Here is a 60,948-nt window from a genome sequence, read left to right as displayed (position 1 = left end):
CTACCAGGACAGAGGAAAAGGTTGAAGGAATAAATGTGATATTCGAGGAGTATAATAGGGATCACCTTCCTCATGCATTTTCATCAGTGAAAACTTATTTATTGACTGCCTCTCATGTGTGAGGCATTGTGCTAGGTGCCAGGGATACAGAAGCGAAAAATACAGTGTTTTTTGCTTCGAGTTTAAAGAGAAAAAAAAAATTAACGTTTGGTAAGAAAGTATTTTAAAGATTTCTTTCGGGGTGCCCGGGGGGCTCAGTTGGTTGAGCGTCTGACTCTTGATTTCGGCTCAGGTCATGATCCCAGGGCTCTGGGAACGAGCCCTGCATTGGCTCATGCTGACCGTGGAGCCTGCTTGAGATTCTCTGTCTCTGTCTCTCTCTCTGTCTCTCTCTCTCTCTCTCTCTCTCTCTCTCTGTGTTCCTCTCTTTCTCTCCCTCTGCCCCTCTCCCCTGCTCTCACACTCTCTCTCTATAAAAAGGAAAAATGTATTAAAAAATAAAGACTTCCTTCAATATAATTTTTGAAATATTTGTTTTCGAGAGAGCGAGGTTGGGCACATCATTGGCATGTCACTTTATCTTTGGGCCTCGAGAAGAGAAGTCACTTTTACTCTCTTCATATTTTATCTGGTCCTCTACCACCAAATGGCAGCACCAGGAGGCCTTTGCCAGCTTGCTTTGACCTTCCTGTATCATTTGAGGCCATTTCTTAGAAAGATTTACTTGTGTGCGATTTACAAAGGGTCTTCACACCTATTTTTTTTTAAATCCTCCTCAGACCCTGTAATGTTAGCAGTACAATGAAGCTGAACTACAGTGAGATGAAGTGAATTGATAAGGCTCTTCTTTACCTCTTCAAACCCCAGAGTGTTACCAAATGTCTTCTTAATATTTAGACCTTCTTTTTCTTCATACTATCCCTCTAGATATCCTGTGGCTAACGAAAACTCAACGCATCTGTAATCCAACTAACCACGTCTCTTAGTTCCTAAAATACTGATTCTCTTACTGCCATCAGTCACATAGTCTTCTCATTGTACGTCCAGATATATTGTGCTTTAGTTCTGGCCTGTTCAGCTGCCACTGCCATTCCTCAGAGCCTGAACTAAGTTGTTGTTGTCTGTCTGGACCATTACAGTAACCTCTAGATTGAGCCTGGTATTAAAGACTGCCTCCCATAGACAAAGTTTGTAATTATATATTGTCAGCATTGTATTTGTTTGTTGCCTATTTCCTTGAGGGCAAGGACCCAAGTGCATACAACATCGGGTATAATACGTTGACATTTCTTAATAACTGTTAGTTGAATGAATGTTAGAGTGATAGATGGCACTATAATTATAATCTTCCCACAGCCCACTTCTGATGATATCACCCTTGCCCCAAATCGTCCATGACCAACCCAGGTCTAAACTCTATTGTCATTGTCTGGCCTGCAACTATTTTTCCACTTGTCTGATGTGGATGTGGAGAAAAGGGAACACTGGTGTACTGTTGGTAGGATTTTAAATTGGTACAACTACGAAGGAAAACAGTCCAGAAGAGCCTCAAAAAATTACAAATAGAACTACCATATGATCCAGCAATTCTGCTTTTGGGTGTATATCCAAAAGGAAACAAAAACACTAACCCCAGATAGCTACACCTCCATGTTCATAGCAGCATTATTTGTAATAGTCAAGACATTGAAACAACCTAAGTGTGTATCAAAGGATAAGGGAATAATTGAGTTATAATACATATACCCAATGGAATTTTATTCAGCCATAAAAAATGAGGAAATCTTGACATTTGCAAGACCATCATGGACCTTGAAGACATTATGCTGTGTGAAATAAGTCAGAGAAAGACAAATACTCTATGCCCTTACTTGTATTTGGAATCTCAAAACACATTAAAAATAAACTCCTCAAAAAAGGGATTAGACTTGTGGTTACCAGAGCAGAGGGTGGCGGGAGGGGAAATTGGAGGAAGGTGGTCAAAAAGTATAAACTTCCAGTTAAAGATAAATAAGCAATACAGATGTAAAGTACAACATGATGAATACAGCTAACACTGCTGTATGATACCTGGGAAAGCTGTTAAGAGAGTAAATCCTGAGAGTTCTCATCACAAGGAGAAATTTTTTTTTCTTGTTTTTTTTCTTCTTATTGTACCTATATGAGAAGACGGATGGATCACTGAACTTACTGTGGTAATCATTTCACATTATATGTAAACCAAACCCATCATACCTTATATGGTGATGTGGGTCAATTATTTTTCAAAAAAATTGGAAAAAATTTTTCATTAAAAAAAAAAAAAAGGATGGGTTCTGGAGCTAGATCACTCAAGGTGGGGCTGATAACAGAGACCCATCTCTGCAAGGTGGGGTGCAGATTGCTCCCATTGGTTCTCCAATGGTTAAAACTTTTACTAGTGGTTAATTGGGATGCTGTGCTGGTGAAAAGGGTTCCACTGTGCTGGTGAAAAGGGTGCAGTGTATCAGGTATTTGAAAAGTAGGAAGGAAATTATGATTTTAAGAACAGTGGATTTTGATGGCGCTGGGTAAGTTTGACTGATATTCTAGAAAATGATGATGAAAGGCTGAGAGCATTTTAATAGGCAATGAAAACTAAGTGTGAAAGCCAGAGGGCCTAGGTATCTTATAAAGAGGCTCTCATCTTCTAAAGAGGGAGCTCAGAGAAGACTGTGCAGACTGGCCTATGACTTAATTGTCAGAGTAGCTTAACTCCAGAGAGGGTTAAACTCCCAACCACAGCAGGTAGATCCTGGTTAGCACCCTCTTTGAGAAAGAAGGGGACCTTGACACATAGACTGAGTGATTCCCCTGATCCCCAAATCTTTTTTTTTTATAAATTTTTAAGTATTTTAAAAATTTTTAAATATTTTAATTAAAAAAAAATTTTTTTTAACATTTATTTATTTTTGAGACTGGTTGAGAGAGAGCATGAACAGGGGAGGGTCAGAGGAAGAGGGAGACATAGAATCTGAAACAGGCTCCAGGCTCTGAGCTGTCAGCACAGAGCCTGACGCGGGGCTCGAACCCACAGACCGCGAGATCATGACCTGAGCCGAAGCCGGACGCTTAACTGACTGAGCCACCCAGGCGCCCCTAAAATATTTTAATTTTAATCATAATTCCAGTATAGTTAATATGCAGTGTTGTTTTGGTTTCAGGTGTACAATACAGTGATTCACCACCAATTCCATACATTACTCAGCCCTCATGAAGATGAGTGTACTCTTAATCCCCTTCACCTATTTCACCCATCCCCCTACCCTCTGGGAAGGGTGGTTATCTGTTCTTTATAGTTAAGAGTCTGTTTTTTCTCTGTCTCTTTTTCCTTTGTTCATTTGTTTCCTAAATTCTACATTGAGTGAAATCAGATAGTATTTGTTTTTCTCTGACTTGTTTTGCTTAGGATTAGACTCTCTAGCTCCATCCATATTGTTGCAGTGGCAAGATTTCCTTCTGTTTATGACTGTACAATATTCCATTATATATATACATATATATACATATATATATATGTATATATATGTATATATACGTATATATATATGTATATATATATATATATATACACACATATATATGTCGTATCTTCTTTATCCATTCGTCTATTGGTGGACATGTGGGCTGCTTGCATAGTTTGGCTATTGTAAATAATGCTCCAGTAAACATAGGTGTGCATGTATCTGTTTGATTTAATGTCTGGTATTTTTGGGTAAACACCCAGTAGTGTGTAGTTCTATTTTTAATTTTTTGAGGAACCTCCCTACTGTTTTCCACAGAAGCCGCACCAGTTTGCATTTTGTCAGTACTGTTTTGATTACTACCGCTTTCTAGTATAACTTGAAATCTGAATTGTGATATCTCCAGCTTTATTTTTCTTTTTCAAGTTTACTTTAGCTATGTGGGGTCTTTTGTGGTTCCATACAAATTTTAGGATTGTTTGTTCTAGTTCTGTAAAAAATGCTGTTGGTATCTTGACAGGGATTGCATTAAATGTGTAGATTGCTTTGGGTAGTATGGACATTTTAGCAATATTTGTTCTTCTAATCCATGAGATGTAATGTCTTAATTTTTTTTGTCGTCTTCAAATTCTTTCATTAATGTTTTATAGTTTTCAGAGTATAGGTCTTTCACCTCCTTGGTTAAATTTAGTCCTAGATATTTTATCATTATTTGTGCAATTGTAAATGAAATTGTTTTCTTTTTTTAAAAAAAATTTTAATGTTATTTTTTAGGAGAGAGAGACAGAATGCAAGCAGGGGAGGTGCAGAGAGAGAGAGGGAGACACAAAATCCAAAGCAGGCTCCAGGCTCTGAGCTGTTAGCACAGGGCCTGACATGGGGCTCAAACTCATGGACCACGATGTCATGGCCTCAGCTGAAATCAGATGCTTAACCAACTGAGCCACCCAGGTGCCCCATGAAATTGTTTTCTTAATTTCTCTTTCTGCTGCTTCATTGTTAGTGTACAGAAATGCGATGGATTTCTGTACATTGATTTTTTATCCTGCAACCTTACTGAATTCATCTATCAGGTTTAGTAGTTTTATGGTGGAGTCTTTAGGGTTTTCTATATATAGTATCATGTTATCTGAGAATAGTGAAAGTTTTACTTCTTCCTTACCAATTTGCATGCTTTTTGTTCCTTTTTCTTGTCTTATTGCTGTGGCTAGGACTTCCAGTACTATGTTGAGTAAAAGCGGTGAGAGTGAACATCCTTGTGTTGTTGCTGACCTTAGGATAAAAGCTCTCAGTTTTTCACTATTGAGTATGATGTTAGCTGTGGGTTTTTCATAGATGGCCTTTATTTTGTTGAGGTATGTTCTCTCCAGACCTGCTTTGTTGAGGGATTTTATCATGAATGGATGTTGTACTTTGTCAAATGCTTTTTCTGCATCTATTGAAATGCAGTTATGGTTTTTATCCTTTCTCTTATTGGTGCGATACATCACATTAATTGATTTGTGAATATTGAGCCACCCTTGCATGCCAGGAACATGCCCACTTGCCTGATCCCCAAATTTTGAGTTTCCAGATTCCTCTGAACCTTCTGAGCCTGAACCATCCCTCCCCCTATTAATAACGAGAACTCTCCCTTTGTTGGAAGGTGATGCCGAGGTGCCCCTTGGTGTCTTATCTCTCCTCCTAGCCATGATGCCTGCTTCCAGAATTGAGTCTCAACATAACCCAGCAGGATGGGCTGGGCCTGATAAAGGAGGAGAGGGAGTGTACTTCAAATGTACCGTGAGACTTACAACACATTGGCAAGAGTCAGAAGAGTATGAATGGGACTCGGTTCTGAGGTGCTTGATCACAGAGACTAGCAAAACAAAACATTGATCAGTGGAGAGTATATTGGTTTGTGGGCATTCCTTGGTGATACAAATTTAACACCTCGGCAAAGAACCCAGAAGATGGGATGAACTTGCTCCTCGGGTGGTTCCTAGATGCTGGCTGGACAGTGATGCTCAAGCCGAAATGTGGAGAGGGGAAGTTGTGGGGTGGGCAGAATCGAGACAGGGCAGTGTTAGGAAGCTTCTCCTGGGCTGTAGGCCTGGGCCTCCTTGCTGTTGAGGTCACTGCTGAACCACAGCTGCAGATCTTGCTGTGCCCCTCAGAGACTCTGTTCCTCAAACTCCTGCTTACCCAATCATGGCCTTTAGGTTTCTAAGGGCTTTCTAACTCTGGAAACTTCAACCTTGCTTTATTTGAATAGGGCAGAAGCCACTATAAACCTGCTTTGAGCTTGCTTCTCAGGTGTCTTTTTAAGGTTGATTTCCCTGTGGATCCCTCTCAGCAGATGCCCTGGCGGGGGTGGGGGGGTGGGATTCAGACCTGAGCATCAAAAGATTTTAGGCTGGAAGATCATTTGGTAGGAGATTGCAGAGAATGTGAACTGTCTCTGAAAGTGTAAGAAGGGACCTAGAAATAAAAGGTATGGTTTGAGGAACATGGAAGCCGTAGTAGAGCGTGATGGTAGAATGATGAGCCCTGGGGTGGGATTGCCACTCAGAGGCAGATGATGCAGGGCTTCAAAAACCAGGCCGAGAAGTCTGGGGTGTCACCCAGGGGTGGTGGGACAAAAAGGAGGGCTTGGTTTGAGCTGCAACAGCACCAAGTTATACCTTACTGTAGTCAGGAGAATGATTTGAAAGGGAGGATTTTATTAAGCCATTTTTATTATTTTATTTAATGTAACATTTAGTTAATAGTTGTTAAACAAATATATAAGTAAATAAGCATTTAAAACTATAAATATATGTCTATATTGCATATGTTGAGTATGTAATAAATTATATTTTTATAAGCAAAAAATAACTAACATTTATTAATTAACTTTTTAGTAGAAAGCAGGTGTTGAGGCATTGTGGGTGTGGGTGTCAAAATAGCAAAGAAGATCCCTGCCTTCCATCTAATCTAAATAAGACCCGGTATGGGGCGCCTGGGTGGCTCAGTCGGTTAAGCGGCGGACTTCGGCTCAGGTCATGATCTCGAGGTCCAAGAGTTCAAGCCCCGCGTCGGGCTCTGTGCTGACAGCTCAGAGCCTGGAGCCTGTTTCAGATTCTGTGTCTCCCTCTCTCTGACCCTCCCCCGTTCATGCTCTGTCTCTCTCTGTCTCAAAAATAAATAAATGTTAAAAAAAAAAAAAAATAAATAAATAAATAAATAAATAAGACGCAGTGGCCCCGTGAAGCCATTGTTAAAGCTGAGCGTGCACCTTTGTTTTTAGCTGACAAAACAAAAGTGGTGGTAACGGGCATAATGACTCAGAGGTGTGTGGATTAAGAGAGAGGCTGGAGGAACTGAAGGATTCAAGGCGAAGTGGGTGCCTCACAAGGTTGGAGCCTTGGCATTGGGTGTGAACGTGGGGCACAGCAAGGGCCATCGGCACACGTTTGTAGTTGGTGGTGCAGCAGTTGCGAAATTAGCACAGCAAGCAAGAAGGTCGGGCTGCCTCCCAGCCTGGAGTGCTATTTGCCTTCCTTACCTTCCTGTCAGCATTCTGTCTTTTAAAACTCAGCTGGGTTCTTCAAAAGCCCTTCGCGATTCCAAGTTGAACTTGAGATCTCTCCTCAATTCGCTGCGTGCATGTCTAGGTTACTACCTAATTCTTTCTCCTCCAGGCGGAGCCCGCTGTGAATGCGCCTGTCTTCACCAGGGTGAAAGCAGGAAACATGCAGTTTTGCATCTTCCGTTGCTGAGCACAGCCCCAAACACCCAGAAAGTGCTCAAGAAGGATTTCTTTCTCTCATTCGAAAGTGACTCACATCCCCAGCTGAAGAACTGGTGTAGTAGTAGACTTGTGAACAGACTCTAAGTCCTGGTCTTTCCCAGTGTGCTTTGCAGTCTTTGCTAATACACGATTGTATACATTTTGCAAGGTCGGTTATTCGTGTCTGCGTGATTGCCTTTTCCTCCCGCCTTGACTTTTTTGGTTTTTTTTTTTTTTTTTTTTTTTAAGTTTATTTATTTATTTTGAGAGAGAGGGTGAGAGAGAGAGAGAGAGAGAGAGAGAGAGAGAGAGAGAGAGAGAAGGCGTGTGCCCGTGAGTGAGCTGGGGAGGGGCAGAGAGAATCCCAAGCAGGATCCATGCTGTCAGTGGAGCCTGGTGTGGACATGACCTGAGCCAAAACCAAGAGTGGATCGCTTAACCGACTGAGCCACCAGGTGCCCCCTGGCCTTGAGATGTTAGTTTTATGTTTATCTTATCTGGTTGTAATAAATTGATTTTGGTAAATTTTCTCAACTTTCGTGGAATGAGGCAGGATACAAATAACTGTTTAAAAATAGCTTCTTAAAATAAGTAATGAATATGCACAACCCTTCCATTAAATATGGAGCTCTGTGAAAGGAGGCCATTATAAAGGAACATGATTGGTACTAGATTCTCCAAACTGTAGGACTAGACCTGAGAAATCTTCAGAAGGAAAAGGAAGCTGCTCTATAGGCTACGAAGTTTGGTAATCTGTAAGGACTGGGCTAGGAGCATGTTGCCGGTCTCTGCTTTTGTGTTCATGCTGGTTAAGTTTCTGAACATGTCATCCTGAACTTTGTTCTTCTTACAGCTATGAGTCGGGTAGGAACCCATGAATCCGAATCCATTATCCATTACAGATGAGCAATGAAGGAATTAAGCTTGACTGATTTCCATAACAAGTCAAATTAAATTCCTCCTATGCAAAAGGAATAGGTATTTAAGGAGGTTCAAGTTTGCATATAAATTTAGTGATATTATTGCACCCCAGTGGGCAGATACAAAAATTCATTGATTTTACATTTGATTAACATGCGTTTCATTTACACGGCTTTGGAAGTTAAACTTTTCCTTCAAAAAAGCAGAAGAAATTCTGACAGTTGATCTGAAATTCCAAACCAACAGCCATTTTTCATAGACATGAATGAAACTTTAATTATTTAATAGAAATTAATCGTTATGTCAATACAAGCAGATGCTTCGCCTCAATGAAAGTAGTACTCTTGCCAGCCTGTTTCCACATGCATAATTTCCCAGATTGATTAATCTTTTTCCAGATTGATTAATTTTATGGTTTGTTTTGGAAGTAAAATCTGCTTTAGTGAATCTATCACTCTTGAAAAATTTTAACTTGTAAACATATAGCTGCATTGGCTCTCTCTTTACTGAAGGCATGTGGCCAAGCAGGTCTCCAAATCACACTGTGTACAAAATGTGGCAATAAAGTCACGAGTGACTATTATAAATAAATATTTTAAAAGTTGTTTTCAGATCCGCTGTGTGGGCCATACAAGAAAAATTAGCCTCATTATTTCACTCACTTCTTATTTATAGCCTTAAACATAATTCTTCAAGTTTGTTCAACACATCCATCCCACTACCTGCAAATGACTTTTGGACTTTTCACAAACCACACACCCATTCTCAATTGATTAACACCATCACTGAGACTACCCTTGAAAGCTGGCTCTGCTTCTGATTCATGTTATTGTGTAACATACTGTCTGGCTTATGGTAGTTGCTCAACTAGCATGTAAGTATCTGTGCATCTGAAGAAATTCCTCAGGAATTCCTAAACCTCTTCAGTGCAGAGAATGTATCTTACATTTATGAGATATCACATAATTTAGCAGTAATGCCCCACACCTGAATTTTGTACATTACATTTTGAGCTGGACGTGAAAACAGCTTATTTATACAAGTCTCTCTACCATGTGTGGAAGATTTAGGTGAAAATGCATCATAGCCAAAGCAATCAATGTAATACTAACACTTTTCAGTATTATAGAACGTTTTAGTTTTTCCAAGGTCTTTAAAATGTATGATTTCATTTTACTGTCATGAAAATGATGTGATATGAACAAAAAAGTAGAGGCAGAGGAAGATGTAGGTTTTCTGATGGAGACTAAAACTTATGTAATTTGGGGGGTACTCAGTAAGAAAAAGAACAAAATTATGTAAGAAAATATTTATTTGGAATGAGGAAAGAAATTACAACAAATTAAAAACTTAAACAGATGATAACTATCATAGTCATCTTGGAAAGATATTTTTATTAATGACCTACCTAATTCACATATGTAGAAATTTTCCCTATATATCTGGCAGTACAATCTTGGATTGACTATTTATATGACAATTTAATATAATTTTTATAGAGATATAAGAACGATAATTCAAGTTTTATTTTAGTCTGGTTGATTACTTTTTTATGGTTGATCATTGGGATACATAAAATATGTGACTTACACACAGTTACATTTGTGACTCACACACAGTTGCGTTTGTGGCTCGCAGACTGCTACAGGGTTGTGCCCTAAAAACCCCCAAATTGTGCCAAATGCTATTTTGCTTCATTCTTAACATAAAGAGAAACACTTACGGCTCATTGATATTTGTGTAAATTGGATTATAAAATATATTACTAACAAGGGAAAAACTTGTTTTGACTTTGTCAGTGTCCTCCAGCAAGTGAAGAATTATTATTATGTTTTCCTAGTAACTAAAGTCATTTAAATAAAATCATTCTATAAATGGCGTGTAAGTTAAACATTATACAAAAGTAAAAAATAAGACTTCACATCTCAGAAAGAGGTATAGAATTTGAGTGACTATTTAACTTTTCCTCATCTTGCTTAGTCCTGAAGAATTTTGAGACAGTCCTGATTGATTCTTACAATGCACCCTATGAAACACATTTTAAATAGGTGGGGCAATGAGGCAAAGGAAGAGAAGGCTATGGGGAAGCCAGATGAGACCAGGACAGTGACTTCAAACAAAGATAATATACTAAAGATCCTGCGGTCCGTGAGTTCGAGCCCCGCATCGGGCTCCGTGCTGACTGCTTGGAGCCTGGAGCCTGTTTCAGATTCTGTGTCTCCCTCTCTCTCTGACCCTCCTCCGTTCATGCTCTGTCTCTCTCTGTCTCAAAAATAAATAAACGTTAAAAAAATTAAAAAAAAAATCTCATTAAAGATCCAAGCCTCGTGCCTTTGAATACTGTATTGGTTGAGCAAGTTACTCAACCCCTCTGAACCTTTGTTTTCCTCTCATCTATAAAATGAGGACATTAGTAACAGCTACCTCATGGGGTTTTTGTGTGAGGATTGAATCACTTAATATATGTAAGGTACTAATATTAGGTAATATTGTTCCTTGGATTGGAAGCTTCAACTAGAACTAAGGTTTACTATTAGTAACTCCTTAAAATAATGATCAGCAGACAACAGATTTTTTACAGTGTAGGTTGTTCTACTCGGCTGTTCAAATTTCTTCAGAATAATAGAACCAGAACAACCTAACACAACGATAATTTTTCTTTGTGCTGCGTCAATAACTAGGTGATGTCTGTCTGAAGTCAGCTCGAAGGTCTGATTTTGTTTGAAGTGGAGTTCTGTCCCATAGCCACAAAATACTTTAAAATGTACTCTTTCATGGCTACCTGCATCTGTTAGCCACATTTCAGAGACAAGGGGGAAGGTGGAGAGAGACATAGAGGAAAAGACGCGTGTCACTGTCTTCTTATTTGTTATTGTCATGCAGTCAGTGGCTGTCCTACTGGTTACTGTTTCCCAGTACATCCTGCAATGCTAGCACGCAGTATAGACCCTCAGGAGATGTTTGTTAGGCTTGAATTTAATGATTGCGAATGTAAGATAAGAAAGTGTGCTCCAACAGTCGGTTTTGTTTTAAAGAACCTATTTCCAGCTATCTTTTCCTAGGCAGTTGCACACTTTATTAGCTTCTAATGGAAATATTGAAATAAGAAGCTTTGCAATTTATTTTTAAAATCTTATTTTGATTGATAATAAAATGTCTTTTCCAAAAGGCGTTTATGCTAGTAGAGTGGGGGAGGCAATTGAAGAATAGGTGAAGTTTCTGCCAGTTACTCCGCTCCTCTCTTAACCATTGTCTTCATCTGCTTATTCTTTTTTTTTTTAATTTTTTTTTTTAACGTTTATTTATTTTTGAGACAGAGACAGAGCATGAACAGGGGAGGAGCAGAGAGAGAGGGAGACACAGAATCTGAAACAGGCTCCAGGCTCTGAGCGGTCAGCACAGAGCCCGACGCGGGGCTCGAACTCACGGACCACGAGATCATGACCCGAGCCGAAGTCGGACGCTTAACCGACCAAGCCACCCAGGCGCCCCATTCATCTGCTTATTCAAAACTGGATTGCTGATGTATCTGCTTTCAGGTGTGCAGGAAAGGAAAAGGGGCCAAAGTCTGGAAGGGCCAGCTTGTCTATAAAAAGGAGCTGACACAGAAGTTGTACACGTCCCTTTCTCTCACCTCTCATTGGCTCAAGCTGTCGCAAGGGAACACCTGGCTGCCACGGAGACATAGAATTGTAATTGTTGGCTAGGCAGGCGTATGTGGGGAAAGAGCAGATTTTGAAGGGACACATTTGGCATGACTATCTTAAGCAGCATAAATGATTTTTCTATTGACATTCCTCAAAACAACACATGAGTTTTCTGTAGGTAGTAAACTTTAGTGTATTCAAAAGAATCTCAAGTGCATGACAGCATTGAAGAGAGCATCCCTGTGTGAGTAGATGGTCAGACTGCTAGGTAAGAAAGAAAGCATGTCATCTAAACAGCTGTGTGTGTGTGTGGGGGGGGGGGGCTATAGTTTAGTTAGTTTAGTTTGAGAATAGTTTAGCATTTGCCTTAACAAATTTAGAGATAAGGACCTGGGAATGGTGTACTGTCGTAACAAAAATAAGGGCATGTTTCATATTAGCAGACAAGTGGCAGGTGACAAGGAAATAGATATTGCAGTCTGGAATGCTGTTGGCCATTTCTCATCACATAATAAAACATTTGGTAAAAATGGGGCGCCTCGGTGGTGCAGTCAGCTAAGCATTTGACTTTGGCTCCGGTCATGATCTCGGGTTTGGGAGTTTGAGTCCCGCAGTGGGCTCTTTGCTGTCAGCACAGAGCCCACCTTGGATCCTTTGTCCCTACCCCCTGCTGCTCTTTCCCTGCACACGCGCTGTCTCTCAAAAATAAGTGAACATTAAAAAAAATCAGGTAAAACTGTCTATTTTTAAATAAAATCTCTTAAAAACCAGGAATAAAAGAGAAGATAGCATTCTTATTCTCCAAAATAACTATAGCTAACATCACCCTTACTGGTGAAATGTTGAATTATTTTCCGTTGTGATCAAGAAGAAGACAAGTATGTTTGCTGTCACCACTTCCATTCAATAACTTTACTTGAGATTCCAGTGAGTTCAATAGAACTAGAAAAAGAAATAAAAGGTACAAGGATTAGAAGAAAGAAACAACACTGTCATTATTCAGAGTTTTGTGAGCGTTTGCAAAAACAACAGACATGGCTTGAATTGTACAAATACCATTCACAACAACATCAAAAATATGGAATACTTTGGAATAAACCCAACCAAATATGTGCCAGCCTTCTACATATAATCTTAAAAGACTTATTTGAAAGAATACTGTAAAGATGGAGAGATACGTACTATGCTTATAAATTGGAAGACTAGTATATGGAAATGCCAATTAATCTAGAGAGTCAATGCCATCTGAATCACAAACCCCAGAAGGCTTTGTGTGTAACTTGGCAAGCTAAGTCTAAAGTTTATATAATATACAAAAGGCTGACATTGCCCTAAAGAAGAAGTTGGTAAGATTTGTTTACTAGCTACGAAAACTTTTTTGACAGCATAGTAACTTAGGCAGCATGGTATTGGTATGGAGATAGACAGGTCAGTGGAATGGACTAGAAAGCTGAAAATCATAGCTACACACATAAGCGTACTTCCTATTTGACAGAGGCAGCACTGCAGATCAGTGGATATAGGACACAGTTTATGGTAAATGATACTGAGACAAGTTGATGTCCATGTGGAAAAATATGAAACTTGATCGTACTTCATCCCATACTTAAAAAACAATTCCAAGGGGATTAACCTCTCCGCATGTTTTATTGATTCTAAGAGATACGCGTTAATATCTCTTTGTCTGAAATCAGGATGTTTTCACAGTCAGTGACACCATAGTTTACTTAGCAATAGTTTTTCTTTTTTGTGTTGAATATGTTAGTGGTGGATCTTATATATTTTTTCTTTTTAAAAGTTTATTTATTTATTTTGAGAGAGAACAAGAGAAGCAAAGAGAGAGAGGGAGAGAACCCCAAGCAGGCTCCACACTGTCAGTGCATAGCCTGACATGGGGCTCGATCTCAAGAACTTTGAGATCATGACCTGAGCTGAAATCCAGAGTTGGACGCTTAACCGACTGAGCCACCCGGGTGCCCCTGTGGATCTCATATCCGATGATGACTTAGGTTTGATGAAATATGGTGTAACAGTTTGAGTCTGATCAGGAAAATAAAAGTCAATCAGTATTTCAAGAATAAAACATGTTGATACAGGGAATTAGGGGCTTCTAGCATCAATGGGAGGATTAAGGAAGTGAAGAGCTTGAAAGCTCACCAGTAGGCAACTGAAAAATCCCAGGAACCTCCAAGAAGCCACTGCAGCTTCTCAGGAAGCCACTAGCCGTGATCACACGTGCCTAGAGATCTGCATAATTTGAAGACATGCATTCCTATGACCCTTTGATGGTGTTAGAAAATTATTATAAGAAAGAGATACATTCAGGCTAGAATTTGGTCCCCATTGCGTATTGTGTGCATATTGGGAGAGATGTAAATAACATATAAAAACTACTTTCTAGTTGATACCTTTCTGGACCATGAGGAGCCACTCTGGATCAGATAGAAAAGTTGCTCATCACTCAGGGATCCTGAATTTTGAACCAGCCACAGTAACCCTATGGGACTTTGAACACTTTAGGAAAAGGGTCGTGTGTTGCATGTGTAGGTAGAATAACGTGTAGGATATTTGGGTGGACAGAGAGGCAGACCACAGCAGACTGCAAGTTGTCTCTTCTTCCTGGATATGTGGTAATTCATACAGAGGCTTTATTTATAAGTCTTTCTTGCAGATAGGTATGGTCATGTGACTAACACTGAACGAAGGAGATCTGAGAAGAATAAGTGACATTGTCAACTTACATCTCTTCTCCAACTTAAGGACTAATTACTTTTCCCAGACAGTTGTTCTTTTCCCCCTGCAGGAACTGGAACAGAGACATGCCAGACCTGGCTATGACCATGAAAGCAAGGACAATGCCTTTGGGAATGACCAAGCACAGGTGGCAGACACATGGATCTCAGAATGCCCATGTGCAGAAGAGAGGTCCTGCCAACCTAGAACAGAGTGGAGTATAATATGGTAGAGAAGTAATAATCTATCTTATTTAAGCCATGCTCTGTTGTGGTCTCTGATCTATTATACCAAAATTATTATCATTGACAAATACAATGCATGTGTCATTGCATTAAAGTCATTTTTGTAGTTATTTTACTACGCAATAAATTCAGCAATAACCTTTTAGTTCTTGAGACCATTTTAAAATGAGCAAATCCAGAGTCTTATACTTGAAGTTTTCCCATGGTCCTAGGTTTTATATGAATGCCTCTAATCTTGTATTCCCTAAACTCCCAGTAGAGGATTAACTCAGACAACATGGATTGGTTTTCATTGTATAGCTTTATAAACAAGTCCAAGGACATTGCAGAAGTTCAATAAATATTCTTTGATTGATTAGAAATGTTGGAAAAGGAATTTCAAAGGAATTTAAAAAATAAACTTAATGAAAATAAAAAGAACCACCTTCTTCAATTTTAGATAAAGAAGTTAATTTTGGCCTGAAGTTTGAAGTTCCTTACTGAAGCCATTCTTTTAGCCATTAAGAGATGGCTCATTTTTCACACTGATGTATGTTGGGTTCTATTCTTTCCAGCCATAAAGCAGTTTTTGACCATCATTACATCTTTGATAGCAATAGATAATTCTGAAGTTTGTTTGTAGGTCAGAATTTTGTATATTATGATGTTTTCCATTGTTTGCTTTAATTTTCCTGAGATGTTCTAAGTTTTAAATGTTTTTGGTGGTTTTCATCACCTTCTTCAGCTCACTCTCCAAGCCATCTTCTTGAGGATGGATCATTCCATGTTAAAACTGCATATCTCTCCATATCCACATGCGTGATCCCCATTTACCTCTTTCTGTTTAGTTTCCACTGCACTTACCGTCTTCTACATGCTACGTGATTTACTTATTACAGTTGTTGTTCTTGTCTGTCTCTTCCCACTAGAATAGAACGTCCGTTCATGTAGGGATTTATATCTGTTTTACTAACTGAAGTATCTTTAGTACCTAGAGTGGGTGCTCAGTAGATAATGGCTTAATAAATGAAGAACTTCCACTCTATTAAAGAATAATTTGATTTAATTCTATTTAGATGAACGATTGAACAATTTGATACTAGGAACCCTAAAACTATGTTCTATTTTTAAAACCTGAGCTGTATATTTTCAGGAAAGATATTCAAACAACAAAATGAAGTTGAATTTCTTTTCTATGAATTATTACTTGCTTTGCCTAAGAAAAAAACAGATGGTCACTTGCCAGATTAAGGACTATACCATGCTATTTCAGCCCACAGTTTTACCACACGTGATGCCCACAATCTGAACATGTTGTCCCATGTTTCTGTTCATAAGAGAAGATTTTTGTACTCTGTGCTGTGTTGACTCTGTGCAACTGCATCCAGTTGGTTCTGACAGGTCAGTAGCACTTCTAAATGTTGAGGGTTCCATTTCTGGGATTGCTGTGTTTCCACTAGGCACAGGGGCTAATTCAATCCTGCAAGTTAAATCTCACATATAATCAGGAGTATTGGGGTAAAAAGGGGGAGAGAGGCAAATAAGTAACCATTGTTATTGTCTGGATGACAGGGAGTCATGCCCAGTGCACATTATCATATGGGTGCAATTTAGTGTTGTCTTATTTTACATTCCTGCATCTATTTATACTCTTGGATCCTTATATGAGTAGCTGACATTTATTCACTTACAGATACTGTTTTAAACATTATATATCTATCTACCTATATCTATCTATCTATCTATCTATCTATCTATGTATATGTATATATATGTATATGTATATAGTACATACATGTATATATAGTTAACTCTTCTCGGCAATATGATGAATTAGATATTTTAATTATCCCTTTTTTATGGAGACATAGAGACAATTTACCCACATGCACATGGCTAGTAAATGGCAGAGTTAGCATTCACACCAATAGTCTTAGCCTCTAGCCCATGCTCTCAAATGCTATCCTAGTATGAGATTACTATTTGAGTTTCCTGTTCAAAGGTTCCCTGATGCCTGTTAAATTTTACTTCCGTTGCCAGCCAGCACTTTCCGTGCTCTGGCATCATTTTGTCCTCCTCTGCATCTGCTAACATTCTCTCTGCTTCAAACACTCTGTTTCACTAAAGGGTTTATTGCCGGTTCCCTGCCTGCTGTGTTTGTGGTGATTTACTCTTTTAAATCCTTCATCAGAGACTGTGTGATATGTAGGAATGTGTTAATTATCTTTAATCCTCATGGACAGTGCTTAGTTGGGCGAAGAGGGAATACACACTTCAGGGATGGTGAGGTGGCATTCAATCAAAAGGGCACTTTCAGAGAGAGAGAGAGAGCTCCTATGAGCTCTTCAACTATCTTTAGCTCTAATCAACCCTAGGCGTTTTGTTGATTAGCAAAATGAATGTTAGAAATTCGTTTTTGCTAGTGAAGTGAATTGTATTCTAGATGTGTGAATTAGCCTTAAATGTGGTAGAGTATAAGAATTCAGTAGGCCCAGAAGTCTCCCACCCTTTGGTATGATGCCCATAGCCTGATTCCCAAATATTACCTGTGGGGAGCCTCCTATTCAGAAGAGTCTGGTTGTCTTGACAAGATTTTTGGAGTGATTGGTGGGGGTGGTTTGGAGCTGACAGCTAAGAAAGAATTCTTGAAGACGTCTTTGGTGCAAAAACGTGATTTTATTAAAGCACGGGGACAGGACCTGTGGGCAGGGAGAGCTGCACTGGGGTTGTGAAGAATGGCTGGTTATATACTGTGGAGTTGGAGGAGGTAAAGTCAAGGGGAAGTTTTCAAGGAGATTTTCCTATGCTAAAGAAGAGGCCTAGCTATTGTTAAGCTAAGGTTGTAGTTCCCTCTAGCGAAGCATTAACATTAAGACAGGGCGTTCCTGGAGAAATGTTCTACTCTGCCAGCCTCAAGTATTTGTCAGTGGGCTGTAGGTTATAAGGGAATTTAATTTACCTGCCATTTCCTTCTTGTCTTTGTTCCCCACATCACTATGGAGGGGAGGGTGATGTTGGGGCTCCAGGAAACTGAGTCTACAGATTTCTAGAGATTAGGCTATTGATAAGATTGCCCTTTTCTTGTAATTTAGTAAGATATTTGTAAACTGATGGAGACTCATGTCCTGTGTGACTGTGATCCCTACCAGTTAGCCATTTGTTTTTTTTCCCCTCCTTTGTTTTTGGGAAGCCAGGAGTGCCTGAGAAATGTCACACATATCCCACCTGGAGGGCGTATGTGTGCCAGCTTGTACTTTGCCCTCAGCCTGTCTTATGCTCCCTCATCAGTCTCAGGCGAAACAGAAGTTTCCTTGACACAGCCTTTGAAAAATTGTTAGTTTCCAATCTAGTGACCCTTTTGATGAGGATGTGTGGGGCAAGCTAAGGGCAAACAAAGTACAGGCTAACAGCATGCACCCCCACCCCAGGTGGAATATGTGTGATATTTCTCGAATACTCCTGGCTACTCAAGAACAAAGGAAAGGGGTTTAAGTGCTTGCCATGTTAAAGTGGGAAACTAAGGGAAATAGAAAATTAAATTCCCTTACTGCCTACAGCCCATTGACAAGTCCTTGAAATAGGCAGAGCGATCTTCCTCTAGGGCCTCAGCTGCCTCCAGGATGACACTTTGCTAGGGGCAAAAGGGAATCTTGGCTTAATATTATCCTGATCCCCAGGATCCTCTAAGTCTACTTTAACATGTAAAAATTCCACTGGAAACTTCCTTTATCTCAACTCCCCCAGGATATATGCTGGCAATCCTACTCCAAGTCTATGGTCCCCTGATATACATCTAAAGGATCTCATGACTGAAGTTTTAGTACACGGTAATAAATGGTATTTTCCTAACAGCAGCTAACTCCTCAAGCTCCTGGGAAACTTGCTTCCAAAATACCTTAGAGGCTTACTCTATCCCTAACTCCTCCCAACCTGAAGGTATATAATCAGTTACCCGTCACAACCCCAGCGCAGCTCTTTCTGCCCACGGGTCCTGTCCCCATGCTTTAATAAAATCACCTTTTTGCACCAAAGACATCTTCAAAAATTCTTTCTTGGCCGTTGGCTCCAGATCACCCCCACATCACCCCAAAACCCCATCACTTTCATGTCAGCTATGTATGGAGCACCTAAAAAGACAGCTGAAACTTGACCTCATAAAATAGGTTCCTATGTATTTATTTGTCTGTTTGCTAATAAATGTTTGTAGGTGTAGACAAATTCAGTTGGGAGTTAGTTTTTTGGAAACTGGTAGTGAGATTGAGGAGGCTCCCTAGCGCCTTACATCTAATAGCCATTACCTATCACTGGTAACAGACACCTATTTTAAAATTCTAATTATAAATGGCCACATTGGCTGCATGAGTTTGGTACCACACCTGTTCCAGGTTCATTTCTCCTTTTTAAATTCTTGTCTTTAGTATTGTTTCCTGCTGAGGTACTGTTCATCTCAGCCACACATTTCACAGAACATTTCATCTTTTTATTTCATGGCTCACCCCAGAATTCCACATTCTCATGAAGGCTTTGCTGACTCTTTCAACCTTTTCTCATCATTGAGATGGGCTCTTACTGCAGTTATATATGGCACACATAAAAAAACTTTTGATCCTACACAAATTTCCCTGACAGTGTTCATTACCTGATTGAGATACAACTTAATTGAGGAACAAGACTCACATTAAGGGGATCCCAGTTGGTGATAAGGCCAATCCCAACTGGGAGCCATTCCTTTGCAAAGGAGTAAACAGTGTTGCTGCTTTGCTCTCAGGCACCTTCACCCTTTCCTCCCGTGGTGTTTTGTTTATCATCGTTCTTTTTTTCTCTTATTTACCTTTGGAGAGTTTGAACTTTGATAGAAGCAAAATTACAAAGTAAAGGCCAAAGGTGATAGAGAAAAATAGTTCTTGAATATGTGGATTCCAGATCAGAGGAGAAAGATTTTAATCCACCAATTTATTATTTTTAACTTGCAGTAACATGCAGCATAGAATCTTCTGCTATAAAAGCCATATTTGTTACTGAAATTCTTAAAATTGTTTAATGTTTATTTTTGAGAGAGAGAGAAGAGAGAGAGTGAGAGCAAGTGAGCACAAGGGGGGTGGGGAGGGGGCAGAGAGAGGGAGACGCAGAATCTGAAGCAGACTCCAGGTTCCAAGCTCCAAGCTGTCAGCACAGAGGCAGGGTTCGAACTCATGAACTATGAGATCACGTCCTGAGCCAAAGTCAGACGCCTAACCAACTGAGCCACTCAGGCACCCCTATTATTGAAATTCTTGAAGGGAAACAATTTTGTGTAGTGAATCTGAAGTTATCTATAGCTTCATTTCCTTCTCTTTAAATTAATAGTTTTTACAGATTTTTATTATTTTTATTTTCATTTTGTTAATGTTTATTTAGTTTTGAGAGAGAGAGAGAGAGAGAGAGAGAGAGAGCGAGAGTGGGGGAGAGGCAGAGAGACAGGGAGACACAGAATCCGAAGCAGGCTCCAGGCTCTGAGCTTAAGCACAGAGCCAGATGAGGGGCTCAAACTCACCAACTGTGAGATCATGACCTGAGCCAAAGTCAGATGCTTAATCGACTGAGCCACCCAGGCACCCCTTTTTAGGTTTTTAACTAAAAGTTAAGATTTCTTAGGAACTTTGCTTTATACATACACATATACATATGTAATTTTGTATATTCTATACTTACACACATTTATAATTATTATATAATTATGTATATACATATAATTTCATCAGAAAAGGCCACATACCATTGTGGTTAAGAGTTACATCGTTTAATAGTTCAAATAGTGTTAATTCAATGGATTTATAAAGTCCTTAAAGGATAAGAACCTGTTGAACACTCTTTTTAGATTTTCCTTATGCCCAACACAATCCTAGGCACAGGGGAAAAGGAGGCAGGAGCAACAGATCCAGTATTAAGACTTAGTCTGTCTAGCATTTTAGGTAAATTCACTGACAGAATCAACTTCGTATATGTAATTATTCTTCTAAACATTTTGTAAACCTGCCTGATTTCTTATAGCATTGTACCTCACAGCAACACATAAGAACATTGAGAACTTGAGAATATACAGAAAAAAAACCTGGTGTAAGAGCCAGATCAAATAATAGATTTAGCTAATAGAATTTCTAAAAAATATAAACAGAAGGCAGGTTTTCTAAAATGTCATGGTTACTATGGGCTTAACTACTTTATTAGAAAGAGCGTCCTTGTTGGGATGAGCACTGGGTGTTACATGTAAATGATGAATCACTAAATTCTACTCCTGAAACCAATACTACACTATATGTTAACTAACTTGAATTTAATTAAAAAAAAAAAAAAAGAGTGCATTTAATTTGTTTCACCTGATTTCATAAATAATTGTGTTGTTCCTACTTATAACTTGATCTAATGAACAAACAAACCAAGCCCTAATACTCACCAGCTGGGCAATGTAGGCCAAGTCATGTAATATCTCTGGGTTTCAAATTTCAACATTTATAAATGGGAACACCACTATTCCATGAGTTAATGTGAAAGCAGCCAGCACTGTGCCCGGCACATCACTAGCAATCAGCAGTACTAGTTTGCTGGGAAACAAGTTGACATAACTTATTCAGGGAGTTTTCCTTAATTGTATCAGATTATCAGTTACTGAATACTAATTAGAAGCAGCATTACCGATGGGGAAGAGTGTGGACATGACCACGTGCACATAGCAGTACTTGTGACCTTGGGCAAGGCCCTTAAGCTTTCTGTGCCTCAGTGTCATCGCTTATAAAATGGAAATAATAAGATCACTCTTGTGTTGAGGATTAAATCATTTGATGTACAGAAAGCATTTAGAACAGTGCTTGGCAATGGCAGGCACTCTAAATTTCAGGGAATATTAAATTATATGCAAAGGATTGTATTGGCAGTTTTAGAGGATAATAATTCTCAAAGATGAATGTGATTCAGTTCTTTTTTCAAGGAGTTTATAATCTATTGTGTACTGTAGGAGGGAGAGAAGCTAGCCTGGTTAATCAAATATTGAATAAGTATAAAATGTGATACAAAGTAAAAAGATAATCTGCTGTAAAAATGTAGAATAAGGAGTCAGAGATTCAGACTAGGCAGAGCAATGAGAGCTTCAAACATGGCAGTGGCATTTGAATAGGCCTTAAATGATAAGAATTTTAATAAATAGTGGGAAAACTTCAGCTTGACAGAATCACATGAGCATGGGGTCTTGAAAATGCTTGGAATGTTTGGGAAATAGGCATGGCTGGAATGTAGGAAGCATTAGAAAATGTAGGAAAAGGGAGGATGGGAATCAGGTAAGGAGAATCTTGCATGCAATGCTAAGAATTTATTCATGAAGAATGGAGGCTAGCTCCTTTCCCTCCCATAATATGCAATATATTATAAGCCTTTTGAAAATAAGAACTGAATCACGTTCATCTTTGAGAGTTATTATTATCCACTACAACTCCTGGTAATTTTCAATGAGAAACTTTTTTTAACCTAATCTTTTTAAAATTGAGTTAATTGTAGATTCACATGCAGTGATAAGAAATAAACAGAGAGATTTCTTGTACACTTTGCCCAGTGTCCCTCGATTGTTAACATTTTGCAAAATCTTTATTAATAAAATACCACAAGTAGGATATTGACATTGATACAGTTCACTCATCTGACAGTATCAAATTTCTCCAGTATTATTCATTGATGTGCATGTGTGTATTAAGTTCCTCCCCTGTGTGTGTGTTTAACCACAGTAAAGATCCTGAACAGCACAATGCTCCAGCATCCCTTGTGTTGCTTCTATAACTTAACCCATTCTCTTCTGCTCCCTTCCCCCCCATTGCTGGCAAATACTAATCTGTCTTCCATTTCTGCAATTTTTCTAACCTATTGCAATTGACTTTTTTCACTCAGGATAATTTCCCAGATTTATCATAGCTGCTGTGTGTGTGTGTGTGTGTGTGTGTGTGTGTGTGTATCAATAGTTCCTTTCAATTGCTGAGCTGTATCCACTGTATGGAGGTGCTGCAGCTCCTTTCATCACTTATCTGTTGAATGACATTTGGGCTGAATATAGACTCTGTTGATTACAAATAAAGCTGCTACGAACATCCACACCCAGGTTTTTCTGGGAACACAGGTTTTCATTTCTTTGGGATAAATACCTTGGAGTGTAAGTACCGGGTCATATGATAGTTACATGTTTAGATTTTTAAGAAACTGCCCAACTGTTTTCCAGAGTGGCTGTACATTTCACATTTCCATCAATAATGCATATGTGATCTAATTTCTGTGCATCTTCAGCAGCATTTGGAGCTGTCATTCATTTTTATCTTAGCTATTCTGATATGAGTGTACTGATATCTCATTTGGACTTTAATTTGCATTTCTTTAATAGCTAATTGTGTGCATTTTTTTTTTTCATTCTCTTATTTGCTATCTGTAGCTCCTCTTCGGTGAAATGTCTGTTCATGTCTTTTGCCCATTTTCTAATTGTATGGTTTGATTTTTTTTTTCTTTTTATTGTTGAGGATTGAGAGAACTTTATATATTTAGATAGGTGGTTTGCAATCATATTCTCCCAAATTGTGGCTTGTCTTTTCATTCTTTCCAGGGAGTTTTCATAGAATAAAAGTTTTAGTTTTGAAGAGGCCCAGGGGGTACAGAGATCAATTGACATGGGAATTCCCTCCAGAGAGCAGAATCTGGGAAATCCCACCTCCCCATCTCCCACTGCCTGGACAGGACAGAATTTTCTCAAAATTCCTGTCTGCAAGAATTTCATCATTGCTATGGATTAGTGTCTATTTTTTCAATTCTTTCCTTTATAAAATTAAAGTGTTTACTGTGCCTATCTTGTCCTTGCCATAACTTAAATATGTGAATGAGTATGAGTGCATATGTGTAAGGGGGGGAGGCCAGGGAGGCAGATGACTTATATTTTTAAGTTATAAGTCTCTGGACTATGAAAAGACATTTTCATACTTAAAGAGGAACATGCATCATCCAGAGACTCTGGATTTCGAGCAAGATGCAGTTACTGGAAGGGACTTTGGCTTCTATCCCTTAGGGAGGGGGTAAGTGTGTTCTTTGTGTGGAAAAAGGGTGGAAAGGATATTTGATGAGCTGAAGAATGGACTGTGATAGAGTCTGACTAGCTGTTTATCAAAGCTATTTCCTTTTCTTCCTGGGAATACAGTTAGATTACATATGGACTGAGTTGTGACCTCCTCAAAATCATATGTTGAAGCCCTAACCCCCAAGTGACTATATAGAGAGATGGGGTTTTTAGGAGGTAATTAAGATTAAATGAGGCCATAATGGCTGTGCTCTATTCTGATAGGACTGTGGCTTTATGAGAAGATGACTCCGTTCTCTCACTTCCCTCTCTTCCCTCCTCACTTTCCTCTCCCTGCCTCTCTTTCCTCCCCCTTTATTGTTCTCTCCTTCTTTGCCTCTCCCTCTTTTCCTACCCTCTCCTTCTCACCCACATGAGGACGCAATGGGAAGATAGACATCTGTAAGCCAGGAAGAGAGTTCTTACCAGACACTTTGATCTTGGACTTCCCAGACTTCAGAACTGTGACAAATTTCTACTGTTTAAGCCACCCAGTCTGTGCTATTTTGTTATGGTGACAGGAGTTGATTAATACACCTCTCTTAGATATGCCATATAAATGAGTTCTAGTTAGTAGAAAGGGACCAGAAGTGATGTGCCTCATTTTCAGAAAAGGCCACAAAATTAGTTTTGCCTTATTTCCCATGCTGTTTTTCCTTCTACTGGCTCAAAGAAGATGTGCTCAATGAACTTGAAAACAATGTGTGAAATATGGCAAAGTGAAAACAAGATGGAAGGTGCCTGAATCTCTGAATCACTGATGGCAGAGAATGGCCCACTAATCGGGAACTTTTATTTTGGACTATATATGTGCAAAAAATAACTTTTAGTATGCAAGCCAGTATTTTGAGAGGTTATCTATGATAGCAGGTGGAGTAACCCTATCTAGTATAATAGGAATGTCACTAGAGAACATGGAGGAAAAAAAATTTGGGGGGGGAAAAATACTGTCAATATTTTTGATGTCCAGTAGGCAGTTGAAAATTCATATCTGCCAAAGAGAACAAAATGAAAAGGTGTCTGTGTTAGTCTGTTCAGCTGCTATAACAAAACCTAACATACTGGTGACTTATAAACAACAGAAATTTATTGCTTATGGTTCTGGAGGCTGGAAGCCTGAGATCAGGTTGCCAGCATGGATAGATGAGGCCCTTTCCTGCACCACAGAATTCTGTGTCCTCACAGGGCAGAAAGGGCAAGGGAACTCCGTGGGGTCTCTTTGGTAAGAGAACTAATCCCATAAGGGCCCCATCCTCATTCCCTAAGCACCTCTCAAAGTCCCCACCTCCTAACACTGTCACATTGGACATTAGAATTTCAGTATATTAATTTTGGGGGAAAGACACAAAGATTTAAACCTGTCCAAGGATACAGACTTTAGCAAAGTCTACATTTAAGGGGTTAGAAAATTAGGGAGATGCATCCCAAGGGAGTGAGAAGGAACAGAGAGATTAGAAATAAACCAACAGAGTAAAGTCTTTCAGGCGACAAGAAGGGAGATTCGGTGAGGAGGTGGAGAATATCGGTGAGATGAGACTTTCTTTTTTCACAGAAGAATGAAACTGGATGGGACCACTGCTCTGAGAAGTTTGGCAGTGGAAAAAAAAATGATACACAGGGATAAACATCTTCAAGGGAAAAATTGCTGAGGATTTGTTTGGTTTTGTGTGTTAAGTGAGAGGAGACTTGAACGTATTTGTTATTCAGGGAAAAGCAGTTATTCATGGGAGAATGAGATCCAATTTATGAGAAAGAAAAGGAGTAACAGAGAAAGCCAGATTTTTGAAGCAATAGTATTACCTGTACAATTTCTAATTAATACTTCCTTAATAAATTTGAATCTGCTCAGCTTTCATATTAGCACAAAGGTAAATGTCATATTTTCCATTTTTAATTTCTTTCTAACTCAAATATGAACTAATTCCAATATGAACAGATGAATCTTTCCTTACTTCCTCTGGCAAATAATAAGAGTTGCTGGCGGTCAGAAATACATTTTACAGTTATATTTTTTATTAACTACAATTATTTGTTTTATGTTATTAGTATTATTACTTTAATGTTTATTTATTTTTGAAAGAGAGAGAGACAGAGCGTGAGCAGGGGAGGGGCAGAGAGAGAGGGAGACACAGAATCCGAAGCAGGCTGTTTATTGGGAAGAAAAAAGGAGAATGAGGGAGGGATTGGAGGGTGGAATAGGAGAGATTTCCAGAAATTCCTAGAGATTTCCACTCATTTCCACTTTATTATTCCAGAACTTGTTCAACACCTATTGTTGAGGAGAGAACTAATTAACACGCAGTGGCAGTCAGCTACATCTACCCTGAAAGATCTGTATGTGTAAAAATGTGGGAAAATGAGAAGTAGGTCTCTGTGGGGATTAGGTATGAAAATTATGTGAGATAACAAACATCGTATGTAAGACCTCTTAATACAGAGACTGGAATATGTAGGGAATCAGTAGACATATATTTCTCTTCCATTTCTTTCGTAATTGTTCTTTGTTTTTTAACTCCATAATTTAAAACAATTTTCTAGTGTTCTGCAGGTTAACTATTGCTTTTTGCTAATAATACCCAATAAAGTTATTACTCATTTAAATATATGTGCTAAAGGTTATTCTGACATCTATCCTGAACATACACTTAAAATGTATTCCATGTTATAATAAGAGTTTTAATAATTCATTGAATCAGCACCATTAGAAGTCATGTTGGGGGGGGGGAAAGAACTAACAATAATTAACCTAATATTTAACTAAGTCCTATTTTTTTAACTAAGATTGCCTAACTTTGCGAGCTATTTATTATGATAATCAAATTCAACTGACTCAGTCTCATAATGATAGAATTCCTTTTCACAGAATGATGGGATACCTGTTGTCCAGGAACAATAGGTTTTCTCCCAATTGTTTGAGTCTTAATGTAGGGATTAGATACACACTTTTGAAATGCTTTTAGATTTTTGCATTTAGAAACATGTCTATCTCTAGCTTCATCTTTACCTCTTTCTCTACGTTCCTTCTCCATGGCTATTTCTATCTCTATGTCTAGATCCTTCTGTTATACATGTTTCCAATACATTTGTGGCATTGATAGTACACTGCCATTTAACATAGGAGATATGACATAGAACATTTCAGAAATGGAAATGTTAGCAGAGAATTATATTAAGAACCAGTCCAAGGTCACATTAACCTTTTCAAGAGGATATGTACTTCTTTGGTGAGAAATGAAACAAAACAAGAGAAATGACCATATCACTAAAATTTAATTTAATCAAAGACATACAGGCAAAGACTAAGGCCATGGTCGATTCAATGGTTCTTCTTATGCATTAGGAATATGTCCACTTGGAAAAGGAGACTTAAATGGACATTTTTAGTTTAATATGAAAGAAATATCTGGCACCAAGTCTATGTTTCAACATTTCTATGTAAAATCCTCCCATTAAATTGCACTCTCATCACTATTAAAAGGAATTAGCATCTGCTTAGCATTAACACCTTGCTGCACTTCATTTTCAGCCTTGAAAGCAATAGCTGTATGTTTTTTCACTGGATACCCACCTCAATGACTCCCTGGACACCCACTCTAATGAATGCACCAAGCCTTTCTAGCATTCTTGTTTCTTCACCTTGACCTCATTCTGATGTTTAATGACTCATAACACAGGGCTTGGTTATATGCCTAAATACGTATATTATCAAGGGGTATGGTTTGATGGCTTTTTAAAGGGCAATGAAATGAAGATATATTTATGGTAAAGGCACCTCTGGCAACACCCCCCATTTTTACCTCTGAACATTGTTAAGGCTATGTTTTCCGTTTCAGGTTGTAGTTATAGGTTTAAGTGAAGTCATTCACCTAATATCTTGATGAAACTAGCCTTCCTAGGGAACAATTTAAGACAGGTGGTAATAATTCCTTTTGAGTCCTATAGTTGAGCACTCAATTATATGCAAGGTGCCCCAGTTTTTCCTTATTTCCTGCACTTGGTTCTGAATCCTGACATGGACAGAGCAACAGAGAAATGATAAATTGGGTGAAGTTATTCCCAAAATATAAAACCAATGATGAAATAATATTTGGAATAACCAAGGAATGGCTGCAAATCACTGAGAACAAGAGAAAAAAAGAACATGAACAGGCAATTAACAAGATGAAACCCAAAAGAGAAATTCTCACATAGGTCCATAAAGGAACATGTTTGGAGATGGTCATCATAGCAGCATTTATGAGAGCAGGGAGCTGGAGGTAATCCAGTATCCAGTGGGAAGGTGGCCAGAGTAGATGGGTAATTGAAGCAGGGGGATGCTCTCTAGGAACTACCTTGTGACAGTTTGAAGCTAGGTTTCCATATAACATGAACGAATGGTAAAAACAGAATTAGAAACAGAATATGAGACTCAGGATGCAATGAATACCTTAAAACCATTTATGAAAACTTAAAATGTATGCTCATAGAGCAGCAATACATATTTTGCAAAAGGTGAGACAGGAAGGAGAATGGGAGCAGATAATCATTGTATAGACTATCCCTGAAGCCTTCCTGAAACAGGATCCATTGGGCTGAACTTACTGGATTCTCATTCTTGGATGGAGAAGTAAAATTTGGTGGCATATGGGAACACAACTCACTCACCAAGTAAAGTGGGAATTAAAATCATTGTGCTTTTCCCCAATTAACTGAAATTGAAATGTTGTGACATTACAGCTAAACCTATAACGAGAACCGTAGCAACCTGAAGGCATTGCTGGGTAGTGGCAGTGGTGATCACAGCAGCATTGAAACCAGAAGACTCTAATCCCATGATCATTCCTGTCAGTTGTGCAGAGTGTTGGCTGGCTGCTCTCTGGCTTTACTTGTAAACCCTGGACAAGTAGGAGAAGTACAACAAATGTTTTTAAAAATTCCTTCCAGGTTACAACTTCATATTGCATTCTCTAACACTCCCTAAGAATTCCCCTGGAGATTAGAGACTTTGGGTGGCATTGCTGGATAATCCTAATTCCATGGGCGCAGCTCTTCACTGAAACAAATCTGCCAGTAGAGTAGTTACACATAAGACCACTTTCTACATTCACCATTGGACAAACATATCAGAAGTCTGATGCTGCCTCTCATTACTGCTTTGGGCAACAATTAGACATCTCATGTCCTCTATCTTATATCCCAATTATATCATCAATACTGCCAACATAACCCTTTCCATCCTTTCCTACTGAAGAAGGAAAGAAGAGAAGGAAAAAAGAAGAGAAGCCGGAAAGCTTTCCAAGCCTCACATGTGAGGTCTTGTGATCCCAGTTTGCAGCACGGATTTTAAATTATCCTCTTCCATAGAGGGTTCTTTATAATGTATAAAAATGGGGATGTATCTAATATTACCAGTGTTATCAGAATTTCAAACGAGATTGCTCTTAGATACCTCTGATAGAAACCTAATCATACCAGTTTCTTAGAAGCATGACTATTAAAGTAGACCTAAAATCCCATAACCTAGTGTTGTAGATGTTCCTCATTTTTAATATGCTATGATGTCATTGGGCCAATGAAAAATTAGTAAATGTAGAAACAGCAATACATTTAAAAGAAAACACAGAAAAGAATGAATTAAAACAAAACAAAACCAAGTATCAAGGAGATGCTGAAAAAATTCTATTGGCTTAATGTATATGTAAATGGAGTTCTAAGAGGAAAATAGTGAAATGCATAAAAAATTTTTTTGGAAAAATTTCTAAATTTGGTGGAAACTGTAAGCCCACGTGTCCCAGAAGCTCAACAAAGATGAAGTGCAGACATATGAAGAAAACTACGGCAAGTGTTCTGGTTCTACATGTGAAGAGCTTGGAAGTCACCACTCCATCCTAATGATAAGTAAAAAGATAAACAAACTGAAAAATCAACTCTTCTTGGATCCATAGGAGAGGGGAGCATGAAGAGCAAACCACTATGTACAAGACTGGAGGGACAGACAGGGGAATATGGGGAGTCACTGCTTATCAGAGCAGAGCTCACATGATGCTGCAGGAACCAGTGCTGGGATAGAAAAGCCTGAGTTAAGATGGCAGAGGAATAGGGGGACCCGAAGCTTGTCTCCTTCCTGGAACACAGCTAGATAGTTATCACATCGTTCTGAACACCTAAGAAATCAATAGGAGGTCTGAGAGAACAAAAACTGCAAGTCTCCAAGTAAAAAGGTGACCACCATTTGGAAGGTGGGAGGTGGGGAGAGTTGGGGGAGATGTAATTGTGGATACAGCAGCAAGGAGGGAGCCTACTTATGGAGGCTACCACAAAGTATTATAAGCAGCAAAGCACAAAATCTGAACTTTTAGAAGTTGTCTACCTTAGGGGGACATGCTGGGTTTAAACGTGCTCGGGTGGGGAAGGAGAGTGGAGTCCCAGGAGTGACAGTGTGGTCTGAGGATGCCCTGTGTCACTAGGACAGAGTGTTCTGCACTGTTCCCAGGCATAGAAGCAGGGACTCCAGCTGAGGGCAGCAAGCCGGGGTGTCAGGTTTCTGCTCAGTTTTGCCACAAACTCCCGAAGTCCTATGTGGTCACATGACTGCTTTCCTTACATGGGCTTGCAAATAGCAAAAGGGGAGATGTGCAGGGGAGATGCGTCCCCCAGAGGAACAGTGCTGGTCTGTGCTGCGGGAGTCCCTAAATTTTTGAGTTTTGAAACTCAGTCACATGCTTAAGATAAAAAACAAACAAACAAAAAAACAAACCCAAAAGCAAACCCCCCACCCTCAGTTCCAGAGAGGGTGAACACAAGGTTCTGACAGAAATGGGGGACACACAAGGGGTGATTTATTGCTCTTCTGTGAGGATTCCCTGAAGAGTTGGGGGGGGGGAATGCAAACTATCAGCTCCTGGGTTATAGAGCAGAGTGGCCCCATATTCATCCTGCCATCAGTACTGAAAGCTTTCAAATGGAGCCAGAGTGGAGCCACTTACAACAGACCCAGCTCCCTGCACCTTGGAGGTGCATTTCCATTAGGACAAGTCCACCAGAGAATCAGGGCAACAGGCCCCTCCCTCAGAAGACCAGAATAAACAACTTGCTGGCATCAAGTCTACTGATCATAGAGTGCTGCAAAGCTTCAGCTCTAGAGGAAATAGGATTTAACTTCCTTTTTACTATTATTCTTTATATTCTTTATTATTTTTTAATTTATTTTCTTATTTTTTCCAGTTCTTTTTTATATTTTATATTGTTTTTTAAATTTATGTGTGTGTGTGTGTGTGTGTGTTTGTTTGTTTATTTTCATTTTTCTTTACCAATTCTTCTTAAACTGTTCCAAAAAATAGAAATGGAAGGAAAACTTCCAGACTCATTCTCTGAGGCCAGCATTATCTTGATTCCAAAGCAAGTGGGGTCCAGACAAAGACCCCACTAAGAAGGCGAATTACCAGGCAATACCCCTGATGAATATGGATGCAAAAATTCTCAATAAAATGCTAACAAATGAAATTCAATAGTACATTAAAATAATTATTCACCATGATCGAGTGGGATTTATTCCTGGACTGCAGGGCTGGTTCAATATTTGCAAATCAGTAAACGTGATACACATTAATTAAAAAAAAGGATGAGAATCATATAATTCTGTCAATAGATGCAGAAAAAGCATTTGATAAAATACAGCATCCATCTTGATAAAGACCCTCAACAAAGTAGGCATAGGAGGAACATACCTCAACATCATGATGGTCATATATGAAAGACCCACAGCTAATATCATCCTTAGTGGGGAAAAACTGAGAGCCTGTAGTCAGGAACAAGATAAGGGTGTCCACTGTCACCATTACTATTTAGCATAGTACTGGAAGTCTTAGCCTCAGCAATCAGACAAGAAAAAGAAATAAAAGGCATCCAAATTGGTAAGGAGGAAGTAAAACTTTTACTATTTGCAGACAACATGATATGTAGAAAACCCAAAAGACTCCACCAAAAAATTGCTAGAACTAATACATGAATTCAACAAAGTCACAGGATATAAAATCAATGTGCAGAAATCTGTTGCATTTCTACATAGCAATAAAAAACAGCAGAAAAAGAAATCGAGGAATAGATCCCATTTGCAACTGCATCAAAAACAATAAGATACCTAGGAATAAATCTAACCAAAGAGGTAAAAGTTCTCTACTCTGAAAACTATAGAACACAGATGAAAGAAATTGAAGATGACAGAGAGAAATGGAAAAACATCCCATGCTCGTGGATTGGAAGAACAAATATTGTTAAAATGTCTATACTACCCAAAGCAATCTACATATTTAATGCAATCCCTATCAAAATAACACCAGCATTTTTCACAGAGCTAGAACAAACAATCCTAAAATTTGCATAGAACCACAGAAGACTTCAAATAGCTAAAGCAATCCTGAAAAAGAAAAACAAAACTGGAGGCATCATGATTCTGGATTTCAAGCTGTTTTACAAAGCTGTAGTCATCAAGACAATATGGTCCTGACACAAAAACAGACACATAGATTGATGTGACAGAAAAGAAAACCCAGAAATGGACCCACAATCGTATGGTCAACTAGTCTTTGACAAAGCAGGAAAGAATATTGAATAGAAAAAAGATAGTCTCTTCAACAAATGGTGTTGGGCAGTAACATGCAGAAGAATGAAACTGGACCACTTTCTTACATCATATACAAAAATAAATTCAAATTCGATGAAGGCCTAAATGTGACACGGCAAATTGCCAAAACCCTAGAGGAGAACACAGGCAGGAACCTCTTTGACTTTGGCTGGAGCAACTTCTTACCAGACATGTCCCTGGAGGCAAGGGAAACAAAAGTAAAAATGGATGATTGGGACTTTATCAAGATAAAAAGCTTCTTCACAGTGAAGGAAACAATCAACAAAACTAAAAGGCAACTTTTGGAATGGGAGATTATATTTGAAAATGACATATTGGATAAATGGTTAGTATCCAAAATCTATAAAGAACCTTTCAAACTTATCACCCAAAAAACAAATAACCCAGTTAAGAAATGGAAAGAAAACATGAATAGACACTTTTCCAAAGAAGACGTCTGGATGGATAACAGACACATAAAATGATGATCAACATCATTCATCATCAGGGAAATACAAATCAAAACCACGATGAGATACCACCTCAGACCTGTCAGAATGGCTAAAATTAACAACACAAGAAACAACAGGTGTTGTTTATAGCATATAGAGGAAGGGGAACCCTTTTGTACTGTTGGTAGGAATGCAAACTGGTGCAACCACTCTGGAAAACAGTATGGAGTTTCCTCAAAAAGTTAAAAATAGAACTACCCTACAACATAGTAATTACACTACTAGGTATTTAGCCAAAGGATATGAAAACACTGATTTGAAGGGGCACATGCACCCCAATGTTTATAGCAGCACTATCAACAATAGCTAAATGTTGGAGAGAGCCCAAATGTCCACTGACTGATGAATGGAAAAAGAAGATGTGGTATATATATATATATATATATATATATATATATATATATATATATACACACACACACACACACAATGGAATATTACCCAGCTATCAAAAAGTACGAAGTCTTGCCATTTGCAACAAAGTGGATGGAGTTAGAATGTTTTATGCTAAGTGAAATAAGTCAATCAGAGAAAGACAAATGCTCTAAGATTTCACTCATACATGGAATTTAAGAAACAAAACAGATGAACACATGGGAAGGGGGGAAAAAGAGGAGAAAGGGAAACAAACTACAAGAGACTCTTAACAATAGAGAACAAACTGAGGGTTGATGGAGGGAGGGGGTGGGGAATGGGCTAGATGGGTGATGGGTATAAAGAGGGCATTTGTTATGATGAACACCGGGTGTTGTATGTAAGTGATAAATCCCTGAGTTCTATTCATGAAACCAATATTCCACTGTACGTTAACTAAAATTTAAATAAAAAGTAAAAAAAAAAAAAAAAAGAATGAGCTATCACGCCATGAAAAGATGTAGAGAAATCTTAAATACATATTACTAATTTTAAGAAGTCAGTATGAAAATGCCACATACTGTACGATTCTAACTATATGACATTCCAGGGGAGGCAAAACTATGGAGGGAGCAGAAAGATTGCAGGGGTTGGTTGGGTGAATGATGAATAAGTGGAACACAGATGATTGTTAAGTATAACGCCATAATGGTGGATAAATAGCATTATATCTTTGTCTAAACCCATAGCATGTTCAACACCAAGAATGAACCCTAATGTATACTATGGACTTTGGCTGATTATGGGGTATCAATATATGATCATCAGTTATAACAAACGTACAACTCTGGTGGGTGATATTGATAATGGGGGAGGCTATGCAAATGTGTGACTGGTGGTATATGGAAAATCTGTGTACCTTCTTTCGACTTTTGCTGCCAACCTAAAACTTCTCTAAAAAATGAAGTCTTGAGAAATAACTTAAGCTAAAATGCAGTGTGAGGGAAAAAAACCAGAAAAACTACACCAAGACATATCCTTCTCAAATTGCCTAAACCCAGTGATAAAGAGAAAATGTTATAACCAGCCAGAAAAAAAGACACAGCATGTATAGAGGAAAAAAATATAAGAATAACAGATTTCTTATCAGAAGCAACGTAATCAAGGAGACAGTGGAGAAACATCTTTATAATATGAAAGTGAACACCTCTCAACCTAGAATTCTATCCCAAGAAAAATACCTTTGAAAAATATAATCAAATGATGGGGCACCTGGGTGGCTCAGTCGGTTAAGCGTCTGACTTCGGCTCAGGTCATGATCTCATGGTTCGTGAGTTCAAGCCCCGCGTCAGGCTCTGTGCTGACAGTTCGGAGCCCGGAGCCTGGAGCCTGCTTCGGATTCTGTGTCTCCCTCTCTCTCTGCCCCTCCCCTGCTCATGCTCTGTCTCTCTCTGTCTCAAAAATAAATAAAACATTAAAAAAATTAAAAAGAAAAATATAATCAAATGAAATTTGAAAACCCCTCCTCTGTTCTCTTTAATTCTTCTCTTTCTCTTTCCTGTACCTGCCTGGTTCCCAGACTGTCAGTTTGCATATGCAAATAACTACCTGGGTATGTCACATTCTGTATTCACCTACCAACCACATACAACCTAGAAGTACTTCCAGATCAATCACCCCTCCAAACAATGGGTGGTTACCTAGTTGTCATTTACGTAACTGAAATAGCTCACTGCTACTATTGTTCTCCAAACTAAGGGAGAGAGAGTATGTTCCACAGGCAAACCTAGTCTCTGTTTAAGAAGCTAGCAGCGTATTGTAATTTTTAACTGAAGTCTTCTTAGAATGAAGAGTGAGCTCCTTCCTAACTAGGACCCTGGTTTTGCTTGTCCATTGTGTTCTACTTTATTTGGGTTATTTTTCTATCATTGCACGGTGTCTCTCTGTTCATCTTTTTGTCCAGTCTCTATGACCAGACTACTGGTTCTAGTATTTGGCTTCCTAATACATGTTTTTGTCTCCCTTTGGATCATTGATTCACATGTACTCATTGTCTTTATGTAGATCATAAGCTCACAAGACTTTTTAAATTATGAGGGAGAGTGTCCTTGATAGGCCAGAAGCAAAGGCACCCCAGGCATTTCTTCCTGCCCTTCTGGAGTCAGGCAAGCCACATTCCAAAAGACATTTATTTGGTTTCCTTAATCCTTCAGCTAGTTATGTGAATGCCTGTTGGGGGGTGGTGGTGGGCAATATCAAGGATTAAAAATTATTCTGCAAAAGACCCAAGGTGGCAGTAGAATTACTCTTAGTTTAAGTGCATAAAATTTGTCCCTCATTCTTTTTCTCACCCTGGTTTTATTTACTTCTGCTGTTTACTTTTCAATAATGTCCTGTTATGGGGGCAGGGAATTTCCAAGCTCTTTGGAATTTGATTTTACACTAATTTTTTTTCTGCTTTGAGATGATCATTAACTCTAGAAATGGGACTCTGTGCTTCCATTTCACAGACTCACTTCCAATGCCTAGTTTTATTGTTTTGTTTTCTCTCTCTCTCTCTCTCTCTCTCTTTTTGCTCTTCAGGCTTCAGACTGGCAACATAATGGAGTGTGTAATGTTCTTTTTATGTTGGAAGCAAGTGACTAGAGGCAACTTGTACTATTTCATTCAAATTAACCAACACCCAGTGATCGTAGGAACCCTCAAGGAACACATATTCACTGTGAATTTTATATTAGAAATCTTGAATTAAACATTGGCTGCCAGTTGATAAATAACATTTATGTTTATGGATATTAGGTTATAATTAACCAGCATTTAACTGAATATAAATTTATAGATTATTTAGCTGATAGAATAGTACATGCTTTTTTCACTATGTATATTATGTATATTTATGTCATTATGTATCTGTCTGCCTTATTTATCTATGAGCTTTTTGATGTGCTCAGTCAGTGCCTTGCACAGTTTCTGGCAAATACTATGCTCGAAATAAATATTTGTCGAATCACAGTGAAATTGCAAGATCATAGGAACTTGAGGCAAAGAAGGTTTTTTTTTTTAATTTTTTTTTCTTAACGTTTATTTATTTTTGAGACAGAGAGAGAGAGAGAGCATGAACAGGGGAGGGTCAGAGAGAGAGGGAGACACAGAATCGGAAACAGGCTCCAGGCTCTGAGCTGTCAGCACAGAGCCCGACGCGGGGCCCGAACCCACGGATCGCGAGATCATGACCTGAGCCGAAGTCGGACGCTTAACCGACTGAGCCACCCAGGCGCCCCGAGGCAAAGGTTTTTTAGAACTTGCATTTGGTAATTTCCTTTTATTTTTTATTTTGTTGAAGAGCCACTTTAAAGTGAAGTGAAATGCCTGGCTTTCTCCAACTCTAATGTTGAGACATATATTCTTATTGTTTTTTCCTCCACTGATGACATTCTTTCCCTTGTCTTTGCTTTAAAGTAACACCTCATCGAATTTGTTTGTTTGTTTGTTTGTTTGTTTTTTTAGCGATTCCAGAACCACAGATAAGTAACCATACTTATCTGTTTGGCAGTTTTATTCATAGTTTTTTTTTTTCTTTGCTGCAGTTATTTAGGTGAATAGTCAGGAAATTGAAGTGCAGTGATTCATATGAAGGCTTTTCTATGAAATTTGTTAACTATATCTACATAGATAAAGACATTTCCAGTTTTAGCAAGCTTCAGTTACTCAGTACATGTGACAGTCTGAATGGCCAAAACAAGCAAAAAAACTCTGCTTTCTCTTGCGTCCACATTTTCTTAGATTAATTCTTATATCCTAACACATATGTAGTTAGACTGTCAGTGTAAATCATTCATCCGTTTATTTAACTATTCATTCTGGCCTGAGAATATAAAAGATGAGAAAGGCAGGGAACTTGCTCTTGAAGCATTTTACAACCAGTCCTTGCATTTTAAAATTAATTTAATTTTAACGATTTCATTTTAAAAAGGAGTATTCTATAATGCAGTCAAGACTCAAGTCCACTGGTTTGCCATTGGGCAAATAATTCAGCATATTGGGGTGCTTATTTGGGCAAATCCAGGATGTAATTATCCCAGTGACATACACATTTGAATTCCACTAAGCAGTAAGAATCTATAGAATGTTTACTTGGCTACCTGTTTCATCATATAGGACATCTTGATTGTCCCACTGAATGCAACTAAAAATACAGGGTAAAATATTTTAAAATCATCAAGTGCATCCATGAGCTGGTTAGAAAGAAAGGAATTTGGGGGCACCTGGGTGGCTCAGTTGGTTAGGCCTCTGACTTTGGCTCAGGTCATGATCTCACACTTTGTGGGTTTGAGCCCCACATCAGGCTCTGTGCTGACAGCTCAGCGCCTGGAGCCTGCTTTGGATTCTGTTTCTCCTTCTCTGCCCATCCCCTGCTCATTCTCTCTCTCTCTCTCTCTCTCTCTCTCTCTCTCTCTCTCTCTCTTTCTCTCAAAAATAAATAAACATTAGGGATGCCTGGATGGCTCAGTCCACTGAGTGTCCGACTTCGTCTCAGGTCATGATCTCATGGTTTGTGAGTTCAAGCCCCAAGTCGGGCTCTGTGCTGAGAGCTCAGAGCCTGAAGCCTGCTTTGGATCCTGTGTCTCCCCTCTCTCTGCCCCTCCACCACTCATGCTCTGTTTCTCTCTCTCTCAAAATAAATAAAAACATTTAATAATAAATACATAAATAAACATTAAAAATTTTTTAAAAAGAAAGGAATTTGTAAAGGTAAAGACCACCTAATGCAAAAGTGCAGAGAAGTAAGCACTGAAGCTACACAAACTTTGACTTTTATTTTGATGGTCCTTTTAAAAGTTTTATTGAGGTGTAATTGACATTATGTATACAACATAATGATTCCATATTTGTAAACGCTGTGAAATAATCACCACCATGGTAAGCCTAGTTACCATCCATCACCATACAGCTACAATTTTTTTTCTTGAGATGAGAACTTTTAAGAATTACTTTCTTGACAACTTTTTAAAAAAAGTTTATTTATTTTTGAGAGAGAAAGAGCGTGAGCAGGGTAGGGGCAGAGAGAGGGAGACACAGAATCTTAAGCAGGCTCCAGGCTCTGAGCTATCAGCACAGAGACTGACATGGGGCTCGAACCCACCAACCATGAGATCGTGACCTGAGCTGAAGTTGGATGCTTAACCAACTGAGCTACCCAGGTGCCCCTTGGCAACTTTCAAATATGCATTGCAATATTATTGACTGTAGTCACCATGCTGTCTATTATATCTCATGACTTATTTATTTTATAACTGGAATTTTGTATCTCTTCACACCTTTCACCCATTTTACCAACTCCCCTGCCCCACAACCACCCTCCCCTTTGGCGATGGACACTTAGGCTATTGTAAATAAAGCTGCATTTCTTGGCTATTGTAAATAAAGCTGCAATAAATATAACGGTGCTTATATTTTTTCATATAAGTATTTTCATTTTTTTCAGATAAATATCCAGAAGTGGAATGCTGGATCATGTGGTAGTACTATTTTTAATTTTTTAAGGAAACTCATACTGTTTTCCATAGTGGCTGCACCAGTTTACATTCCCATCAACAGTACATGAGGGTTCCCTTTTCTCCCTGCCCTTGCCAACACTTGTTATTTTTGTCTTTTTGATAATAGCCATTTTAGTAGGTGTTAGGTGATGTCTCATTGATTTGCATCTCCGTGATGATTAATGATGTTGCGCATCTTTTCTTTTTTTTTTAATGTTTATTTATTCTTGAGACAGAGACAGAGCATGAACAGGGGAGGGGCAGAGAGAGAGGGAGACACAGAATCTGAAACAGGCTCCAGGCTCTGAGCTGTCAGCACAGAGCCCAACGCGGGGTTTGAACCTACCAACTGTGGGATCATGGCCTGAGCCGAGTTGGTCGCCCAACCGATTGAGCCACCCAGGTGCCCCACTGTTGAGCATCTTTTCATGTGCTTGTTGTCCATCTGTGTGTCTTCTTTGGAAAAATGTCTATGCAGTTCTTTGCCCATTTTTTAAAAAAATATTTATTTTTGAGAGAGTGAGAGAGGCAGAGCATGAGCAGGGGAGGGGCAGAGAGAGAAGGACACACAGAATCTGAAGCAGGCTCCAGGCTCCGAGCTGTCAACACAGAGCCTGACGTGGGGCTTGATCTCACAAACAGCGAGATCATAACCTGAGCGGAACTTGGACGTTCAACCAACTGAGCCACCCAGGTCCTCTATCTGCCCAATTTTTAGTGGGATTTTTTTCCTGCTGTTGAGATGTATGAATTCTTTATATATTTTGTATATTAGACCCTTACTGGATATATGATTTGCAAATATGTTCTTCCATTCAGTAGATTGCCTTTTCATTTTGTTAATAGTTTCCTTTGCTGTGGAGAAGCTTTAAGTACGACAAGTATGACAAGTAATCTCACTTGTCTCTTTTTGTTTTCACTGCCTTTGTTTTTGTTGACAGATCCAGGAAATCATCTCCAAGACCAATGTCAAGGAGCTTTCTGCCTATGTTCTTTCTAGGATTTTATGGTTTTAGGTCTTGCATTCAAGTCGTTTATCCATTTTGAGTTAATTTTTGTGTATGGTAAAAGACTGTAATCTATTTTTATTCTTTTACCTGTGGCTGTCCAGTTTTCCCACAGCATTTACTGAAGAGATTATTCCTTCCCCCATTGTATTTTCTTGCTTCCTCTGTCATAAATTAATTGACAGTATATGTGTGGATCTATTTCTGGGCTCTTTATTCTGTTCCATTTGATCTGTGTGCCTGTTTTTATGCCAGTACTGTACTGTTTTTACTACTATAGCTTTGTAATATAGTTTGAAATCAAGAAGCTTGGTACCACCAGCTTTGTTTTTCTTTCTTTAGATTGCTTCGACTACTTGAGGTCTTTTGTGGTTCTATAGAAATTTTAGGATTTTTTTGTTCTATTTCTGTGAAAAATGCCATTGGAATTTCAATCGGAATTGCATGAAATCTGTAGATTATTTTGGGCAATATGAACATTTTAACAATATTAATTCTTCCAATCCATAAGCATGGAATGTCTTCCCAATTTTTTATGTCTTTTTCAATTTATTTCATTAATATCTTATAGTTTCCATTATAGAGGTCTTTCATCTTCTTGGTTAAATTTATTCTTAGGTATTTTATTCTTTTTGAAGCAATTTTAAATAGGATTGTTTTCTTTTTGTATTTGTAATAAATGGGATTGTTTTCTTAATTTCTCTTTCTGATAGTTTGTTATTAGTATGTCAAAATACAACCAAATGTTTATATGGATTTTGTACCTTCTGACTTTACTGACTTCATTTTTTAGTTCTAATAGTGTTTTGGTGAGTCTTTAGGGTTTTCTACATATAAAATCATGTCATCTTCAAATAGTGACAGTTTTATTTCTTTCTTTCCAAAATGGATAACTTTTATTTCTTTTTCTTGCCTAATTGCTTTGGCTAAGACTTCTAATACTATGTTGAATAAAAGTGGGGTTAGTGGGGATCTCATCTTTTTCCTAATCTTAGAAGAAAAGTTTTGGTTTTTTGTTATTGAGTATGATGTTAGCTGTGGGCTTGTCATATATGGCCTTCATTATGGGAGGTACGTTTACCCTATACCCACTTTGTTGAAAGTATTTACTATAAATGATGTTGAATTTTGTCAGATACTGTTTTCTACATCTATTGAGATTATCATATGATTTTCATCCTTCATTTTGTTAGTGTGGTATATTGCACCGATTGATTTGCATGTGTTGAACCATCTTTTCCTCTCAGGGAAAATGCCACTTGTCATGTCGATTGATCCTTTTAATATGCTGCTGAATTTGGTTTGCTAATATTTTGTTAAAGATTATCAGGGATATTGGCCTATAGTTTCCTTTTTTGTGGTGTCCTTGTCTGGTTGGTGTCAGGTAATGTTGGCTTCATAAAATGGGTTTGGAAGCATTCCCTTATCTTCAATTTTTGGAAGAACTTGAGAAAGATAGGTATTAAATCTTTTTGAATTTTTGATAGAATTAACCAATGAAGTTGACCAGTCCTCGACTTTTATTTTTTGGAGATTTTTGGTTACTGATCCAATCTTCTTAGTAATCATTCCGTTCAGATTTTACATTTCTTCATGATTCAGTCTGAAAGATTGTATGTCTCTAGGAATTTATCCATTTCTTCTAGGTTGTCCAATTTGTTGGCATATCATTTTTCATAGTAGTATTTTATGATCCTTTGTATTTCTGTGGTGTCAGTTGTGATTTCTCCTTTTTAATTTCTGATTTTCTGTCTTTGAGTTCTCTTTGCTTTTTCATGTTGAGTCTAGGTAAAGAATTTTCAATTTTGTTTAGCTTTTCAAGGAACTAGTTCTTAGTTTCATTGATCTTTTCTATTGTCTATTTAATCTCTATTTTATTTATTTCTGCTATAATCTTTATTATTTTCTTCCTTCTACTAACTTTGACCTTCATTTGTTCTTCTTTTTCTAGTTTAAGTGTAAAGTCAAATAATTTCTTTGAAGTATTTCTGATTTCTTGATGTTATTTATTTACTGATGTTAATTTTCTTATCTCTATGAACTTCCCTCTTAGAACTGCTTTGCTGCATTCCATCAATTTTGGTATGTTGTATTTCCATTTTCATTTGTCTCACAGTATTTTTTATTCCTCTTTTAATTTCTTTGTTGAACCATTGGTTGGTCAGTAGCATGTTATTTAATCACCATGTATTTGTGTGTTTTCCAGGTTTCTTCTGGTAATTTTTAGTTTTCATACCATTGTTGTTGGAAAAGATGCTTGATATGATTTCAGTCTTCTTAAATTTATTGACACCTCGTTAATGGCATAACATATGATCAACTCAGGAGAATGTTCCATGTGGCCTTGGGAAGAATGTGCATTCTGCTGCTTCTGGACAGAATGTTCTGTATAGATCTATTAAGTCTATCAGGACTTTTGTGTCTTTTAAGATCAATTATTTTTTTATTGATTTTCTGTCTGGATGATCTATCATACATCAATGTATGTAAGTGGGGTGTTAAAGTCTCCTGCTACTATTGTATTGTAAATTTCTCTCTTTAGGTCTGTTAATATTTGATGGTTTGATGACATTCCTTAGTGTTATGCTTATATTCCTTTCTCATTATCTTTTGTGTATCTACTATATATTTTTTGCTTTGTGTTTACCATGAGGATCTCCTATGCTGCCATCTGGGACTGCCCCCAGCCCCAGAAATATTTTTGTTTTGATGCTCTTAAGGGGCTCAACACTTGCCCAAGACGAGGATCTAGTCACATAAAAGAAAAACTTTCCATTTACAAAACCCTTGCCTGAGAGATATAAAAACTGAATGCTGTTTTTGACCGTAACAGTTTTGAATGGTTGATGTTGATAAATAACATTTGGAGCAATACCCCAGCCAAAGCTGGTAAAGGGTTAAGTATGTTAGTGACCCTAATAAGCCTAATTGAAAATTCTTTCCTGAATACATAAAAGAAATCAACTGGCTATACTTTATGGACTTTTCTACCTAATTCAAGGCACAAATTTTATAATTAGTATAACTACAATGAGCTTTCTAGAAATAAAAAACTTCAGAATTTCATCTTTCATAGGGCCATTCACTGAAGCTTTTCAGTGGTTATTGTCTCCATGTCAGGTAAAATAAATTGAGGACTTATTTTGTTAGTAGATGTGTTGGTCTTTTTCTCTTCTTAACATAGGTGACCTCACACGTAAAGCTCTCAGTTCATTTAAGTGCAAGTGAACCAGAAATCAATTTTCACACATGGTTCTTTTCAAATTAAGATGGGAAAAAATTGCCTGTCTGAAACATAGGTGCTGGATGGAGGTAAAACAATATTCTCTAAGAATTGTAAAAACATTTTGGCCTTCTCATGGATTTGTAGTCCAAAACCCTCAAGATAGACATTAAAATGGCTCCAGGGTGGTCTGGCCTTAGGTTGCCAGCAGAAGCAAACACAGATCTATTCTAGTGGAGTGCTGGCCTCAAATAATTCCCATAAAGTTATAAGAAACATGAGCTAATGCCACCTCCTTAAAAAACAAAAATGAAATAAAATGAGACAAAACAGAGAATGCATAGAAAACTATGGTATTATAGTGAGATCCAGAAGAAAAATTGGATAGCAAAAACAGACAGACAAACACACACACACCTCAAAAAATATATTTAAACCCAGAATATAAATATGATTAATATATTTAAGAATATAAAGTGCGGGGCCTGGGTGGCTCAGTCAGTTAAGCATCCGACTCTTGATTTCAGCTGATCCAAGGGTTGTGGGATTGAGCCTTGCATTGGGCTCCACACTGAGCCTGGAGCCTTCTTGGGCATCTCTCTGTCTCTGTCTCTCTCTCTCTCTCTCTCCCTTTGCCCTTCTCCTCTGCTCCCACTCTCTCTCTCTCTCAAATAAATTAAAAAAAATAAAACAAAAGAGATGGTTGAAAATATGAACAAGGAACAAGAGACTACAAAAATGACAAATTTGAAAAAGAGAAGTTCTAGAAAGAATAACAATATCATTAAAAGTAAGAAATCAATGGATAGGCTTAACAGCAAATTAGTCCCAGCAAAAAAATTATTTATGAAACAGTAGTGAGGGAAGACTCAATTGGAATTATGAACTAGAGACAAAGAGACATAGAGAATGATTTAGCTTTAGGTGACCTTACTTTTTGTAGTCCTAATCTCTTACTGAACCCAATTCACAACTTTTCTTCTTATCAGCTGCTCTCTAGCTGTGATTATCCACTTCAGGCTCTCATTCTTTCCCATCATGGTCAGGGGTACCAAATGTCGTCACCGCCGGTGATCTCTGTTTTGTTTTCATCTTTCAGCCCCACAAATATTTTTATTTGTATCCCTCTTATACTCCCATTTATTGCAGCAATAGTCAGGGTGACAGAGTAAGGTATTTTCATTTGCTCTGTGAATTATAACAACTCTGAATATATCCTGCTTTTTCCTGTGTACCACTGAGTGTGTGAATGCTGATCCCATTTGTCGAGAATAGCAGGTAAGGACATCCTGAAGTATGTGCTCATTCTTAGTATCCTACTTTCTCTGTTTTATTTCCACCATAGATTCTAGGGCTTTAAGGATCCACATACTCCTTAGTGATTAGATAGACCTCACAATGAAGGTATTCCTCCATTTCTTTTATTTTAAAAAATGAGCCTCCTATCACAAACATAATGCACATTCAGTGTGGAAAACTTAGAAATGCTAATATGCACGAAAAAGGTAATTAAAAGCAACTGTGGTCCTTCTGCCTAAAGATAACCATTATTCATTTTGTCGTATGTTTTTGCAATTTTTCTCTAAGCAAACATATGCATGTGATATACTTCCTTTTTTTTCGTAAACAGGTCATATTTTTTGTAACCTGTTTCTTTCATAGTGTACTTCATGATTTGTCTTCTACAGCAGTTGTCTCCTGCAAATCATTTTTAGTAGCTGCAGTCTATTTCATTAGATGTATAATTCTGTCAGTGCCCCTCCTCTCTATCCCCTGAGAACCCATTATCCTTGTGCATGTCAATGGCCTCTTTCTGCAAGGACCTGCTATCGCTGCTTTCTCTCATGGTAGAAGTGTAGTTGGCCTTGCAGGAGAGGTCCAGCAAGGAATGTCCTGATAACAAACTTTAGCCAATGTCCAAAGAGGAGTTGGTTGATAAGATCCCCAGCTTTTGCCCCTCTGGTGGGACAACTCTGAGGTAGGTTCCCCCCATTTTCCCGAGGTCTCTCACAGCAGTAACCTGCTCCTGGATGCATCTTGTGTTGCCTTCCTCCTTTCTCAATCTGACTTCCTAATTCTTCCCATATAACTCCCATTCAAACTACTCGTTCCACGTGTGCCTCTGGGGGAATCCAAACTAAGACAATATTTAAGTATTGTCCCTGCTGTGATTACCTGTTTTCCTTAAAAGCCAGATTTTTGCCATTCATTTAGTTGCCTTGACATCTGGATTTTAAATCTGAAAATACAGATTTAACCAGCACTACTGGTTTTTAGTTGGGTGTCAGTAGGGAAGTCCTAAAATCATTGTACAAAGCAAACATCCACTTGGTCAATACGACCCTTAAAAATCCCTTTAGGGTTTTAGTTTGGTGTTTTTCAGCTTAGAAAAATTCTCTTTATCAGATACTGATGGTTTAGATTGAATGTGGCCATGTTCTGTGCCATGACGGGGGGTGGTTGGGTGAGTAGGGGTGGAGTGTGTGTGTGTAATTCTGCCAGTGGCCACCTCTAAGGATCTGTCCACTTAACTGGAGATCAGCTCAGCATTTCTGAATGAGTCCAACACACCAGGTTCCTGTTGGACCAAACTGCTGCTTTTTTGGGCAGACACCAGAGGCAGCAATAGTGTTTGCGCGTAGCGAAAATGAAGTATAAAAACACGTACCTAAACCTTAGCTTCCCGTTCAGCGAAGAGAACTGCTTATTCTACGAGAGGGACAGGGGTCCTGAGATTGAGTAAGGACAGGTTGACATGTCTCATTTCCTGCTCCATCTAGTGCGTATCCTCATCTGAGTATATTGGCAAACTAATATCCCACATTATTTCAGGAGTTTCTTCTTCTCATTGGCTAAACTGTACCTGTTGAATTTTAGAATATTAAATATATCCAAGCTGTAATTTCATCATGTTGAATTCTGTTTCATTTTCCTTGTCTATATAAAGAGAATAACAGACTCGATGGAGAATCTATGGCTCTATGGAGTCATGGGAGGCAGTTTTAGAAGACAGTCTCTAAGTCTCATGGAGTTTTGGGGAGACTCAGATGTTATGTGAAAGTCCTTAGGGAAATACAAAGGTCTATACAAAGGTAAAGGTTTATTTTTATGGGGTGCCTGGGTGGTTTAGTTGGTTTGGCGGCCGACTTTGGCTTAGGTCATGATCTCATGGTTCATGAGTTCGAGCCCCGTGTCAGACTCTGTGCTGACAGCTCAGAGCCTGGAGCCTGCTTCAGATTCTGTGTCTCCCTCTCCCCCACTAACACTCTTGTCTCTCTCTCAAAAATAAATAAGCATTAAAATTTTTTTTAAAGGTTTATTTTTATATATATATTTAAAAGACTGGGTATATCACTATAGACTTGCCGTTCATTTGGTTGTCCATTTAAAAGTACTGCCTGTCTGTGAATAGTGATAAAATTCTGACTGTATCCTCATAAATCTCTGTAGCCTGTGGAGGCTGTATTGATCAACTAAGGCTACTATTTTATTTTTGAACCATGGCTTCCCAGGTCCTGTAGGAAGGACCCCCACGTGGAAACTCTGGCCTTGGAGTTAAGAGACCATTATTAGTAATAACCAACTGACTTTGGCAAGCACTGAAATATTTTGTGCTTAGTTTAATCATTTGTAAAACAATCCAATTAAACTTTATAGGATGATATCTAAGTTCCCTAAAACTTCAAGTTCATGAATCAAAACAAATGTTTATTAGTGTGGTCTAAAGGAAAATCAGTTTCCGTAGAAGTAACCAGAGAGCTTGTTGACGAAATTTCTGAGCCTCATTCCCGATTTAATGAATCAGAGTCTCCTGGGGTGGAGTCCCAGTATTTGCATTTAAATATGGAAAAATAATATTTCAAGCCCTGTATTTTTACTTCAACTTTGGCAGTTGGAGCCAGCCTTAATGACCCATTTAATCAGAAAACTTGTAAGGAAGTGAATATTCTTGACATTGGTTCTTTAGAATGCAAACCATGGCTAGCCATTATCTCATTAGATGCATATGGGAAAAATCAGTGAATTTGTACATATCCATTACCATAAAAGTATACTTATTATATATAGTATCATTGCAAAATGGATTTTTTTCTCTAAAACCTTTTACTACAAAGGGCTAATAGTATTTCTTTAATAATGAGAGATGTATTTTAATAGATTCATGAACTGTTGGCTCATCATCTTGAAACTAAAAGTTGGAAAAATACAATTCACACAAACTGAAAATTTACCCTAAAGGAACAGAACAACTCCATTTGCCCAAAATCTTACTGGCCTTCTACTTACTCTTCCTTTCCTCCATCTAAGTGAATCACTGGCTTTCTTCTTGCCAGTTGCTTTCCATAGGCGATCTCTTGTTTCCTGTGCACAGATCAGCCTCACAAACACTTGCATTTATCTCTCAAGCTTCCCTCCACTCATTATAGCAATGATCAGGGAGACAGGAAGATGGTTTTTCATTTGCTCTGTCAATTGAAACAAGTATAAACTAGTCCTGTTGGTCACCAGGGTTCCTCTCACTAGTACTGCTTTTCTCTGTGAACTACTGAGTGGGTGACTACTGATCACGCTTGTCTATAAAAGCAAGCAAGGGCATCACAGAGTAAGCGGACCTTGAGCCTGGATCTGATGTTGTGGTCATTCTACAACTGTCTCCAAGTCTTTCTTTCCATCCCAACCTTTCAGTTAGGTTTGAATTCTCTATTTTCAACTGTCTATTAAAAACCACATTTGTGGACAAAACCATTTTTTTTTTGCCTTTAAGACTGTATATGTCATAGAAAATGTGATTTTATCTAATGCCCTGGATTAATTAACTCACCATCTTTGGCCCAGTTGATCTAATTAGGTAACCTCACTTGTATATGTGTGGCTTGACTTCACAAGTTAGTTGGAATACCTCAAGATCTTTGAGAAATTATTGACTTTGATGATAATGAAAGTTAATTTCAAAATTATTGATTGTAGATTATTATCACTGTAAGTGTAAGATTATTATCATTGATTCATTAATTCAACCAATGTCTATTTTACTTGCAATATACTCTAAATCCTATGATAAGTGCTGATGATACAAGACTAACTATTTTGACCCTTAGTATGTTTTATTAAGACCCTCTTTTATACTTTCCTGAGGAAAGAGAGGAGTGTTATAAAAAGCGGAAAGAAGTAAATTAAGGTAAATTAATAGACTCAGCAGGGTAGTGCTATTAATGCATCAGTGAAAATTAAGAAATATTTCCATTTTAGTTAACCAACAAAATTTGAGTTCTTCTTAACGTTAGCCTGGGCCATCTATTTGAGGAGGTGTATATAAAAGTATATAAAGAAGAAATTAGTTGTGCACTTATCTCTAAAGAAGTTCCACCAGTAGCTTTGGGGAAGAGATTAACAGAAAATAATGAGAGTGTTTGCCATATATCTGTAAGAAAGTCGTATAAATTTGTGGAAATGAACTGCAAATCATAAAATCTCTATGGTGTGAGACCCATTTATCTACCTCCTTACTCTATCTCTCTGCTTTGATGTTTAAAGGGGCTCACTGAAACTATATTAAAAGTGGAATTTTTGATATTTTCCCATCCCGACATCCACTCCTTCTCATTAAGTGACACTACCGTTCACTTAGTTGTTAGGCCAAAATCCCCTTCATGTGCCCCATACACAGGATTAGAAGTATTCCAAATCTGATCACTCTTCACCATGTCCATTGCTTTTATCCAAATCCAAGCCAGCCTTACATTGTGCCTGAATATATCCTTTTAATTGCTTCTATTCCTACTTTTCCCTCAATCTATTCTCTCTCCATACAACATTCAAAGCACTCTTTAAAAATAATATATAGAGGGGTGCCTGGGTGGCTCAGTCAGTTAAGCGTCTGACTTCGGCTCAGGTCATGATCTCATAGTTGGTAGTTTGAGCCCTGCAGTCTGGCTCTGTGCTGACAGCTCAGAGCCTGGAGCTCGCTTTGGATTCTGTGTCTTCCTTTCTCTCCACCCCTCCCTGGCTCATGCTCTGTCTCTCTCCTTTAAAAATAAACATTAAAAAAAATTAAAAAAAATAGTATATAGATTATATACACTCTGTTTAAAATGTTTGGTTATCTCTGATTGTAATTAGAACAAACCAGAAATTTATTGCAATGACCAACATGGGACTTTGCATAACCTCAGCTCTCCCTGCTCCTCAAATCGCATCTCCTGCAATTCTCTCATTTTTTCAGTACCCGCTACCTTGACCTCCTTCCCATTCCCTGAACACTCAGGCTTATCTCTGATTGATGGCTTTTGCATTAACTGTTCTCCCAGACTGGAATGCTGTCCTCCCAGATTGTTGTTTGGTTGGTTCTTCTTATTGATTCTTGTTAGATTGACTTCCTCCTCACTTCCCTATTGACAGTAGCCATCAGACAGTCAGTCTTGCTCCCATTACCCTACTTAATATTCTTCATAGTGTTTGTCACTATGAATTTGTTCTCTTTTCTCGCTTGCTTTCTTCTGTCTCCTTCAAACAGAATATGAACTTTATAAGAGTTATGATTTTCTCTGCACTATTCTCTATGATATCCTAGTATGTAGAACAGAATAGGACATATATGGGGCTCTCAGTAGATATCTGTTGAATGATAGTATATTAAAAACAGGAAAGCTGTATTGGTTTGAAGGTAATACGCATAATGATGTAAACAGAGGATTTCACCATTACTGCATTGTATTCATAAAACAAATTATGTGGTTTAATTTTATTTTTACATAGCATTATCATATGCGAGAAATACTTTTTGAAGTATGATAGGAGAAAATGTGGGAAGAAAAAAGGATATTTTGAATGCTTATTTTCCCTTTCTGATTGTCTTATAATTAAGTATTTTAAACAATCACTCTCTGGATTATTTACTAAAAAATAGGTGATTAATATGGAAAATGTCTTATAGATATTTTTTTCTGGCAAAGTAGTAATAGTAATTTAGTGATCCACTGTTATTTACTTTTCCTTTTTCTTCAGAGGGCTATAAGTCATCAAATCAATACTCCTACACTAATATAGTGGTGCTGGAAGCACTGGAATAAAACATACTTTTAAGAATATTCTAGTTAATTTAAGGAAACAGAAGGTAACATAATGTCAAATAAACCTTTGATATTTGGTTGAGCTTCAGGTTCTGAAGACCAGTGTTACATTTACCAAATAGGTCACCTTAATATCAATCAAAGAAAATAAAATTCAGTGGCTGGATGTTGATCAACAATTTTTTTAAAAATGGAAAATCCTTCTCAATTTAGCAAGTGATATTTCGGTTTAAATTTTATGATTTTATAAATGTACAATATTATGAAATATCCCCATATTTAGAATTCAGGCGATGAACGAAAGAAATCTACTCAAGGCTCTATCAGTCATAAGTTTGTGATATAGAGTTCCTTTTTTGTCAGTGCTTTTCCCATAAGGAATTTGTGGGGCAGGGGAGGGGAACAACAACTAAATTAGCCTTCATTTTGACCTGAGGATAATATAGGCACAGCAGTAACTCTAATCCACAGGAGTAAATGGCACATATCATAAAATGAGTGTGGAAAAAGTTCCAGTGGGATTGCAGAGAAGGGAGATTTTGTTTTAGCCAGCTGGAAGAAGAAAGGATCCGAGAGACTGACAGCATAGGTCATTTGTTCCTGCAGAGAGGAAGAGGGGAGAATTCCAGGTGAGAAGACCAATCACCTTAAGTGTTTGCAATGATGGTGGGCTGTTTGGAGGAGTGGACAGAGGCCAGTGGTGGTGTGACCTGAATGTCAAAAGGATCCAGAGAACATCTAGTTAATGTCCATTATTTTATGGCGAAAGCAACTGAGACTTAGAGAAGGGAAGTGACTTGCTCAGGGTCACAGAGCTAGTTAATGGCATGTGTGGGATTGCAACACACTTTCAGAGCAGTGGTCCTGATCATACTGGGCTTTTTGTTATTTTTGTAATGCAAAATGGGTATATGCCCACAAAACAAGAAACCGCATGTATATGCCTACTCTTATTTTTGAAGCATTAATTGCATCACTGAAATGAGAACCCATCTAACGTACAAATAGAGTAGAGCTGTTCACAGAATCCTCTCTATCACAGAGAGAAATAAAGGCGATAGGTTTTCAGTGAAAACCTATAGAATTGGTTATTTCAGAGCAAGATGGGATTTTCAAAGCACTGTCAGTGACAAAAGCCTTAGAGCAATATGTATCCCTTTTGCTTCTAGACGAGTCCCCCATATACTCGATCAGATAAGGAGTGCTGTTTCTGCAGCCTCCTTCGTTGTTCCAGCCAGCACTGAGGATAACGGGCAATTCTCCAAAGATTAGGGATTTCAGTTCAAATGGAGAGTTGTCCAGCAATCCAATTGTTCCACCTGAGAAATTGGAGTGAAAGTTTGGAATGGACAAATTTTCTAATGAAGTATGCAGTGCTGTTTACTTCTGCCGTGTGGCATGGTGATTGCCCCTGTGGTGGTAGGGAAGTTTCCACTCATTCCGCTTTCCAGAAGAGGTGGCTCAGGGGCTGTGAGACTCCAAGCACAATGGGCAACATTTTCTGTGCCAAACCTGCTATTTTTTTCTCCAGGGACCAAAGATTGAATTTTTAAAATTGAATCTATGTCAGTGTGACCCTGAAATCTTTGAGTATTATTAAACTTTGAGTCTCCTTTTAAAACGAGGGCATTAAACAAAACAAATTTTAACACCCTATCCTGTTCCCTAGGTGTATTTATTAATAAGCTTAGAAACATTTTATGGGAGCTTAGATGAAAGAATCCTGTTCTGAATCTTTTTATCGCCCTAAATCATTTCTATATTTAAATGTTTTCAAATATATACTGCTTTTAAGGAAGGCAAGCATAATAGATACTTAAAAAAACCAGGTTGAGATAAAAATCATTCTTTTGAAATTTAATTCAGGGATTTTAGTATAGTCACAAATTTATGCATCCATCCATCCTTTAATTCCAGAAAATTTTTATCACACCAGAAAGAAACTCCTACTCATTGTCAGTCACTCCCATTCCTCACTCCCTCTAGGCCCTGGCAGACACTAGTCTACTTTCTGTCTTTATGTTTTGCTCATTCTAGACATTTCATATAAATAGAATCACCGCATGTGTAGCCTTTTATGTTGGGCTTCTTTCACTTAGCATAATGTTTTTGAGGTTTATCTATGAAGCATGTGTGAAATTCCTTTTTTATGATGGAACAATATGATGGAACAATATTCTATTGTATGGATCTATTACATTTTGTTTATCAATTCATCAGTTGATTGACATTTGAGTTTTTCCAATCCTTTGGCTATTATCTATGCACATTCATGTACAATTTTTTGTGTGGACATATGTTTCCAATTCTTCACAGAGGAGTGGAGGAGCACAAAGGAGTGCTTTTTTTTTTTTTTTTAATGTTTATTTATTTTTGAGAGACAGAGAGAGGCAGAGCATGAGCTGGGGAGGGGCAGAGAGAGAGGGAGACACAGAATCCTTAGCAGGCTCCAGGCTCCGAGCTGTCAGCACAGAACCCTGACTCGGGGCTCAAACTCACACACTGAGAGATCACGACCTTAGCCGAAGTCAGACGTTTGACTGAGCCACCCAGGCACCCCAAGGAGTGCTGTTTAATGGTATTAATCATTTTTGGAATAAATGGTTTGCAGAGTAATCAAAAGTTGGTTGCAGATACTTTATTTCTAAAAGGAACAAATGCTCTTTTTTTCCTAGAAGTGAAATTAATTTCCTTGAAATCCATTTCCATGGCCATTAATTATTCTGTATTGAAATGAAGTGTTTTATGATGGGCATGAATATAAATCTTAATAAGTGAAATGTGTTTTTCTCCATAATCTAAGGGTATGAAAAAAAAAAAAACTAATTAGGTCAATAAACCAGGAATGACTAAAATGTTGATTTCCAGTTACCATTTCTTTAACACAAACTTTTCTGGCTGAATACCATGGTAGGTAATTTTATGTGTCAACTTGACTGGGCCACAGGTTGCCCAGATATCTAGTCAAACATTATTCTGGGTGGGTGTTTCTGGGAGGGTACTTTTGGATGGAATTAACATTTAAATGTAGACTGAGCAAAGTGGATTGCCTTCCCTGATGTAGATGGGCCTCATTCAATCAACTGAAGGCTTGAAGAAAATGAAAATTCTGACCCTTCCTCCAATAAGGGAGAATTCCTTCTGCCTGATTGTCTTTGAATTAGGATGTCAGCTTTTTCCCCGCCTTTGGACTCAAATTGAAGCAATGGTTCTTCCTAGGTCTTGAGCCTACTAGCCTTTGGACTAGGCTGTCTTGGGCCTCCAGCTCGTCAACTTGCCCTACAGGTCTTGGGACTTGTTGGCTTCCATAATTGAATAGCCAATTACTCATAATAAATCTCTGTCTTTCATCTATATCTATAGATAAATTTAGATACAGATAACCGTAGAGATATAGAATTATCTACTTCTATTTCCTATCTGTCTATCTATCATCTATCTGTCTATCTATCTATCGCTATTGCTTCTATTCTGAAGACCACTGACATATCTAGATAATTTCCTCACCTTACTTTCTTTTCATTGCCAGGGCCAGCAAAGAGTATAAATAAGTGACACAGTCAGTGATAATAAAAATACTAGATACCATTTTAAATGCTTACCAGGTGCCAGGCTCTTCACATGGTGGGATACTATAACTCCCACTTTACAGATGAGGATATAGAAGCCCAGGGAGGATATTTAACCGGATGTTGCACAATGGGTAAGTGGTAGGGCCAGGGCTGTCCCTCTTTCCCAACCTACTTACTTTTTATTTATTTATTTATTTATTTATTTATTTAAAAACTTTTTTTAATGTTTATTTTTGAGAGAGAGAGACACACATGTGTGGGTGGGGGAGGGACAGAGAGAGGGAGACACAGAATCTGAAGCAGGCTCCAGGCTCTGAGCTGTCAACACAGAGCCTGACACAGGGCTTGAACCCACGAGATGTGACATCATGACCTGAGCTGAAGTCTGCCGCTTAACCGACTGAGCCACCCAGGTGCCCCCCTAGTTAATTTTTTAAATGTGTTTATTTTTACTTTTGAGGGAGAGAGACAGACAGAGTGTGGGTGGTGGAGGGGCAGAGAGCGGGGTGGGGGGACACAGAATCTGAAGCAGGCTCCAAGTTCTGAGCTGTCTGCACAAAGCCTGACTCGGGCTTGAACCCACCAACCGCAAGATCATGATGTGCGCCAAAGTCAGACACTTAACCGACTGAGCCACCCAGGTGCCCCAATCCTTGTGCTTTAGAAGCTCACATCCTCATGGGGGAAGACAAACTTCTAAGCAAGAACATTTTAGTAAATGTTGGTCAGTGCTTAGGTCTGCGCATAACACTTGTAGGGCCTGGGGAAAGAATGAGTCCCATGTGCCATATATCTAAAGATTTGAAATTTGTAAATCCAACTAATAGACAATTGCTAAGTAAGATATGTTCTATTCTTCTATCTTTATTATTTTTAAAAATAATTTATTGTCAAGTTAGCTAGCATACAGTATATACAGTGTAGTCTTGGCTTCGGGAGTAGATTCCCGTGATTCACCACTTACATACAACACCCAGTACTCTTGATAAATACACCTGTATGAACAGATTTGAATCTAGAATTGTGGGACCCCGTGGAATTCCACATGGAAGCATGGCAGCAAAAGGAAAGCCAGATGCCGACCTTTAGCTACATCCCTTCTCTTACCCCCACCCATACTGAGAGGATTAACGAGCATGCATATGGACACCCCAGTCCAAATGCCCAGAATGCATCCACTTGGACACAGACAACTGGCCTTTGACTACCTCTAATCTTATGGGTACACTCTCCAAGTCCTTGGAATGGGCTCTAGGCCATTTGGACAGAGATTTCTGGGACCAGGGTAGTATAATCTGGAAGGGTTGTATAAGGTGGTAGGTGGGCATTGGCCCTGAGGATTCCCCCAATGGGAGGAGGCTTGGAGCTGTGGAAAGCTTGGGCCCAGGGCAAGGGTCTCCCAGTATAGACATAGTGGAGCACAGACACAGGTCACAGGGTACAGCAGGAGTGTAGAGAAAGGCACTTAGAAAGAAATAAAAGGCCAGGGAAGACTTCTGAGAGGAAATAATATCTGAGTTGGAATTTTGAAGGGGAGGTTAGCCAGATACACAGACGGCCATTATAAGCTGAGCAATCAGCAGGTGCTCATTTGCAGAGAGATCAAGTAGCACAGTGTGTGTGAGGGACCGGGAGTGGAGATTCCACATTACCAAGGTGGGAATAGATAGGAGCTGGCACCTAGATGGTGGATGGAGTCCTGGTCATGAGGACATAGTCTGTCTTCCTCAAGAGCGTGGGTTTAATCTGTAAGTCACAGGGAACCCTGATATACTTCTACTTCTGTACCTACTTGTGGCTTATATTGGGATCTCCTCAGCCTCTTTGGGCCTCAAAGCACTATGGGGTTTTGGCTTCAGGTTACTATTTTGGTTCCAAAGCACTAAGGAGCTACCTTGCTGACTGTAGGAGCCCTGACAGTGACTCTCTGTTGCCCCCTCTTGGCAGTAGCTGTAATTTCATTTTTTTTGTTCTACCAGAAGTTTTTTGCAATATTTTGTGCTTTTTATTATATTTCCTCCTCTTCTCTTTTTTCCCAAGACGATTTCTGGCATAATATATCCATCCATCACATATTCATCCACCCATTAGGTGTTTAACAATGCTCCGGAGCTCCCACTGCCTTTACTAAAATGTCACCAGAATGTAAATTGAAGAAGTGTATGGATCTGGATTTTTGTCTGTTTTGGTCACTGATGTATCCCAAGTACTCAGAGCAAGGCCTTACACATGGATGAAGAAACACCCATAAATGATGAGACATCCTTTTGTCCTTTTTGCTTGACATGAAGGTTTTTAATTGGCCTCCAAAACTTGTGTCTAGACTTCACCTCCAGGAAGAATTTGCCCTATGTCAGTTTGGCACGGCACTTGACGTTTGATTTAAAGTTGACTGATTTGCATTTCCTGCTCTGTTTAGGCCTCTGTGCTCAGAGTTTTACGCTGCGTTCTAAGTTTCAATGAATACCAAGCCACAGTTCCTTAGAAACCTGGTTATCTCTTCCATTGTTCCTGTCAGAGTGAATGTCACCAGCCTTCACCCAGTTACTCAGGCCAGAAAGCCACCGGTTGTTCCTTCCTGTGCTTTATTTTTTTTAACTTGTTAAATTAAGTACAACTAACATTTATGGAATACAAAACCACCATTTGTTCAGTTTGAGGAGTCTCAACAATCGTTTACCCATATACCAGTTACACAAAACAAGACACAGAATGTTTTCATCACCCCAGAAACTTCTGTTCTCCTCTTTTACAGTTAATCCACTCCCAGAACGAATGACTTTCTGACTTCTGACACCAGAGATCCATTCTGCCTATTTTTTTTCTTTATTTAAATGGAATCATACAGTATTCAGTCTTTTGTGTCTGGCTCCTTTTACTTAGCATGTGGTACATGTTGTTTTATATATAACAGGATTATATAACTGTTATATGTATATCAGTAATTTGTTCATTTTTCTTGCTAAGTAGTATTTTATTGAATGAATATATCATCATTTGTTTATTCATTTCCTATTGATAGCTACTGGATTGTTTCCAGTTTGGGGTTATTTTGAGTAAGAATGCTAAGAACATTCTTGTACAGATCTTGGGTGGGGGGGCACATGTTTCATTTATTTACCTTGGGTAAATACCTAGGAATGTGCAGGTTTGGGGTCCCCAAGATCACCCTCAGCTTCACTAGTTTTCTAGAAGGACTCAGAACTCAGCAAACTGTTATGCTCATATTTATAGTTTATTAAGATTTAGAGATTAAAATTAGAAATGGGGAAAGACTCAGAGCAGAGTCTAGGAGAGAATAGGTGTGAGCTTCCAATTATCCTTTCCCAGTGGAGTCAAAGGGACAGTGCTTAGGGAGAACACAGGCATGATGTGTGACGACAATATGTACAAGGTATTTCCAACCAGAGAAGTTCACCTGATCTTTGGTATCCAGACTTTATATTGGGGTTTGGCCATGGAGACCCAGCTGACTACTCCACATGACTGACAGCCCCATCCAGAGGTTGAGCTGATACCCCTTGGCCACAAATCACACTGGCCTGACACGTAAATCAGTATCTGGCGTGGCCCAAAGTAAACAAAGACACTCCTATCAGACAGGATATTCCAAAGGCTTAGAGATTATCACTCAGGGGCTGGGGGCAAAGGGCCAAATCTTTCTTTGGGCAAAGTTAATCCTTTATTGTACAGAGTGTAGTTACTAAGTCACAAATATGTTTATATTCAACATTATAATAAGCTGGAAAAGATTTATCCAAATGGCTGTGCCTTTTCATATTCCTACCAGCAGCATATGAAAATTCCAGTTGTTCCCCATCTGTACCAGCATTTGGTGTTATCGGTCTTTTTGATTTTAGCCATTCTGCTGGCTGTGAATAATATCTGATTGTGGTTTCAATTTTCATTTTCCCTCATGATTAACGAGGTGAACTCCTTTTCATGGAACCATTGGACATGTATTTGTGTATATCTTCACAGAAGTCATTCTCGACACCTCTGTTGCCTTTACATTCTATATCTAAGCCTTTATCAAGACTTCTTGATTTTATCTCCTAAATAACTCTCAAAACTCTGCTTTTCTCCATCTCTACCACCATCACCCTAAACTGAGCCACTTGGATCTCTATCCTGGGCTTCAGTAGAGGCTGTTTAGTGGTCTCCCTGCGTGCTCTGTAACCTCCCCCTGATCCATTCTTTGGAGTGATCAATTCAAAAATTAATTTCTACTATTTTATAATCCTTCTTAAACATGCCAAAATAAAAGCAAAAGCAAAAGCAAAACAAAACCGACTTCACTGCCTGCCCATTTCTCTCAGGTTAAGGCACTTCTGGGCATGATGTAAAAGACTTTGCAATGCCAAACCCTCATATACTATCCAGTCTTATTTTCTATCCTTCTCACCCTTGCTTTCTAGACTCCAGCCATGCTGACTTTCTTTTCTATCCCTTGTTTTTGCCTCTGGCTCTCCTGCCATAAGGCCTCTATTTGTACTGTTACCTTTCCCTCTTTTCTTCAGTACATTAACTTCCTCACATTTATCATAATTCAACTCAAGTGTCGCTGGCTCAGAGAAGCCTTCAACACCTATGCCTAGGTCAAATTCCTCCATAATAGGTACTCTTGGCTCTATGTAGCTTTTATGAGGAAGATTTATCACAGCTGCAATTTTAAATTTATTTGTATGATTTTTTATTACCATCTCTCTGTCTGGAAAGGCCAGTAGAGAAGGACTCAGCTGGAGCTGACTGCAAGAACCTATTGTGGTCATCTTTTCCCAACCCCACTATCAGAGATAGCACATTGAAAGCTGGAAGCTATCTAGGGTAGGAGTATATACACTATGGAAATTGGCAGATGCTATAGGCTAGTTTCCTCCCCTCCCCCAACATTCCTGCAAAGTTGGTTGTTTAAGTATTTACCAACACACTTTTTTCCTCCAGGTTCTTTTGTCCTCTACTGTGGTGTCCTCGTCACATATGTCTTTGGCTACATAATAGATTATCGATCAGTATTTGTTGAATAAGAGAATAATTTGGTGCCCTGCGCACCCTGACCCCTCAAGGTGGCTTTTTGCTTTTTATCATCTAACTCTATTTTTGTATTTCACGAGGAGGAATTGGATGTGACCTGTTTACTATTTTTGAGTAGATTGTAGGAACAAAAATATGAATGTTTGTATTTATAATTGTTTCTCCTTTTCTGGATGGCCGATGGAACAGGTGTGCTCTTCTCTCCTGCCCTCAAACGTGCTGCTCTTTAAAGTCCACATTGTTTATCAGGGCAGACCAGATGTCCCAGCATGAAACAAATGGGGCAAACATATATACCAACGGAAAGAACACATAAAAGTTTACATGGACCGTACTTCTGTGTGGAAGTTAAAGTTCCATTTCTGCCAAAAACAAACAAACAAACAAACAAAAAAAACCCAACAACACAACAACAACAACAACAACAACAACAACAAAAACACTGATTCAGGATCTTCTGGAATTACTTCCTTTAGGATGTGTACAATGTACTGTGGACAACAGTTCAGTGTCAATCCAGTTGTTAATTGCTGCCTGTGGGGAGGCAGCATGATGTAGCTCTTGGTTTTTCAAATTTAGACATCTCATGCAACATTATAATTTTTGCCGTGACATCCTGTGGTAACACATCTGCCAGGCAATTGTATTATTACTTGTAATATTTAAATTGAGCAACTTTAGGGGCGCCTGGGTGGCTCAGTCGGTTGAGCATCCGACTTCCGCTCGGGCCATGATCTCTCGGTCCGTGGGTTCGAGCCCCGCGTCAGGCTCTGTGCTGACAGCTCAGAGCCTGGAGCCCATTTCCGATTCTGTGTCTCCCTCTCTCTCTGCCCCTCCCCTGTTCATACTCGGTCTCTCTCTGTCTCAAAAATAAAATAAAACGTTAAAAAAAAAATAAAATAAATTGAGCAACTTTAAAAAACTTAAATTTATTTTAAAAACATTTTGTATCATTCCCTTAAATATAAAACTGTTTATTACCCCTCAAGTTTGTATTAAATCAAAACATAGAAAATGTCCATGTATGGACACCAAGAATCATCTCACATACGGCCAGTGGTATTCCTAGCACCCTTTAGGAAAAAAATATGATAACATAGATTATTGAATTTTGGAATTCCCTACATTTGGCTTGGTATCTTTAATCTCCCAGAAGGGGAGGCTACCTCTCTGAGACTTAGATTCTTTGTTGGTAAAATGCAGATCCCTGACTTACAGAGGAGACTAGTAAGCAAGACAATGTATAGAACCCAATGACCAAAGGGTGGAGCTCAGAGGAGATGCTGCCTAGATCGATTTCTTTTTGCATTTACTGTTGACCTTTATTTCTGGCTCAGTCATCTTTTTTGGTTACTACTGAAGCTTATTATCGTCGAGGTACAATTTTTATACAGCATTTCTTTTTAATTGTTGGTCTTAAATTTATTGATTCAATTGGATGTCTAAATATCTGAACTGTGCGATCAGATGTGGTATTTACTAAGTGTTTGATTTGATGGGTATCGTGACTTCTGAGAGTCCCTGTATTCAAGCAAAGAATGCTGAGTGCATCTGAATCAAAAGTACTACACGTTTACAATTGTGAAGTACTGCCCAGGCATTCTTGTTAGTGATATTTTTTTCATTATTCTTATTATCACATAAAGAATGGGGGCGCCTGGGTGGCTCAGTCGGTTAAGCATCCGACTTCAGCTCAGGTCATGATCTCACGGTTTGTGAGCTCGAGCCCCGCGTCAGGCTCTGTGCTGACAGCTCGGAGCCTGGAGCCTGCTTCAGATTCTGTGTCTCCCTCTCTCTCTCTCTACCCCTCCTCTGCTTGTGCTCAGTCTCTCTCCATCAAAAAATGAATAAATGTTAAAAAAAAAAAAAAAAAGAATGGGGTTTTCTAACTTGGAAAGATCTGTAATTTGTTATCCGCATCTTGCCCAGGCCTGCAGTGCAGTTTTGGTCCATGTGAACCACTTAGCAATCAGCGACTTGCAATTCAAAATCAGCAGCTCACTGGAGGCAGGCTCACAAGTGTAACACCATCACCTGAGGCTTGCTGATTTGTGTTTCTGCCTCAGATTGCAAGAAATGAGCAATTAGCCACCTTTGGGGAATTTCCACAGCTGGGTTTTGAGTCATGATCAATAAAAAGTAGAAGTCGAGAATTAGAGTAAAA

General features: G+C 38.6%; 1 long non-coding RNA gene across 1 annotated transcript; it reads left to right on the top strand.

The window, feature by feature from the left end:
• The first annotated feature begins 11,884 nt into the window (after window positions 1-11,884).
• LOC122216958 lies at window positions 11,885-14,861 on the top strand. The gene is made up of 2 exons (XR_006201208.1): window positions 11,885-12,069; window positions 14,605-14,861. It is a non-coding gene; the product is annotated as an uncharacterized LOC122216958 (long non-coding RNA).
• Window positions 14,862-60,948: the final 46,087 nt, after the last annotated feature.

The sequence above is a fragment of the Panthera leo genome, chromosome B1 (genome assembly GCF_018350215.1).
Source record: "Panthera leo isolate Ple1 chromosome B1, P.leo_Ple1_pat1.1, whole genome shotgun sequence".
Lineage (NCBI taxonomy): Eukaryota > Metazoa > Chordata > Mammalia > Carnivora > Felidae > Panthera > Panthera leo.
The sequence above is the reverse complement of the archived record's forward strand: the minus strand, read 5'-3'. Positions and strand labels throughout refer to the sequence as shown.